The sequence below is a fragment of the Oreochromis aureus genome, linkage group 18 (genome assembly GCF_013358895.1).
Source record: "Oreochromis aureus strain Israel breed Guangdong linkage group 18, ZZ_aureus, whole genome shotgun sequence".
NCBI classification, from domain to species: Eukaryota; Metazoa; Chordata; class Actinopteri; order Cichliformes; family Cichlidae; genus Oreochromis; species Oreochromis aureus.
This window is the reverse complement of record NC_052959.1, coordinates 3,622,636-3,694,724: the sequence shown is the minus strand read 5'-3', so window position 1 is coordinate 3,694,724 and position 72,089 is coordinate 3,622,636. Positions and strand designations below refer to the sequence as shown.

Genomic DNA, 72,089 nt, shown 5'->3' with positions numbered 1-72,089 from the left:
AAATAGAAAATATAATTTTCACTCCCCTTTTAAACGGTTAAATTATAATGTGTTACAATAGTAGTTCCCAACCTGGAGATTAGATGGCTTAATGGTTCCCCAAGATAAGTCTGGGGCTCTAAGTTGAATTAATGAGCACCAGTTCTTTAAATGGAACTGTAAGTTAAAAAAAAAAAAAAACTACACTTCTCTATTGATATAAAATACTTAACTGAAAGTGACAGCATGGAGCTTTTTAAGTAAGAAATATATTTATTATTTCATTTCATTCAATTCATACTCTCCCTTTCATACTCAAACCCCCTTCTTATCAGGAGAAAGCTACTACATCTTTACATGCCGTAAATGTAGCCTATGCTAATGTTGGGGGTAATATATATATATATGTAGGATGAAAACCCACTGGTTTTGGATTTTCAGCTTTTTGAAGCTTCAGCATTTTGTGTTTTGGTTGTCACCATGTTTTTTGGAGCAAGAAGTTACCCTAACCCTTACATCGAGGAAAGACAGGAGTGCTAAGTTATCAGCTAATGGTAGCCAACTACTTAGCAAGCTGCATACATAGACTGTGCAGCTGCAACATACATACATACATACATACATACATACATTGGCTAATTGGCGCTAAGACTAATGAAATCCCAGAATTTCACCCATCTAGACTTCTGGCAAATATATGGGATGGTCTGCACCACACTGCAAGCTGCACTCTTGATCGAATAATACATTAAAAATGCTTCAAATGGCTTTAACAAACACAGAGTAGTGGATGAGGCTGAGCTGAGCAAACTACAGGGCTACAGCTGCTTGTGTTAGACACCTGTCAGTCAACAAGTCCCTGACTCAATTATCCAAGGGGATGACATATAAATAAATAAATCGGTAAATCCTTTCACAGTTGTTATGAAGGGGGAAGCTACCTCTGGCTACCTATGGAGGCCAAAAAAGTTTCTTGTACCAGTCTTCAATCATGATTTTTAAAGTTATGAAGGTGGAGATCTTTATATATAGAAGTCTATGGAGTCAGTCACATCTGGTATGTAAAGGAACTGCATTTCTTCCCAGTTCTGTATTATGGTATCATTTTTCAGCTATTCCCTATTGATACTGCTCTGGATAATGCCATAGTCTTCTGGATTTTTGTTTTCACCCCTCTATTATTAAGACAAAGTTACATTGACTCATATTGAATGCATCACGGACCACATCTGATGTCTGTTCATTTCTGATTTTGTTTGTGTGCTTCATTATACTGGCAGTGATTAATTATTAAATTCTTAATGGACAGAGCCCAACCCTAATCCTTTCTTGTGAGACTATGCGTTGATTATTGTTTTTCCTTTTTATGTATAAAAAAAAGAAACATTATTTTAAGGAGTAGTAGTAGGAGAAGTACAACAGATCGTGGCTATACAAGTGTCATAAAGGCACAGTGCTACATACTCTGCTAAGTTTATTAAAACTTCCTAAATACAAAAGGATTTATACAAGAGGTTGTTTTGGGACTGTGACTGATGGTGGGTGTCACTTTCTCTTTCAGTTATGTAGTTTGGACTAACAGAAGCTATTTTAAAACTCATTTGGCCAGAAATTAATTTGCTGTGCCTGCAGGATTTGCCTGGATACCCTGGCTTCATGAATGATCTATGATCTATAACAGGAGACCTGTCCAGGGTGTACACACCTCTCACCCAGTGTCAGCTGGAATAGTCTCTAGCCTCATTGCAAACCTGGTTGGATAAGTGGTTAAGGAAATGGATGGTTACATTCTCTGCATTTTTAATTTAATCCTATAATAGTTTTATAGTGGTGTAGGTCATGAAAAAGAAAACTTGGGGCAGGTTTCTCTTCTATTGTCTATTGCTGCCCTAAACAGTCTGAAAGTGATGATTAGTGTAGTTTTGCTGTAGTTACTTTCAGCTGCTCCTTTGTCACAATAGGTCACCCCAGCATGCAGCCTTACATGTTTGATTTGGTAGTTTTACACCGGATCCCCTACTCAATCCAAAAGAGCACTTTCTATTGGATTGGAATGAGATTTGGTGACTCTGTGGGTCATTTGAGTGAACTCACTGTATGTTCCAGAAACCAGTTTGAGATGATTTGAGATTTGTGATATAAAGCATTATCCTGCTGGAAGCAGCCATCAGAAGACAGATTGTGGTCACAGAGTGATGGACATGGCCAGCAACATTTACTTTGTAGAGTTCGGCGTTTGTACTTCCCTTTTACCTTCGTCTCTCATGTAATCAAACGTTCTGCTTATGCTCCCTGTTTTTTTGGACAGTTTATGAGTTTTACTCAATTTACAGTACTGTGCAGAAGTCTTGAGTCATCCCTCATTCCTTTATATTTTGCTTCTGAAAAGTCAGCCTTGTAATTTGTTTAAAGTTCTCCGGTCTTTCTGAAAGTCTTTTAAAGTTTCAAAGTTAACATCGACTGAGTAACATGCATAAAAAGGCACCAATGAACCAGTGTTGTGTCTACACATAGACAACATAGCAGAGAACCAATTAAATGATACTGTGTCTTTAGGCACTTTATTACCAACAGCCTGTTGTAAAAGCACATCGTTTGCACCCATTTGTTTAGTTGACTCTGTGACAAATATCCAAAGATAAAAAAGTTTGGACAGATAATAAAATAATATTTAATTGTCTGTATTAATGTAGTATTATTAATTATATATAATTTTTGGTTTAAATCATCCTCAGTAATGTGCAGAGAAGGTCAGGAGAGAGGTACAATAGTAAGTGTCTGCAACCATCTGTAAAACACAGCAAAGGCCCTTTCATGGTTTGGGGGCTACATTTCAGCCAGTGGTGTTGGAGATCTGGTCAAAACTGATGGAATTATGCATGCATAAAAGTACTGTCATGTTTTGATCTGCAATGCAATATCATCTGGAAAGCATCTGATTGGCAACAATTTAATTTTACAGCAATGACAATGATTCCAAGCACACTGCCATTACGGTAAAAGCATAAATACATTAAAAACAACACCAATACACAATTATTTCATCTATTCCCCTGTTTGCATGTTTAAGTACATTACTGCACCTATTTCCAATTTTCCTAGTGTAATAAGTGACTTGAGACTTTTGCACAGCACTGTATATTAACTTGTGTATGTCTATTGTTGGGTTAAGTTTCCTTATACATGTGAATCATGTCTTTAAGCTTGGTCCCAGTTGAGTTATACAGAGACCCCAATATCTCAACATAACCCCATTACATTTCTTGAGCAAATGTATTTTTCTTCTTCTGCAACTTGTTTCCAGTTGGAACAAGTTTCAAAATTCCCAAGGTTTGTGAACTGACAAAAGACTGTAAAAATATCTCACTGCATCTGAAATAAATATAGAATAAGAAACAAGAAGACAGAGTTGCAGTGTTTTATTTGCCATTCCCTGTGGAAAGGATTAGTGAAATAACACAGACTGCAAAGAATAACCTGTGAAAACTCTCCTGCATTCACAATGTGAAGTATATACAAAATGTGATTTTTATATGGATATACAGTGCTGCAAGTGAGAACCAAGAGTCACTCACGTCAAACATATTATAGGCTGTGTGAATACATTGGCCTTTAGTTGTTGCCACAGTAAACTTACCCCACAAATAAACACTGTCATGGAGCAGATATGATTTACACTGGCAGAGCTTACAGAGCTTTGTACAGCTGCTCTGGACAAAAAGCTTATTGCAGCTTTCAGTGGCAGCTCCATTAGTATCATAGCCCTGTTCAATAGATGTGATGGAGGAATTTTAATCTGGATGCAAGCTGATCTTCTAGGCAGAGTGCCCGACAGACACATCAACATGACATCGCCAACAAAACCTGGGCAAAGTCTTTTTTTTTATCAAAGCTGCTACATTTCTGACAAATAGACCCAATTTACTGAATGTGTCTAAGTTTGTTTCATTTAAAAGAGACCTTACTGAAAATATCTGATCTCTTTATTCTGAATCACAAAACACTACTTAATTCTTTTTTTTTTTCCTCACTCGATTCCAAGAAGAGAAATACTGTTGCCTCTGCGGAGGGTCATAAGTTCCAGTCATAAGTTTTATTAGGCAGAAACCACTTATTTATCCAAGTCAATGTTGCAAAGTAGTTTTTATAGTAAGTAGTTTTTATCGTACTTGCTTTTTAAAATAATTTGTGAGGAGGCCTGAGAGGAAACGTGAAATCCACTACTTCCTGCAAAACACTTTAGACAGGAGAATGTTTCACTCCTCCCAAACTGTCGATCAATTTCATTACATTATCAATTTCAATTGTTTTTATCCTCTCTCCATTTGAGGGTTTCCTTCTTCTTATGTATCTAGAGCACTTGTCATTGTCTTTTTGCTTGCCCCATACTTTCTCTGTGGGTTGTGTTAGTTCTGGACTATATATATATATGGATATATATATATATATATATATATATATATATATGTACAGTGTTGGGAAGGTTACTTTTAAAATGTATTCCACTACAGAATACTGAATACATGCCCCAAAATGTATTCTGTAACGTATTCCGTTACGTTACTCAATGAGAGTAACGCATTCTGAATACTTTGGAATACTTAATATATTATCATGCTGTTTACAACTACATGAATGTCCTATTGCTGTGATTTATTACTGTTACTGAAGGTACGTAGTACGAAACGTAGTAAAGGGACCTCTGGCTAATACGGTGGGTTCCGTGTCGGGCTGGTAGCCGAAAACTAGCTTTACTTTGTTGTCTGGGTCACTTTGCTTGCGGGAGACAGAGAGAGGTGTTGAAAGGCTTCTCCAACGGAACTTATTTTTTCCGGAGGAAAACACGAACACAGTGTACAGTTGAGTCTTAATAGCTTACTTACAAATGGGCTCGTCAGGCACTCTTCTTGGCTGCAGTGGTTATTATTATATTTACATGCTTCCAGCTCCCGTTTTTGCTCCGTGACAACTTTTCCTTTTTCTCCCTCCCTCGCTCACAGACACATAACGTGTATGGCAGTCCATTCTCGCTGCAGCACGGACTACACTGCCCATGATGCTACATTCTTTAGGGCCATGCCTGTAGCATTCTGCCTTTTAGCTTAGCACAACAACAACAACAACAACAACAACAACAAAAGCGCTCTCTCACCCAGGAAACACGCAGAGAGAGAGCGCGTCACCCTGTAACCATGGCAACCGTAACGCTGCCGCCTGGAACAACAGAACGTAGCTGTCAAACAAACCCAAACAGTCCTGACCCGCGACAATATGAAACAGGAAAGTACCGCCGTGTATTCCATTTAATTCAACAAAGTAACTGTATTCTGAATACCACCTTTTTAAACGGTAACTGTAACGGAATACAGTTACTCATATTTTGTATTCTGAATACGTAACGGCGGTACATGTATTCCGTTACTCCCCAACGCTGTATATATATATAAGCATAGATAATTTATGAAAACACATCATGTACAAGTACAATATGTGATTAAAATGAAGACATTACATGTAAGCGGTAAATTTGATGTTCATCAAGCAGCCCTTTAAATATAACCTCCCCTGTCCTCTCATTCTTATCTTTCTCCATGTTTGAGTGAAGTTATCTCTGTTTGTTGAGCTGATAGAAACGTTGAATTTGACATGAACCTGCCACTTAAAACAACATCACTCTCTTCATGCTTCCTGCTCTTCTGCAGAGCTAGCTAGATTCAGAATTACCACAACCACAACTTAAGGACAACTGCACTTCTTCTGGCCCACTTTAATCCCAGAGTAAAAAAGCAATAAATTATACCTTTTAACCAAAAGTAACGAGTCAGTTTATTAACCTTAAATATTTGTAGCAGAAATATTCATCCAAATAATATGTTTCTACAGAATGAGTACATTAACGTTTGGTATTTTATATACAGTTTTCCAGTAAGAATTGCATAGGTTTCCATAGTTTTTGATTGCATTGTGTCACATCTGCTGTGGCACACGTGGAATGGAGAGAGTGTGGACCCAAATGCAGACAATGGAAATGGAATGAGGAGATTTACAAAAAGCGAGCCTTTATTTGGGGCTGCACAAAACTACAAACAAAAGCAGAAAATGACGAAGACTAAACTAACAAAAACCTAATCTGGGAAGCAACTAAAAAACAAGCACATAGAAACTAAAGACCAGAAAACCTGAGACGTGGAACATAAGAAACACAAGTGGACATATGCAGATGATCCAACAACAGGCAAAGAAAGACGGGACTAAATACACCTGAAGTGTAATGAGGGGATGTGAAACAGGAGGGAAACACAGATGGAGACAAACGAGATGGGGAGGAAGCAAAACTGAACACATTAACATAGGACGTGAGATTGTCAAAGTAAAACAGGAAAAGTGAGACACACACTTGACACTGTGACTGGAAAAAAAAGCAGACATGAGAATGTAGGCGACTGGGGAAGACAGAAAGGAAACACAGAAGGCATACACAGAGACGATACACAGGCTAAGATAAACACTGAGGGAGGGAGAGCTAAGATCACTAAGAACCTAAGACATAAAGATAACCAAAAACCATCATCAGATGCAAGGATTTGCTTATTATCTCTGTTCAGCCTTGCTGTGAAATCGCTATCACAGGGACTTGGACTAGAAACCTTACAAGAGAGATATGGTAGTTAAAGAATGGAAATTTATGGGAGAATTCAGCAACAGAAAAAAATGGTAACCTTCAGGGAAAAAAAAAACTTTTTAACAGGATTTTTGAAATTGCACTTTATTTACATAATGTTTGAAAATAACTGCCCAGAGGTGTTATTAGGACAGCATGCATCTGCACAGCTCACATCTATTAGATCTTGGTTTTGGACTATAAGTCAGACATAATCTTATTTCTTTTAATGGCTAAAAAGTACAAATAACTAATCCTGCTTAGACACTCCACTTGAGTGCATGTTTTCCAGGAGTGTATAAAAGACGTATAGTTAGTTAGTTGTAGATGTATGTATAGTTTATCTGTAAAATTAAGCCAACACAAAGTAACCTAAATCTGCATTTTTTTAATAGCCATCAGGTGGTAATATATGTGATTGCTAAAAGACTTCTGGTTCCATAAAGCTTTATTGGAAAGCAGCCCTCTGCCCTGACCTCTTTAAACACTTTTCTGATGAGTTTATTGGCTCAGATAGGAGGATTATTAAGTATGGTAGAGGTATGGCTAATATGAGGTATGTATGGGTAATATTTTTTGGAAACAGGGCTAGCATTAGCAACTAAACGACCTTTACTGATTTATCATCGTAATGGATGGATATTATACAGGCATACCATTTAATAAATGCTAATATCAAAAGTAGTGATTACATCTTGTGATCCAATACAATACAACTGACACCAACTGCACATTTTTTTTTCACTTTTTTTTGTTATGATTTTCTTTGTAAGGCAAAGTATGATAATGCATGAAATAACAATTGTACAACAGCAAAACAAATCCCATCCTCCTAAATGTACCTTGATATAACCTACAATTATTCTCCTGCAGTTTATCATTTCATTTCACACTTCTTCAAATGACCAATTCATGGGCCACACTACCAATCATCTGCACTCTGCAAGAAAATCTTTTATAGCAGGACTAATGTACGGAGCATCGTGTTCAAATCTAGAAACACATGAAATTGCTCTAAAACATTTACAAACCATCTCTATTGTCTTCTATTGGATTTGACACATGTGACAAAAAAAATTAAATGTGTGGTCCATCTACCTTTGCTTTTCACCCACGGAGAGAAAAAAAACAGATTTGTGCATTTGCTGAGATGACAGCCAGACAAGCAAGGCTACTGCTACAAAGTGCGTTTTTAATGACAATGACAAAAATAGACATGAAATATTTCTGCTTGCTCAGATAATGAAGTGTCTGCATTTTATGGTAAACAGAAAAAGAAGCCGCTTATTACATGCCATGTAATCTTTAAACACCTTCAAAGTAGTGTGAAGGCTGTGATGGAAAAATGCCTGCCTTTTACCTGATGTTTGCCTCTAGGGTCTTTACAGGTCAGTGTAAAGTGAAATGTTGATCCTTTATAACCTCAAGAAACACAAACGTGAAACACATCTATGACTCGAGTTTCCTGGTCACTAACCAGGTGCTCTTTTAACTTATGAATCCTCCACTGTTTTTGTGCAATATTTTCACCATCTGGACATGTTTGGAAAGCAAAACTTTACAGTATGGTTAAGGTCTGGGCCTGTATGATTTACTCAACATTAAATGATTAAATGTTATTTATTGGGTGAAGTGTGTACTTTGCTAGATCAGTGAAAGATTAAGTACTGGTATTACACAGCAAGAAGGTCCTGAGTTTGCGTGGCCTTTCTGTGTGGAATTCTCATGTTCTCCCTGTGTTTGCATGTGCTCTCTCTGGGTACTCCGACTTCCTCCCACAGGCCAAAGACGTGCAATTAGTCAGGTTAGGTTAACTGGTGCTTCTAAATTGCCCATAGATGTGAGTGCGAATGGTTGCCTGTCTCTCTGTGTAAGCCCTGCGTCAGACTAATAAACTATTAGTTTCATGCTAAACTAGTCTGTCTGTGGGGGTCACAACTTTGTGGGAAACACAAATCTAGAGAAAAGTTTCATGTTGTGTTGATCACGCATTCTCCCTACCTTGCTACCTGTGCAGACTTTGTGACTCTGTAGTGATATTACCTGACTTCTTCTTTGCTCCAATTATAAATAGCAGTTAGCACTGCTATTCTTTAACAACACAGTGAACATTAGATTAGAACTTACGAAGAAGTCCTACAACCGCTCTCTCTTGCAAACCAAAGGTTAATCTTCTGAGGTCCAAGTCTTCATTGTTGGTGCCCACCCAAACATTGATCGCAACCCTAACTCTAATCCTATACAGTATGTAATTTTGCTTTTGTTATGTCGTTTTCCCAAGTGTTGCTGGGGAACAAAAAAGCTAATCATTGTGACACACATTAAAATGTATTTTAGTTTCTTAAAAATTCAAATAAAACAAGAGAGGTGAGGAAGAGAACAGAGTGGGTTAAGACGACTGTTAGGGGTGATTTGTGACCTGCTATTATCAATGCCTTAAAGACAGTGGCACTGACGAAAAAACAAGATTAGGAATGGAGGTGGCAGAGCTGAAGATGGTAAGACTTCCGCTGGGAGTGACCAGAAGGGACAAGACATCAGAGGGACAGTTCGGGCTGAGCACATTGGAGACAAAGTTAGAGGCAAAGCTGAGACATTTGGATATGTGCAGAGGTGGGATAGTGGATATATTGGGCAATAGGATGTTGAATATGGATATGGATAGGGTTAGATGGACGCAGATTATTAGCTGTAGCTACAGACAAAAGAAGAAGCCCTTCTCCAAAACATAGGGTCTGAGAAAGGAAAACATAGCTTATGTCCAGGTGTGACAAGTTAATGCCAGCCTTTCAGCTATATCCAAACTTTTCTCAAGTTTATGCTTCACTCCTGTGTAAAGCCTGGGTGTATCTGTGAAACAAACATTGCAACAGTGTCACGTACATTTTCCAGTTCCAGTATCTTGAGCATGTAAGAAAAGCCCCTGTTTCCACAGTGTTGTAGTGCAGCGGTCCCCAACCTTTTTTGCACCACGGACCGGTTTATGTCCGACAGTATTTTAACGGACCGGCCTTTAAGGTGTCACAGATAAATACAACAAAATAAAACCAGTACCGGTACCAAAAAAAAGAAGATTTATTCATAACACACGGGAAAAGACCCAGGGAAACCAAGTTAACGATAAAAATGATTGAAAAAATAACGATAAAAAAAACCCCTGAAAACCATGAATTTCATACCACAGTTTCATAGTTCATACTCAACTCTCGCAGCCCGGTACCAAACAACTCACGGAGCGGTACTGGTCCATGGCCCGAGGGTTGAGGGCCGCTGTTGTAGTGGATGATGGATTCTGTGGTGTTTCTTCAACTTGCTATGACTTGCGAAGTAACTTTGTCAAGTTAATGCCTGATTTAGACTTCTGAAGGAAATCTAAAATCCTTATGACCCTAAGCTGTAACCTTATGTGCACCTCCAAAGAAGTCTAACGACACATTGGGTCAACGCAGCCCACAATGATTTAAATGGTGTGGAAAGTTGCAGTATAGTGTTAAAAGAGGTTTGCGGTTATGTCATAAGTTAGGACAGAGATTTCCCAGAGAAGTCTAAATCAAGCTTAAGTGTTTCCTGTGTAGGCCAGCTTCGTCACCATAGGTTAACATCATCTCAAGATGGTGACCTGACAGAAAAGAATATTATTCCCAGAGTATTTTACGTTTATACAACACTTCTTGCAAATCCCATGTGTCATACCCATCTCTGTCATTCTATCCTTGTTTTTAAAACATCCCAAATAAATCCATACTTTTAATTTAAATATACACTGCAGTTTTCAATCCTTTTATTTAAAAAAAACAAACCCTCAACAACACATAACATCTGCTGGACTGACAAAGCCATTAATTGCATTATTATAGTACTAAAAGGCTAAATTTCTATTTGTATTAATAATTGTTGTCCTTTTATTTCATGCAATATAATTACATAAACGTTTACGATACTGTGCTGTATCAATTCCCTCACCTGCTATGTGTTAGCTATCAAACCTCTGCAGTGACAGTCAAGAATTCTGCTGCCCACTTGCTGTTCAACCTCCAAGATATACCTCTATAACTCTGCTTCTGTACTCGCTGTATTGGCTCCTTGTTGCAGTTTACAAATCTGTTTTTAAGGAGTTGTTTATTCATATCTCCAGGCGAAGGTCAAACTCTATTCTCTGGTGAAATCATTGTGCTACTTGGTTTCTGAGCAGCCTACTGTATCGTTACTTCAAAAACTCTGTAGCTATACGAGGTCAACTCAAAGCTGTTCTTGGTTTTAGCTCTATAACTGTGGTATGTACTCCCCACTGAAAACATTGTTGGTGCATTACCACCTTTCGTACTAAAACCCAGACACCAAGGACCAAGCTCCATTTTACTTCCTAACCTCTTTATCATACATGAAATCACCGGTGATGTTTCTAGTATAACTTCAAATCATTTATTTCAGTTCAATTCAGATTTATTTGTATAGCGGTAATTCACCACAACTGTCACTTTAAGGGTAGGGTTTAGGTCAGGGGTCAGCAACCTTTAACATCCAAAGAGCCATTTGGACCCGGTTTCCACGCAAAAGAAAACTCTGGGAGCCGCAAATACTTTTTGACATCTAAAATGAAGATAACACTGTATATATTGTTTTTTTTACCTTTATGCTTTCTGTGAACAACTAAAGTGTGTTGCTTATGAAATCCATGAAGTGCTACAGAGAAAATTACATTTTATTTATGTAATTAACACATTTTGAACTCTTAAAGAAATATAACAAAAAGGAAATACACTCAGTTGAAGGTCTCTTAAATGAATTTAAAAGCTGAACTTAAATGATCCATGTAGCAAAGAAAAACTGTTGTGAGCCGCCACCCTTATATCGCCTTTGGGCTTTTGGAACGTAAAGGAGCCTTGACCTGAATTTTAAAAAATAACTGGAAAAAAATCACTATGCTACAAAAAAAATGAAAAATAAATATCTGCAAAATTCTGCATAAATATGTATTTTACCTGGTTAATGTGTGTGGCGAGGCGTGGTCTGCAGTGCCGCTGCATGGGAGTCGGACGCACCTGAGCGGCACCCGCAATCGCGCCTCGCCGCCTTAAAGTCTGTGCTCTCTCTGCTGTTGTGTTGTCGGGCTGTGAGATGAAAAGCTACAGCCGGCTGTATGCGTACAGCAGCCGTGTGTGAAAAGTGGTCAATAAAGAGATGCTGAAAAGCATGCTCATGGAAACCGTCGGGTCTGCCGTGATGTGTTTACAATGGGACTTCTGCTCCTGAACCTCTGCGCACAGCGCCTGCAAATCGGGGCTATACAAAGTCACTTTCATCTTTACGCAGGACTGTATGCTGTCATCTGTAAGGCGTGAGCGGTGTTTGTCTTTAACATAGTTCACGGTGGAGAACAGCTGCTGACATAATGTGGACCCAAAGATCCATAATTGGCCTACCTGGGGTTGAAAGTCTCAATAAATGCACGGCGTTTCGGCGGGTACACCGGCTTCCGCGAGTGTGACTCTTATTTTGAACGACGAAAAATAATAAAATATAATTTTATTTTTATATTTCAATATCACAATAATCTTCCAATTTAGAACTACAAGTTAAAAAAGAACAAAACACAAATAAAATACACTTCAGCTAAATACTTCTAATTTATTTTCCCAAACCACCCGGAGCCGCAGTATAAGGACTAAAGAGCCGTATGCGGCTCCGGAGCCGCGGGTTGCCGACCCCTGGTTTAGGTTACGCTAACGTCAAGTAGAATCGTTACTTATTTAAAACATCCAAATGCAAAAGCTTTTAACAGAAAAACTCTAATGTGAGAATAATTATATAATAAAAATTTCAAGCAAATTGACAGGCCTGTCAGGCCTATTTAGCTATCTAATTCCAGTAACAAAACCTATACCATCTAAAGATCTATACCATCTATACATATATATATATACATATCTATATCTATCTATCTAGCTACATATGTATATATATATATATATATATATATATATATATATATATATATATATATATCATCTAAAGATTTACTTCTATTTTCATCTCCTGTTTCAAGAAGCAAGAAAGTTGAGCAAGGTTGTTGATAGCTGACAAAGAAAATTAGACACTATTCTGCTATTCTCTTACCTCTGTTCGGTGCTTTATCTCCTGGTTTGTTTCAGCCCAATGTATGTAATTGTGTTTGCTCTATAAGTGTGATATAGCTGCACATGTGTTGAGCCATGTGCAATGTTTTTATTATGGGGATCTTTAGATGGTATAGGTTTCTAAATTGCCAATCTATGAGGTGCAAATATAGTGCTGAGCCACGTGGCTCCCCCGCAGTTCATAAATGAGCAGAGTGTAATGGTTAATATAGGTACAGGAACACATTATGTGTTTCATGGTATTATGGAAGCCAAGCTGCTTTCTTCATTGGTTGCAGTCATAATATCCTGCAGTGCAGTGCTATTGCATATACTGTTACATAACCATGTATGTGTTTCACATGTATTCTGGTATTTATAGGCTTATTATCACAGGCAGAGTGCTGATTACTCGTTGGCATGTCACTCCTCCCCCGATATGTATTCACACATCAGCTCTCCTCATTTCTCACTTTATTCTCTGACAGAAGAGTGGGAGGACTATTCATCTACAAAGAAATGCATGCAACCTGTTTTTAAACTAGCAGTGTATGGACCCCAGCTTGGCCAAAAATACTGATGTACCAAAAAAACCCAAAAGCAAATGTTTAATCAGAACAAGTCACTTACTCCAATTTTATTTGATTATTCTTTAAATTGCACGTCTGAATCATGGAGACTGAATGTGCTTAACAGCAACAACAGCATAAATGTTCAGTTTGCATTGAACAAGTCATGTCTATTGGCCTGCATCCATGTCATGTGACTGTCACGTTTCTTTGTAGTTTCAGAGAGTTAAAGAGCCACAAAGTCCACATTTGGAGTTAAATACTGTAAATACATGATTTATACAGTCTGCTTTTATTATTATTGCTGTTATTTGGGGGTTTTTTTGGCTATTGTTTGTTTTCAGTTTATTTAAGTTGTAGTGAATTAACATGATTCTTTTTTTAAACACTCTTTTGTTGTTTTTAGTTGATCTTTTGTTTAGATTCAAGCAAAAAAAATACTTGATTATGTCTAGGAGAAGATCATGAGAATAGATCCTTTTACGATGTTTGTGTGGCTCCTCTAAGCTGTAAGTGGTTGTTGTGAAAAGCTCTGCTTCCTGTAAGCAGCACTTTGAGGTGAGGGTGTGTCTCAGACAACCTTTTCATGATAAAATGATTTTCACTAAGTGTAATTTCAAACATTAGCATCCACCACATTAATACAGTCCTCCTCTACTTTTCTTTTTCATCCCAAAGGATTTCATGCACCATAATTGGTCCACGATTACTGTCTCACAAACACCATAAGACTACATCCAGCGTATCTGAATCCATCTTTCTTAAACAGATGGGCTTAGCAGATATTTTCATGTTTAGCAGGAGAGCACTTGATATTTTCAATCTTCAAGTTTGAGTTTCATTTTCTCTTGGAGAAAGTTGTTGTCTGGTTTTAGTTGTGGATTGTAACCAGCAGCTTTTAGGGGGACATTGAGTCAGTTCTTTCTATTCAATGATCTCAAAAAGAGCTGCAGGCACTTTTGGAAGTTATCATTGTTCACAAGAATTTTCTTGCTCCTTCTTCATGTCTTTGCTGAAAGGAAACTTGTAAAGACTATTTTTCAATTCAGTTCAATTCATTTTAACTGTATAATGCAATATCACAACAACATTCACTTCAAGGCACTTTATATTGTAACCCTACAAAACTACAGACACAAACCTGTCTGAGCAAGCACTCTGTGGAAGGAAAAACTCCATTTAAACAGTAAGAAAACTGAGCCAGGTTCAGGGAGGGTCAGCCATCTGCTGTGACTGTTTGGAGGTGGGGGTAGGGAGACAGGACAACAGACATACTGTGGAAATGCAGAATGAAAAAAGGTTCATGAAGGGGTAAGTACATTGTGGGAAGCACTCGCCGGCTTAGACCTATTGCAGTGTAACCAAGGATTCAGGGTCATCTCATCCAGCCCTAACTATAAAATGTATCAAAAAGGAAAGTTTAAGCCTAATCTTAAAAGTAGAGATGGTGTCTGTCACCTGAATCCAAGCTGGGAGCTGGTTCCACAGAAGAGGGGCCTGAAAGCTCCAGGCTCTGCCTCCCATTCTACTTTTAAATACTCTAGGAACCACAAGTAAGCCTGCAGTCTGAAAGCAAAGTGCTTTTAGGGGGTGATATGGTAATACGAGGTCTTTAAAAAAGCCAAGAGAAATTTGCTCTCTCTGGTAACACATTGCATAGGTCAAAATATGTATGAAACAACAACATGGATAGTGGAGGAGGGCCTTTATGTCACAGTAAGGTCTACATGTCAATAGTTGTCATTCCTTTAAAACAGCAGTCCCCAAACTCCAGGCTACGGAGGGCTACCGATCCGTGAGTCGTTTGGTACCGGGCCGTGAGACTTGAGGCTCGGGTGTGAAATTTATGGTTTTCAGGGTTTTTATCAGTTTTTATCATTATTTTTTTTTATCGTTTTTACCGTTAACTCGGTTTCCCTGGGTCTTTTGCCATGTGTTATGAATAAATCATCTTTTTTTAGTATTGGTACTGGTTTTATTTTGTTATCTTTATCCGCGACACCTTAAAGGCCGGTCCGTGAAAATATTGTCAGAAAAAAAGCGGTACATGGTGCAAAAAGGGTTGGGGACCGCTGCTTTAAAAGGTCAAAGTCAGTGACAGTAGAACTCTATATATCTCAGAGTATCTCATGTATTAGTGCTGAGATATGTGGTGTAAGAGCTCCTCTTAGTATAAAAGGAAGCTTTTTCACACTGCAGATCTTCTGAGTCACATCAGCAGGTACAAAAACATAAATCACAAGCTTTCCGCTGAGCTGTATGACGATTGCACAGCATGTGCTTTTAGGCTGCAACACAGGAGGATTTAACTGAAAAGGCCTAAAATGTACTGTAGTTGAGTTTCTTTTCCATATCTGACTGCTGACATAAAGCGGGATGAGGTAAACAGTGGGCAGAGGGAATAAATGACAGCTTATTTTGGTAGCTGGGTTCTTATGAGATGTGGTATTTGTTGGAGTTCACTACAAACGGGTTAATTTCCAATTTGGTATCCTACATGAAGTCCTTGTGTTTTAATAAGGAGTTTCAAAGATTTGATCATTTACACACCAAACGCTGCATTCGAATTTCCATCGACTTACTGGCTCTCAGCGGCTTTACTAAGCACAAAACAGCAGCCCTGCTGAGAGACATCTGATTAAAGAGTTCACATTTGCTGTGTGTGTGTGTAGACAGTGGGCTGATTGAGGATCCTTATCATCTGTTTACCAGGACAGAATCTCTGATTGCAGTACTAATAGTAAATGTGCTCCCACATCCTCAGCCATAATGGAAAATAAGTAGTAGGGAATGCAGAGTCAATTCTGTTGAGAAGGAAGTGATTAAACTTTGTGCTGCAAATCAGCGAGTATTGAGATGCTTCTGTGTGCACAGCACAGGCAAAGCATTTCTCTGTAAGCTCAGAATCAAAGTGGACACAGAACTGAGGCATGTTCTGTTTACTCTCCTCTGGTTTTTGACTAGAACTGCTCCAAAGGGAGTTGTCTCACAACTGAGCAGTCGCCCTCTATTACAGAGGTTAAATCTTGATTCACATGCAGCCATATCAGACGTTTCATCTGCTCTCCGTTGGAAGTCTTCTCATTTGGGAATTCCAATCAAAAGTTTGTGGCGTGAAGCGGAGAAAAAAAAATGTTGGGTAAATAATATTAAGTGAAAACAAACAAATACCCATCCTGACCACCATCATCAATCGTCATCATCATCAATAAATCCAAGCAAGAAGGGCCAAGTTCTGGTTTTTCGGAACAGTGACCACCCGTAACCCCCAACCATTTGTTTTGGTGAAAAGTTTAAACCAAAACTATGAGCTAGAAGAGACCAAATTATCTGTGTAGAAACATGTAGAAAAAGCTGGAGCTGATATTCTGCTGTTGTTACAGACATGTAGAGTTATGTTTTATTCTGGAGAAACACAGATTATGTCATATACTCAGAGTGCTTAAAACACCGTTTATAAACCACAGCTGTATTTTGCTTTGTCTCCATTTTTTTGTTTTTTTAGAAATGTATTTTAAAAACTGTAGAATGAGCTGAGTGGAACTCGGGAAGATCAACACGGCAACAGATTGTCTGCATTTGCTGTTTGTTCCTTCCACATCTGTGCTGCCTTGATTTCTGGGAGTTACCTCACTCTGGATAGCACTTCAAGGTAGACAGCTTATCAAGATGACAGAGTGTTGGCAGAAAGCCTCAAGGTGAAGTGTTGCATATTGTTCCTTTCACTCGTTTAATAATAAACCTTTGAGTGCACATCTGAAGGGCTGACTCACTTTGCTTTAGTCAATGCGTTCCTTGTCTAGAGGATGTTAGCACATATGGTTGTAATCCAAAAAAGCATCATATGAAAAAGTCAGTAAAAAAAACAAATTTAATCATCTGTGTGAGACCGAATTTTATTATAGCAGTTTTAACTATTATTTTAATGCTTACAGACAGCCTTATTAACCACTGCTTTTTCAGACTTAGCAGCTCCAAGTCATCCTTTTTTTTCTTTTCTTTTTTTTTACAATGGGACCCTTCAGAGGGCGTTCCTTTCTTCTTATCATCAGTGCTGACCCAGACCAATTTGCAGCAGACTCTCTCTAAACCCTGAGGAGAGCCCACTCCATAATCAGTATGTCAGTATAATCAACACTCATCACTCAGTGACCTTCATGATGTTTTTGAGAAGGAGAAGCCAAGACCAAATCCCAGGAGCTTGTCTGCAGCTAACTTTTGCATTGGATAAAAAACTTATATTTTCACATTTGGTAATGAAAGATAAAACGGTATCAAGGAAAAAGTTTGTCAAATTGAATATATACAATGTGTTCTCAAAAGAATTTGCTCATCCTCCCTCACACACATATGGATTATGAGTGGTATACCACTCATAATTCATAAAGTAATATCATGTTGGCCCACCTTCTGCATCTGTGACAGTTTCAGTTTTTTGGGAAGATTTTCCACAAGGTTTAGGAGTATGTTTATGGGAATTTTTCACCATTGCAGCATATTGGACAAGAAGGTCTGGCTCACAGTCTGTGCTCTAATTCATCCCGAGGAGTTCTTTTGGGTTAACGTCAGGACTCTGTGCAGGCCAGTCAAGTTCTCCCACACCAAACTCACTCATCCATGTCTCTATGGACCTTGCTTGTGCACTGGTTCACAGCCACGTTAGAACAGGAAGGGACCAGTCCCAAACTATTCCCATAAAGTTGGCGAGCATGAAATTATCCAAATGGCAGTATGCTTTATATAGCTGCATCCAACACTTTACATTGTGCTTGTTGATGTAAGGCTTGGAGGCAGCTGCTGGGCCATGGAAACCCATTCCATAAGGCTCACTATGCACTGTTCTTGACCTAACCTGTAGACCACATGAAATTTGGAGGTCTGTAACGATTGATTCTGCAGAAAGTCGGCGACCTCTGCACACTATGTGCCTCAGTATCCGCTGACCCCTGGGTTTTTGGATAACCTCAGAATCAGTATAAGTTTAATCTGTTTTTTTCTCTGAGGTCCTTTAAATAGCCAATATTATATAGTGCTAACCTGCCTGGCTTCTCTAATTTTTCTCAAATAAGAGCCATTTCAAAAGCTTGAATAATTTTAGTGCGTTTCCATCCTTACTGTGGACTGAATGAAAGACCATGACTAACAAGGCCAGGTAAAAAAAAAAAAAAAAAAAAAAAAAGCTGGACCTTTTGTTAGTTTTTAAGTAATCAAAGTGTTAAATGGTTGTAACTAAGTTAATGCTTGAGTCTTCCTCATGACACTGTTGGGTCACTTAGTGTAGGGTGACCAACCGTCCTCTTTTCCCCGGATATGTCCACTTTTCACGTTCTGCCCAGGGCGTCCGGGGGGGGATTTTCGAGATTGATGAAAATGTCCGCGTTTTCCTATAGTCCGACAGAGGACCCATGTGTTTGAAGTCAACGCGCAGCAACGCGCTTAAAGATCCCAAAGCTCAAGTGCATCATTTCAAATGAACTGCAAAAGAAATTTCCCTCTTACCGGCCCAGTACTGGTAATTTTTCTTATGCAGATGAGGCATTATTTCTGTACCATTATTTAATTCCAGAGGCTTTTAAGTTTGTTTGGTTTTTTTGCGCTCGTTGACTTTTAAAAACCTATATGACATTTTTCGTCCACACGTAAACGGCGTTTCAAATCAACGAAAACTGAGATTTTTTAAAACTCCTGCCAGGTTGGAGATTTTCGAAAACTCAGTTTTTGCGTTTAGGTGTGGACGAGGAATACGGAGTTCGTCACGCAACGTCGAAGGTATGTGCCTTTTTTCCCGTGTGCGCCACGTTATTGTTTACATTAGATGAATTTCTACAATCGCGGATAGAGACAAAATACTGTTAATCTTACTATCTTTAGGTTTTACACGCTTACATATACACACGCAGTTACTGTCCCTCCATTTAGAAAGGCAGAGGCGTCGTGGTGTAATTATTTTACGTGTAGTTGTTTTTTTCCCTGTGTAATTATATTCAACATTGCTATCAATACATTTTTCAAAAAATGCCTCTCTGTGCAAAATGGGTTCAAAAACATAAACAGCTGTGAGATACTGTTTGTCCGTGATTTGAACCGGGGGGAACAAATTACAGCAGGATCAGCCTGATATTATTTGTATCCCACTGTAACTTTACTGCATAAAGAGCTAACATCTCAAAAATGTCAGGAGTTAGTCATTACAAGAAGTGTTTGTGAACTAAAAATCAAGGATGTGGAATTTGGACAGCCCAGCACGTGCTCCCGACGCAGGGGAAAGTAATTCTGTCGGGGACACCTACCTTGGCAGTTGTGCAGGTGAAGCCAAAGGCAAGATATGCTTTACCATATTTTCTAGTATTTGGCGATGTTTCATCCTCTGCTTTGCATTTGTGTGGGAGCCCCGTCGAAAACCTGTCCATTACGCTAGCAGTGTCCAAGCATTCTTTTTTTTTTTTTTTAATCCCCCGCAATGGCTCTGCCCCCCCCAAAGTTGTATTACTGTATTATTAAAGCTCTTCATGACTGAGCCTAGTGTCCTCTTTTTTGAAAAACAAAATATGGTCACCCTAATTTAGTGTGCAATGTATTTTAGCAGATCTAGTGTGGTAGGTTATAGAACAGACGTTTCCTATATCCATGATGTGTTTTATATATTGTTTGTTTGGCCTGGTGTATTGTTGCCTCACAGCAAGTTGGTCCTGAGTTTGACTCCACCATCTGCCTGGGGATACACAGAACCTCCTTTCTGTGTGGAGTTCTCCCTATGTTTGCGTGGACTCTCCCCAAGTTCTCCGTCTTTTTTCCTCCCTCTGTGTGTTGTAAATCTCAGTGCTTCACCTTGGTCATGCAGGTCTTCACCATTCAAGCCTTCTTTAATTCCACTACCAGTGTCTAGACTTCAGGAGGCCATGCTCTGCTACAGTACGTACATTTATCTAATCGCCAAATATCTTATTAATCAAATTCTGTGTCTCAATGAATCATGTTCAGTTCTTCCTTTTCCTTTTTGCCAACTGCACTGTTACCAAAAACCCAGTGTCAGATGGTCAATGTTCATTCCTGCTGTATAGTGTCTTGGTGCAGTTGAGAGAGAACACTGGACACTAAATCCTAAAATGTGATGCCTGCAGTTGTGCACCTGCTTACCTGCTTATAATTTTTTGGAAGTGGCCCAGAGGGGCACAAGGAGAGAACTTTGAAGGGGGAATCAGCCAGATTTAAGTGAGGTATGATTTGTGGTTTTTAAAGGGAGCTTTTTGTTGCTTTCCGATCACACCCTCCAAAGATGTGGAAATCATCTTCATTTTAAATGTCGCAGAAAGACAGTAACACAGACTAATGCTACAGTCATGATGATGACTTTTGATGATTTTTTTTAATTCACATTATTCCAAAACACCAAATATTATGTTACATAAAATCAGATATGGTTTTAAAGGCTTTTTACATGAGTGAGTTGAATACATGAAATCGTTGTTCATGTTGGATTTTGGTGAGCTTTGAACAGCCACAGTCAGTAGATTCCTGCCTTTGCCTTCTTTGTATCCAAGTAACAAGACATGCCTTTGCCTGTAGCTTGATTTTCAGCCAGACACACGGGGGATAAGTGCACTCCTAATGACGGTTTGTAAGTGTGATAGCCAAACAACAATAGCAGAGCATCAGTCAGTTTAGATGAGATTTTGGTCTCAGTTTCCCTGCCTAATATCAGTCTGCCAGCTGACAAACCACTCCAGGAGTAGGGAAAGGGGAATGTTTCACCAAATGAAATCTCTGTTGTTTCTTTTGTTAATAAAAAGTGCCACAAACAACTTAAAAAATATAAAAAAGAAAGAAACGAATATTCTCTGTGAAAGGATTTCAGTTGTACTTCAAGGCCTCAAACAGAAAATTACAGCACATAGTTCACTTACATTGCAGTTTTATTTCCAAAAAAAGTCTAGGTTGTACTTGGGGTGATTTTAAATACAAATAAATGCATGTTCTTTGCATTGCAAAGCTTTACTATACTGGATTTTCTTCTTTCTTTTTTTAAGTCTCTCATAGCTTAAATTTTGAAGAATGGCACATAGCAAACAAAGCAAGAAGAGACTTGAGTAATGCCTAATTTATGATATGGGAATATACTGTTTACCCAGCCAGAAAAATAAACTCAACTTTTACACCCTCAACAGTTCATCTTCTATTCAGATATTCTCTATGGAGGAGGTGGTCAGAAAGAGGAAACAGTAGGCAGTGGGTTGTAATTCTGGCTCAATGTTTAGGTTATATCTGCCAACACAATGCTGTAAAACCCCTGTGACACAAACATATACAGTATATACACTGGAGCAGAAACCAAATCCAAGTGAACCACAAAACAACATAAGTACAATTGAGAATGTCTGGCATTGTGCCCAGAGCAAAGGTTTCATGGTTAGTGTATATTTTAGAGTTTGGGTGTGTCTTCTGGGACAGAAGCAGTGAACCAGAGATGATTCAGTAAAGAATAGCCTGCAGCCACCAGCCCCGTATACATTTATGAGACAGTAAAAGGAGAAAGAGAAAGGGGGGAAAAAAGCAATACTGTAACAGAAGGAGAAGCGAGGAGCAGTGATGTGTGTACAGTAAGTTCTGTCTTGTCTGACTGTGTGCTTGTAGGGGTGTCAGCTATCTGTCCATCTTCATGGCATGGTGTTGCTTCTGTGTTGCATGCATTTCCTTTTCACTCACATATCTACCTACAATATTTGTACTGCAATATGGTTGCACATATGAAACCGATGCTCAACAGAAGACTTTGGTACACACTAATAGGAAGTCTCATTACATGAACTTTAAAGTGTATTTCTGTAGAAGAGAAAAGCACTCTGGATTTTATTACTTCATCTCAAAATAGGGGAAGGATGAACAGTAATCACTTTGTGTTGGACCAGAGAAACAACACCGAACATAAAACATGTTCTCATCTGCAGGTGTGTAGGCCCCACCATCCTATCAGCTGATTTTAGGTTCCATGCAACAGCGTTTGAGTTAAAGCACATGCTCATTTTCACTGCAGTGAATATGTATTTTCATGCTTGACAGGAGAGAAGTTAATCCAGCAGCCTGCTGGGAAACTTTCCTGTGGTTTGTCCAAATGCCTTCAGTAATGAATCTGTACTCGAAGCTGCCAAAATGAGTTTTAATGTCAGAAATATTACTATAAATGTATTGAGTTTTTTAGAGGGCATCTCAATGGATTTCCTCTCCAAGATATTTTTCACATATTGCAATTTTAGGCTTAAAAAACAAATCAATACTCTTTGAAGGCCAGACAGTAAGAACACAGTCTGCAAGCCTTGAAAATATTTTGTTACCTGCTGTGAAGTTAAATTGGAATCTCGCTGAGGAGGAAACTTTTTTTCTTGTTGTTCTCCCAGTCTGCTTCCCCAGAAAGAAGAGCTACCCACCAGCTGATAAATATTTTATTTCTTGAATATTAATTTTCCTTAATGGGATTCAGATGAGACAGGTGTGCTGACACAGACAGCAGCCGTCTGCTACACTTCAGCTCCTCTAGCTCAAGTCAGCCTGACCTCATGAGCATGTTTGTGCTTTTATCTCACAAGTAATGCGGCCTGCTATGCAGCTGTATGACACTCTAAAAAGGCTTCGCTTAAGCAATTCATTGTTTGTATTTTATATTTGATTTTTATAGATTTGGAGACTAAGCAGAAGACATGTGTCTGGGCACTGTACCCATACATTTCCATGGATGCTGCTTACAAACCAAGGTTTCTAGCAATGGTGTTGTGGGAATGCTTGCAAAACTTTAGGATAGTTCTAGAACAAAGCACAGCAAAGTTATCTGATGTTGTAACATTCACTAAGGTCTCTGTTATATAAACTGGATTCTTGCATAAAGATATTTTCCTGCAAAACCTCCATGAAAAGTGTCCAATGAAAAAATTGACATGGTTCAATAAAGTTAGTTGAGTTTAATATATTTTAGTCAACTGATTGATAAGTTAAATATCAGTATTTTATATTTTTATAATTTCATATCTAATTTTAATAAATTCGATGCCACTTTCATACCTGTGTATTTTCCTTTAGACTTTAAAGCCGAACACTGAATGTACCTGACACAGTCACAGCTCATCTGGTGGGGGGGGGGCAGCAATACCCTGTCAGCCTTTTACAGCTAAAGGGTAAATTTCACTTTTATACACTTTTTTTCTCTGAAAAGGACTTTTTGATTATCTCACATACAGTCAGGGACATGTGCTAGGGCTGGGGTGAGTACCAATGATAAATTAGGCAGTGGACGCCATTTCATATCTATGTTGTGAACAATATGTGTATGGCTGTGGTTTGAGGCTCAGGAGCAGGGGAGGGGTGGCGCAGTGGGTTCAGGGTGTGGTGTCAGGGGAGGTTTGAGTATGATGCCAGGACCTGATGAGAGAGCTGTGTGATGTGTTCATCTGGAAAGTTGCACAAATCTAAAGAGAGGAAATAAACATTCACTTGCCTTGCAACGCTGTACAGGTCAGGTCCTTTGTCATAATGGCATTTTGCTGCGAGTTGCATCAAGGAATGTGAGTTGAGTCTTTGACTGTTTCTGCTATACTTCTGTATTCTGGGCATCCCTACTTGAAGGTAGATGCTTTGTAGCCACTATGTTAGCTGTCGTTAAAATACAGCTGAGCTACACTGAGACTAATGTAGATACTACTGAATATAAATGTGCAGAATTCAACAGACTGCTGCTGTCTATTATTTTGTTGATCTCTCCGTCAATAAAATAATCATTTCAATAAATACTATTTCCATTTTTTCCAAAACCTTCTTTGCTCATCTCCCAAATCCTTGGTTTTAGGATTAGACTTGGAACGGGGTCATCATCAATCCTGACTAATTAAAATAGGCCAGAAAGTCAAGCTTCCTATCATTTTTATCTCATTGGATTCAATTGCATGACAATACTCCACATTTGGGAAATATATCATTTAAAATAAAATCAGTGTTTTTGTTGCATTTTAAAACTCTAAAGAGCTAAAGAGTCTGGCACAAGAAGTACTGACCATCCTGAGGCCAGGCCACTGCAATTAAATTAGCAGGTTTCAGCAAAGAGAGGGCTCGAGTCTGGCAGGTGAAAAAGCTGAGCTGTGTCTCCATGAGTGGCTTGTCCTGGAACAAAAATGATTTTTTGAGTGATTACTGGGCCCCACTGCATGTGGCAAATTAATTACTTCCTCGGGCAACAGAAATCAGTCACAACCATCCATCAAAAATGCTCCAAACTATGTGAGTATTTCTTAGATCATCTCAACATCTTTCAGTTTCTGACAATAAAACTGATTTAGCAATAACAGAGATATAGTGTTTTCAGCCAACCACCAAATAAATTATTAGCAACTTAATTGTGTTGCAAATGAAAATGTCTAGCAGTACTTCTGCTATAGAATAATCCTACCTTGCAGTTTCTGTGGCTAGATTGCTTGGAGGGGAAAGCAATTTCCTTTAATCCTTCCTTTCCTATGAATCATCTGTGAAATTCTTGCAGTAGTCCCTCTCATATACCCCTTTTCCACAGGGTGTTGGGTGTCTAATCCAGAGGCAGTTTAACACATTTCCTTTTTTTTGTTTGTTTTTTTCACCGAACTGGTGCAGGTGACAAAAATACAGGCACCAGCATGACACCATATAATTGCTGGGTCCAAAGTTGGAACCACTGAGTCAGTCACTAGCTATTGCAAGGGCTGCCACAAGAAATCCACTAATGATTGGCAGATACATGTCACAGATTCTGTCATATGATATTACTGCAACCTCTATGAAATGCATTTTCATTTAACCAATAATTTGCCATTAAATGAGGCTTTTAACAAATCAAACTGCTTGAAAATGTATTAAAAGTTCATTTTTAAAATATAAAATTCATAAAAAAAGAAATAGCCCTAACAAAATACAGTGTGGGTCCCTCGGTAAACATGTTTCATGGTTTTGATTTTTAAGTATAACTTTGCAAATTAATTGGGAAAGGAATGAAAGGGAGTAAACCAACTCCCTGTCAGGCATATGAAGTACAATTTTTCAAATGCGTTCAGTGCACATTGATTTGAAAAAATAATCCAAAAAAAGGGTATCACCAGTAGTTATGTTTTTTTGGTTTTTTTTTTACTTCTTCTGTGTTAATATAGCTTGTTTTCAGTGGATCTACATTTCACTCTTAAAGTTTTCCTTCAAATTTGGCCAGATAGTGACTAAAAAATGTACTCTTTTTTTGCAGTTGTCTGCTTGGCTCTTTTATGGAAACCAGTCCAATAAGTATAACGTCATTGAACTGCACAACCTGTATAAGGGTGTATGATTGTGCTCAGTTCAGTGAATTAACTTAAATCTCTTCATTGACCTCAATTTGCACTATAATTCTGAAAATGTTTTGAAAAAATGTGTCACACAAAAGACCTGTATTATGCCCCAATAACACTAAGATTGAAATTTTGAATTTCCATGTATTTCAATAAGTGCCCTGCAAAGGCCTACATCATAGATGATATAAAAAATGGACGCAGCTTCTAGGTCTGAAAAGAGAAGGCAATGTAGAAGTCCCTAAAGCCTGAATTGTTTTTAAAAACCATCTTGTTATTTCTAAGTTTGTAGAGTAAGACCCTACAATAATGGATTAGAGAAAACCCCAACAATCATATGAACGCCTATGAGCAAACACTTTGGTGACAGTGGGAAGGAAAACTCCCTATTAACAGGAAGAAACGTCCGGCTGAAGCAGGCTCAGGGAGGGGCGGGGCCATCTGCTGCAACTGGTTGGGGTGAGAGAAGGAAGACAGGATAAAAGACATGCTGTGCAGAGAGGTCTATTAACACATAGGGCCTTTCTCAATATGCGTACTTGTGCGTACTTGCGTTCTCGTGTACTCGTGATACGTCATCAGTCGGAGACCAAGTACTGTTCCAATTGTGTTCTCGCTCTGCCCGTTTTATCGAGCATGCATCGGTGGTGACTTGTGTGGACTTGGTACAGCTAAATATCCCAGAATGCATTTCGTCCAAAACTCAAACGCGGCAATGGCGGACGAGCGGGGCTAAAAACTTTTAAATATTACTCTTTCTGGGTCACAAAATAAACTTTTAAGTTATTTTCAAGCGACAATGTAGCTGTGTAAACTTCAAATATCTGCTCGATTTATCAAGATATCATATATTTCCAAACGCACTCCGACGTTTTCGGAGACGTCTGTGACCCGCCAGCTCCATAGCAGACAGCGAGGTCGAGGATTATTAGAGCCGGCGAGAACAGCGGACTCCCGGCACATCGTTTTCAACCCCCCCCCCCCGCGGTCTTTTCACTACTCAGGTTAAAGAAACCCCAGCAGCTGTCTATCGTATTGAGTGTCCACTAAAATAAAAATAAAAGCGTTCTAACATCTCACCTGCTTGTTTTTATTAAGGTATGTACACATATGTACATGTACACTATTTTTATTAATAGAGGTTTCACTACTGAGGTTAAAAATGATATATAAGTCACTTAGATCACTTCTAAATGTTAATGTTTGGTTTATTTCAGTGTTTTATTTGTTCCTGAGTAAACCGGTTTGGCTGTGATTAAAGTTAAGATTCATAACATGTTACTCACAGTTAAATTAAGAGGGGACGGCAGTAAAAACTCCGGACCTGTGACATCATCAAGTAGGCTGGTGTTCCAATTGTACAAATCGCGAGTCCGTACTCCCGTGTGTTCTCGGCCAGTACGTACTCACGTACTTGAGAATTGAGAAACGGCCATAGTGAGTGAGAAAGGTAACTGAAGAAGAAATACTAAATGCATCATGGGAATCCCCCAGCAGCCTAAACCTATTGCAGCATAACTAAGGGAGCATTCAAGATCACCTGGTCCAGCCCTAACTATATGCTTTAGCAAAAAGGAAAGTTTTAAGCCTGATCTTAAAAGTAGAGATAGTGTCTGTCTCCTAAATCCAACCTGGAAGCTGGTTCCACAGAAGAGGGGCCTGAAAAGTGAAGACTCTGCCTCCCATTCTACTTTTAAAAACTCTAGGAACCACAAGTAAGCCTGCAGTGCGAGAGCGAAGTGCTCTAATAGGGTGATATGGTACTACAAGGTCATTAAGATAAGATGGGGCCTGATTATTTAAGACCTTGTATGTGAGGAGCAGGATTTTGAATTCAATTCTGGATTTAACAGGGAGCCAATGAAGGGAAGCCAAAACAGGAGAAATCTGCTCTCTCTTTCTAGTCCCTATCAATACTCTTGCTGCAGCATTTTGAATTAAAGTTTAAGGCTTTTCGGGGAGTTTTATGGACATCCTGATAATAATGAATTACAGCAGTCCAGCCTAGAAGTAATAAACGCATTAATTAGTTTTTCAGCGTCACTCTGAGACAGGATATTTCTAATTTTAGAGATTTGGCAAAAATGAAAGAAAGCAGTCCTAGATATTCGTTTAATATGTGCATTGAAGGACATATCCTGGTCAACAATGACTCCAGATTAAGTATCTGGTTAGATAACATATTCTAAGATTTTTAGGGCCAAGTACAGTAACGTCAGTTTTATCAGGATTTATAAGCAGAAAGCTAGAGGTCTTTGGAGGTTGGAAGACATTCCTGCTGTTCAACTAACTGGTGTATGTTATCTGGCCTCATGGATAGATAAAGTTGGGTGTCATCTGCATAGCAGTGAAAATGTGTGCTATGCCTTCTAACGATACTGCCTGAAGGAAGCATATATAATGCAAACAGAATTGGTCCTAGCACGGAACCCTGTGGAACTCCATTATTTACCTGTGTGTAAAGAGGACTCAATTTACATGAATAAATTGGAGTCCATTAGATTACTACAACCCAGTGCAGCGCAGTACCTGTAATACCTACCGCATGCTCTAATAAGATAATGTTACATCTGTGAGATGATTATGAGTAATTTTTTCTCTAATGATTAAAATTTTATTTGTGAAGAAGTTCATGAAGTCATTACTAGTTAATGTTAAAGGAATGGTTGGCTGGTTGGGGGTGTCGCTGAGTGGGGAGAAACAATTAGACACATGAACTGGTTGGTGTACCGGGGGCTTCTGTTTAAGACTACACTTCCTCCTCACTGTCACCCAGCCATCTGGTTTCCCCAGCTGCTCGGGACAGTCTGTAGGGGGGACAGCTAGGGGGGCCTACTCTACCTTCGGCTCCACTGGCTACAACGGCCTGGCTAGCTATTTTGAGGGTGCAAAGCAGAGTCTCCAGTTCAGTGATCCTGGCCTCCAGAGCTGCGAACAGGCTACACTTAAGTATCATTATTGCTAAAGGAGGCTGAGGAGTAATTAAACTTACTTAAAAAAAACTTTGTTTTTTTTAAAAGTAATATAAGTCTAACAAAAAACAACCAACCGACCAACCAACCCCCCCAAAAAAACAAAACAAAACAGAAACACTTCTTTTCCAGGGAAAAAGTTTAATCGTTGTCATAGCGAACATGGTGAGCTAAGACAGCTCTCTGATACACAAAAACAAACATCTGCAATTACAACCACGTTTTGGGTGAGGCTTCTCAAAAGGCTACCGACTGAAGGCTGGCTGACAATTATAATACAATGCATCATTAGTAGAACACATGACAGAAATACCACTCAGTCTGGGAACCATATTTCTCTTGCTTTGGTCTAAAATCCATTTCCAAAAATTGGGTTTGGTCTGCCTTGTGTACTTTTAATTCCATCAATAACTGCTCTGTTAAAAGGTTGAAAAACACAGCCGTTTATAAATCGAGGACTTAACACTCATTAGAACAACCATGCTGTCACACAGCTGAAAAATTGGGTGACTTAAATAATAAACATGCTCCTTACAACAAAATTATGACAACCAAAGTAATAAGATGCATGGACTCTTAAACTGAGTGGCATTTCCTTGTAATTCTGTGGCAGTTGAAAATAGCAAAATGTTTTTGGAAGAGTCTTCAAGAAGCAGGCAAACGGTCTTTGTTCAGCAACTGCGCATGTGTCACAATTCTTCAATGTCAAAAAAAAAAAAAAAAAAAAAAAAAAAATATGAAATGATCAATGATTCATCTTTTTAAGTGAGCATTTCTAAAGCATAAACATTCATTTTGTTTTAAAGTGGAGATCTGCAAACAGTAACTACACAAACAGACAACAGTTCTGCCTCTTGAAATCCTCCCCTGTGCTAGCAGAGAGAACATAACCCAAAATCTACCAAAACAATTTAAATTAAAAAAAAAAAAAAAAAAAAAAAACTATTAACACCAACATTCAGGTTGTGACTCACTCTCTTATGAAATTTTAGTTAAAAAAAAAAAAAAAAAAAAAACCCCACACACAAGAAAAAGAAAAAAGGGATGCATCTCGCATGTTTGCATCAGATTCTGTAGTTTAAAGTGCAGAGCTGCTGTGATGAGCTGCATGTGACACAGAGTGAGTCAAAACATGTAGTGTTGCATGTGGGAAAAGAAAACTGCTTCTGCACAGCATCGAGGCAGCGATGCCTGAAATGTATGATTCCCCAGTTGACCTGTGATTCTTTTTTTCCGCCCAATGTCTGGAAAAACCTTTATAAAATATAATTAAGAAAAACAAAAGAAAAGATAAAATCTAAAATACATTACCAATCACAGTGCAATAAATTCTGAGAAGATTCATTCAAACTAAATTTCACCATCTATTTAAACTCTGTGAGAGATCAGTTGTACAACCATGTACCACTCCTCATCTGTATCACCCTTTTCTGTATAAGTGCTGCATTATGAGCGTCCACCAGCAGGCAGTGCTGTTACACTGTATGATGACAGAACAAAAGCAAGGATGTGGGCACTGAAAGCAGAACAAAAATGGACTTATGGCTCTGTAAACAAATATATATCGTTACACTACTACGCACATAGCAATTACTTTATAGTTAACAGTTCTATTCATGTGGTCCATCCTGTTTTACTGCATTTGTAAAAAGGCTATCTACACAACAGGGCTCCCTCTGAAGTTTTGAAACAGACTTCAAAGAAGGTAACAGAACTCCAATTTTATTGTCCTCCACTTCCATGAGAGATGCCTGATTTCTGTGATTAGGGACAGTACGGCTACAGAACCAGAGTCCTTTCTGATTTTGAAATAATCACAAAATCGTTATGCGAGTCTTGGTGCAGCATAAGTTGTGGTAAAGCTGTCACACAGAGAATCAATTGGATGGCTTACAAACAGGTCCATCTGTAAGCTATCCAAAAGTTGTAATATTTCAATATGACGCTGATTTCTTTTTAAAATGAACCAATTTTATTCTTTTTTTTTTTTTTTTTTTTTTTAAATTGCACTGTCTATGGCTAAAAAGAACAGATTTCTCTGTGAGCTTTACTGTAATGACACGCAGACACGCCAATAAGCTGTGTCCACATTTGATCAGTGGCCTCAGTGTCCAGTACAGTCAAGCAACCCTGTTTGCTGTGCATCAGAGCGCTCTCCAACATCATTCTGTGTGCGCATCAGTTTAAAATGCTGTTCATTTCCTTCTTTCTACACTGCACATTGAACAAATTCAAGGAAACTCCCTGAAACTGTATGCATGTTCTTAAACCTTAAATAAATTCAAACAAGATGGAATTCTTGGCAAAAGACTCTCGGTGCCGGCAGTGTAATGAAGCCATCATCGAGTGTTCCCAAGCAATTTTTTTTTTTCCCATGTAGACATTAACGGCTGCCTGTAAATATGGTGGAGTATTTTAGCTTTTTTTTTTTTTTTTTTTTTAAACTTTATTTTTAAAAATCCATCAGAGAGCACAATGCCATCTGTGACTGAATTACTAGTACGAAGCATCTTTACTCATATTTTGAATGTTCAACCATTGCTAATCAGCTAGCCTTGGCTATTCCTATTTCTGGTTTTCCTACTTCCTGGTCAAACAGACTGCATGGACAAAAGTATTGGGCCACACTTTTTAAACTTTGAATTCAGCCATTTCCAGTTCTAGTGCTGCAGTTGTAAAAATCAAGCATCTAGCCATGCAGTCTGACTTTACAAACATTTCCTAAAGAGCTTATTGAATTTAAGCACGACACTGCAATAAGACAGTTTAATGTTTCTTTCCTCCTAGATATTCCACAATCAACTGCAAGTGGTCTTAGTCCAAACTGGAAGCATTTAGGAACTGCAGCCTCAGAGTGTTAGACCACATCAAGTTACAGAGTGAGGTCACCAGGTGCTGAGGCACATGGTGTGTTACCAACACTCAGCACAAAAACTGTGCGCCAGGAGATCATAGCATAGGTCTCTATGGCTGAGCAGCTCCTACAGGTATTATGGTAGGTGACCCAGTAGTTTGGTCCATAGCTGTGCAGCTGTTCTAGTCTTTGATGCCAGGTAACTTCCAAGAACAAGCTCATCCAAATATACAATCTTGGACACCACGAGTTCTTGTTCTACTCTGGAGAATTATCACAAGCTCGACGGTCACTCTAACCAGAAAATGCAGTCCAAGATGGAGAGCCTTTTTGGGAAAAAACAGAAGAAGATCCTTTCATGGCACAAATCTAATGATTTGAAGTGCTGAAGTAACATTCGAGGTTGATTTTTGATGTCTCGGCCCACTTGGGGTGAATTACATTCCTCTAAATAAAACAAATAAAATCTTTAAAGACCTCAATCAACAAAAACAGCTACAGTACCAAAATACGGTTTTCCTCTGTGTCCATAGTACACATGCAGATGCCTTCAGAAGGAAGCTGCCTGACTGTTACTGATTAATGCTACACATGAGGCCCAGAGGAAAGCTGTACGGTTCAAAGCCTATGCCAAACGGAATGAGGGAGTTTGGGCTCTTACAGTCAGTATGCAATGTTGTATCACCAGGAAATCTCACAATGATGAGAAAGTATGTTTGCCCATTGGGCGTCTGTTCTTTAAACTTACTGAAGGCGGTGGGCGGTCAGCAGCAGCAGTTTAGGGGGGCTGCCATATAAAGGAAAAGGAAGGTGAGCAAGGCTTTCGGCTGCTGTTAAACTTCTTCAGAGGACACTCACTGCCAGCAGCTTTCTTGACCAAAGGTGAGCACCGGTTTAAATCCAGACCACAACGCTTGGAAAATAACTTTGAAAAGGTCCATCCTCTCTGAACTAGAAGCTTAATGGTACTTGGTAGACTTCCGCTCTCAGTGCACTTCATGGCGACCGTGGTCAGTCAGTTAATGACTTTGAATTTGAGGGTTGGGGGTGAAGTAAAGTTCAAAAGTTTGTCCTTCTATTGCCATCTCATCTCCCCGTCCTCCTCATGGTTCTCACATGTCCACTCGGTTCACAATCTCTCTTTTGGAGGCACAAGAGTCAGCCAGAAGAAGCGCCAGCTGATGAGAAGTGAAAGTGTGTGGAAGGAGAGGGGCGGTGGTGGCATTACCAAATATGGGATTCACAGTGAGTCATTTTAATGACGCCCACTCCTCCACCTAACCGGCGGTAGTTCATTCCTCCGTACAACCTAGAAAGAGGAGACAAGTCAAAAAATGTCAACAGTGCAAACACAGGGCTGCACAATTAATCTAATTGTAATCTCCATCACCATTTTTGCTTCCCACAATTATATAATCACAATTGAGCAATATTTAAAATTCTTGCTCTGCCATTGAAAACACAATGAAAAAGCAACTCAAGTACTCCCTAAAACTCAGCCCCTGTCCACATATCTGCATGTACTAATCACAGCTGTTCACTGCATCATGCATCATGAAGTTTCCTGCACGAGTCTGTGTGGCTATAACCAGAGTTAAGATTAGCATTTGTGTTCAGTGTCACAGCTATGAATTTATTTAACACATTTAGATGCACATCACATAGCTAAGTGTTTGACAGCTGTACTTGATGTATAGTAACTAAAGAACCGATCCTACTAGAATGCCATTTACCTCCATGTGTTGGCATCAGGGTCATAGACTTCTATAGTTTTCAGATACGTCGTCCCATCAAAGCCTCCAACTGCCATCAGTTGACCATTAACCACTGCTAAGCCCACCTGCAGACACACATAGTTACTCCAATGCTTTACACAACATATGGCATCATTTAAGGTGTGCATTAAAATACATAAACATCCATCATGACTCTCACACACACACACACACACACACACACACACACACACACACACACACTCACCCCACTCCGTCTGGACGTCATCGCCACTACAGGAGACCATTGATTGGTCCTGGGGTTGTATCGCTCTGCGCTGCTTAGCTCTGTGGTGTCGTCTCTACCTCCCACAGAGTAAATCATGTCCTGATAGACCGCACAGCCAAGGTGCTTTCTTCTGGTTCCCATGGGGGACACTGTGTGCCAGCGGTTCTCTTGAGGGTTGTAGCGCTCCACTGAAGAGGAAAGAATGAGGTGATTAAATAACAGGAGAAAATGACAGAAATATGTAAACAAATTTCAATCATTGGTTCAACTAAGAACATCGTTCAAATGTGGTTATCAATGGGAAACAAGAAACACCACTGACATACAGTATCAGGGCTCTACAGGGAGTGCAGAATTATTAGGCAAATGAGTATTTTGTCCACATCATCCTCTTCATGCATGTTGTCTTACTCCAAGCTGTATAGGCTCGAAAGCCTACTACCAATTAAGCATATTAGGTGATGTGCATCTCTGTAATGAGAAGGGGTGTGGTCTAATGACATCAACACCCTATATCAGGTGTGCATAATTATTAGGCAACTTCCTTTCCTTTGGCAAAATGGGTCAAAAGAAGGACTTGACAGGCTCAGAAAAGTCAAAAATAGTGAGATATCTTGCAGAGGGATGCAGCAGTCTTAAAATTGCAAAGCTTCTGAAGCGTGATCATCGAACAATCAAGCGTTTCATTCAAAATAGTCAACAGGGTCGCAAGAAGCGTGTGGAAAAACCAAGGCGCAAAATAACTGCCCATGAACTGAGAAAAGTCAAGCGTGCAGCTGCCAAGATGCCACTTGCCACCAGTTTGGCCATATTTCAGAGCTGCAACATCACTGGAGTGCCCAAAAGCACAAGGTGTGCAATACTCAGAGACATGGCCAAGGTAAGAAAGGCTGAAAGACGACCACCACTGAACAAGACACACAAGCTGAAACGTCAAGACTGGGCCAAGAAATATCTCAAGACTGATTTTTCTAAGGTTTTATGGACTGATGAAATGAGAGTGAGTCTTGATGGGCCAGATGGATGGGCCCGTGGCTGGATTGGTAAAGGGCAGAGAGCTCCAGTCCGACTCAGGCGCCAGCAAGGTGGAGGTGGAGTACTGGTTTGGGCTGGTATCATCACAGATGAGCTTGTGGGGCCTTTTTCGGATTGAGGATGGAGTCAAGCTCAACTCCCAGTCCTACTGCCAGTTTCTGGAAGACACCTTCTTCAAGCAGTGGTACAGGAAGAAGTCTGCATCCTTCAAGAAAAACATGATTTTCATGCAGGACAATGCTCCATCACACGCGTCCAAGTACTCCACAGCGTGGCTGGCAAGAAAGGGTATAAAAGAAGAAAAACTAATGACATTGCCTCCTTGTTCACCTGATCTGAACCCCATTGAGAACCTGTGGTCCATCATCAAATGTGAGATTTACAAGGAGGGAAAACAGTACACCTCTCTGAACAGTGTCTGGGAGGCTGTGGTTGCTGCTGCACGCAATGTTGATGGTGAACAGATCAAAACACTGACAGAATCCATGGATGGCAGGCTTTTGAGTGTCCTTGCAAAGAAAGGTGGCTATATTGGTCGCTGATTTGTTTTGTTTTGTTTTGAATGTCAGAAATGTATATTTGTGAATGTGGAGATGTTATATTGGTTTCACTGGTAAAATAAATAATTGAAATGGGTATATATTTGTTTTTGTTAAGTTGCCTAATAATTATGCACAGTAATAGTCACCTGCACACACAGATATCCCCCTAAAATAGCTAAAACTAAAACAAACAAAACTACTTCCAAAACATTCAGCTTTGATATTAATGAGTTTTTGGGTTCATTGAGAACATGGTTGTTGTTCAATAATAAAATTATTCCTCAAAAATACAACTTGCCTAATAATTCTGCACTCCTGTATTCTTAACCACATTAACCTGCTGCACATTCTCTGTCTGCCTAGCCAATCAATAGAAGTCCTTTCTTCTTCTTTGGTGTCCATCTTCACACTGGGCGTTTATCAATATGCGTACTTGTGCGTACTTGTGTACTCGTGATACGTCATCAGTCGGAGACCAAGTACTGTTCCAATTCGAAGTACGCATCACGCCGAGAACGCGAAAAAGTCCCGGATGTGTTCTCGATCCGCCCGTTTTATCAAGCATGCATCGGTGTAGACTTGGGACAGCTAAATATCCCAGAATGCATTTCGTCCAAAACTCAACAGCGGACTCCGGCACATCGTTTCCAACCCCCAAACCGCTCGCGGACTTCTCACTACTCAGGTTAAAGAAACCCCAGCAGCTGTCTATAGTATTGAGTGTCCACTAGAATAGAAATAAAAGCGTTCTAACATCTCACCTGCTTGTTTTTATTAAGGTATGTACACGTATGTACATGTACACTACTTTTATTAATAGAGGTTTCACTACTGAGGTTAAAAATGATATACAAGTCACTTAGATCACTTCTAAATGTTAATGTTTGGTTTATTTCAGTGTTTTATTTGTTCCTGAGTAAACCGGTTTGGCTGTGATTAAAGTTAAGCTTCATAACATGTTACTCACAGTTAAATTAGGAGGGGACGGCAGTAAAAACTCCGGACCTGTGACATCATCACGCACGCAGGTGTTCCGACTGTACAAATCACGAGTCCGTGCTCGCGTACTTGAGAATTGAGAAACGGCCGACGAGTCCGTGCTCGCGTTCTCCGCAGGTACGTACTCCCGTGCGTTCTCGGCGGGTACGTACTCACCGAGAACGCGAGTACGTACTCGCGTACTTGGGCATTGATAAACGGCCAGCATAAGCCTTTTCTTTTTCCTTTGCTACCTCTCTCTCTGCTGTATACCTAGCCCTGTCTGCTTTCTTCATCTCCCTGACTATGACAGTTTTTCTTTGTTGACCTCTTCCTTTAAATACTTTCCTGTTTTTCCTAGCCACACCCTCATTCCCCCATACTGAATACTTCCACAAGAGACATGATACTATGGTATTAGCTCTGATTAGTTCTGTATACCGTTTACTGCAATATGTCCCTACAAGGTGAGACACTAGTACAAACTTGTACCCACACACAGATCTTATTGAATCAAATTAAAATGAGCAGAGGTTTGGCTGGAGACTCATATCTTGATTTTGATCAACTTGTATGAGTCATATGTGCTGAAAAAAAGAACTCGTTCCTTCACTGGCTTCCTAACAGTGCCAATCGTACTCCACGGACCAAATCCAGAGCCAAAGCAAGAGATTCTTTAGAAAATTGTAACACCTCAGTGTGACCCTTTGTGGGTTTTAATGAAAATCAAACCATCAGAGACGACTCGTGGCTCACACAAATATAAATTTCTGGGTCTTTTTGTTTATTTCATCTTCCCAAATTATTGCTTTGATTGTTTATTGTGTTAATTAACATTCTGCTTGCAGTTTCAATTCTAGCACAAACATGTCTGTACCAATTTGGTCGCAAATGCGACCAAATTTTTCAGTGGTGCGACTAAAAAAAAAAAAAAAAAAAAAAAAAAATTGGTCGCAAATATTTTCGGGTAAAAAAAAAAAAATCTCTGCAACTCTCCGTGTGGTCAACAACAGACACATTGGCCGTTTATCAATGCCCAAATGCACGCGATGCGTACTCGCGTGCTTTCGGTGAGTACGCCCGCCGAGAACGCACGGGAGTACGTACCTGCCGAGAACGCGAGCACGGACTCGTCGGCCGTTTCTCAATTCTCAAGTAGGCGACACGGACTCGTGATTTGTACCAGCGTGCGTGATGATGTCACAGGTCCGGAGTTTTACTGCCGTCCCTCTTAATTTAACTGTGAGTAACATGTTATGCAGCTTAACTTTAATCACAGCCAAACCGGTTTACTCAGGAACAAATAAAACACTGAAATAAACCAAACATTAACATTTAGAAGTGATCTAAGTAACTTATATATCATTTTAACCCTCAGTAGTGAAACCTCTATTAATAAAAATAGTGTACATGTACATACGTGTACATACCTTAATAAAACAAGCAGGTGAGATGTTAGAACGCTTTTATTTCTATTCTAGTGGACACTCAATACTATGGACAGCTGCTGGAGTTTCTGAGTAGTGTGAGTAGTGTGAAGACCGCTAGCGGGCGGGGAGGGCAGGGGAGGGGGGGGGGGCGATGTGCCGGGAGTCCGCTGTTGAGTTTTGGACGAAATGCATTCTGGGATATATAGCTGTCCCAAGTCTACACCGATGCATGCTCGATGAAATGGGCGGATCGAGAACACATCCGGGACTTTTTCGCGTTCTCGGTGTGATGCGTACTTCGAATTGGAACAGTACTTGGTCTCCGACTGATGACGTATCACGAGTACACGAGAACCCAAGTACGCACAAGTACGCATATTGATAAACGGCCATTATGCCCCTATCGTGGACTAAACCAATCAGAGATAGTCAGGGGCGGGACCTCTCTGATTGGCCGTGGTCCAGTTGAAAGTGCAGGTGGAAGAGAGAGGTGAGTAGCTTGAATAAAGCGATATCAATTCATTAACGGATTCCACACAAAGACGTAAACACAGAGCAGGAAAATCTCCTTCATGTTTTTCTGTGTTTTATTCTCAGTTACTTTGACACAAAGGCATCTGCTGTGATGTTCACAATTCTGATCAAGTCTCACATGTATCAGTACTGATAAATGATCAGAATTATAATATTTCTGACTGTCTGAGGCTAAGTTGAATTGAATCAGGATTTTGAGAACCGGAATCGAATGGATTATAGAAATCAGTGATGATACCCAGCCCTAGTGAGCAGCCTAGGCCTGACAGAAGTGGATGTAGCTGTGGGTAATAAGAAAAGATGAAAAGAACGATTGATAACTTTTGTGTTAAGTTAAGGACTGATCCGTCTGAAATTCATAGCCAGCTGACACGGTGCCATCAATCTTTGAATGCTGAAAAAGCAGCAGTGTATCCAGAAAACACATTATATGCTGCAATAAATGCACTGCCCAAGTGTCCCCTCTCCCCACTGCCTTTCAGCAGCAGGCAGCAGCAAACAGGTCGTCAGAGGAGCCAAGATGATGATTAAGTTTAACATTTTCTACAATATTGACAAAGCAATTTAAGCACAAGTTTGTTAGTTAATAATTTAGAAATGAATATTGTCTGTATGGACTTCCCCCCCCAAAGAAAGTGCACATGTAAAACTGCGGTGTTAAGCGATGCAGTTGAAAAATTTGAGTGCGCCTAACTTTTGTGCCGGTACGCCTAAATTTTTAAAGTTAGGCGTACCGGTGCGCCCATGTCAAAAAGTTAGTCTAGAGCCCTGAGTATGGTTTGCTTTACCATTAACTTTAACCAATAAGAGTAAGTGTAACTCCTTAGCTATTAGTCATTAAAGATCATCATCAATTCTGTAATTAATTCAAGCTCCAAGTTGCAACCCCTAAACTGGTCCCTGTTGGTCAAACTTAATTGAAAAAGTTTCCGTTTTTAATCACACTGCTTTTAGACATAAGCTACAGCATTTTGTGAGATGAAGTATCAGTTTTTACATAAAAATATAATTTAAAAAATTGTTTTAATCTAAGTATTTTTAAAAATGTTGCAGTTTTTCTTTAATCCTCAGCTTTTCAACTAAAATCTGTCTAGTTGTGTTTAGTAATTATAGTAGTCAAAATGTGACACTGCAAACTGGAAATATTTCTAGTGATCCAACTAAAAGAAAGAAAGATGTAAGACATTTGAGACCCATTCAAACTGAGGCATTTAAGACTGCCTCATGTTTGTCATTTGTATTAGTTTCTGTGCATTTTTGACATTTGAAATGTTTATTTTTAGGCCTTTTTGACACTATAGTGGACAGGAACAGAGAGCAGTGAATGACACACAGGAAATGTCCAGATCCGAACTAGAACCCAGGCACCTGCAGCAGTCTTTATCTAAATGTGGCTCGCCTGCTCTGTGAGCTTTTCTGGCAGCAATATTTCAGACATACAGACTTCAACAACCTTCAGGGAGAAAACTGAAGGCAATTCTTAAGTGCCAAAAACTGCAGTTCCTGTAGTGGCCATTTGAGCTTTTCCAAACATTCGTCCATCAATGACTGACTGTTAAAATGTTAAAATAAACTGCATAAAAACAAAGAAGTTGTTTACACTCCTATGGATTTTTCCCCCCTTTACACATTACAGTGATCATTTTTTGTGCTGCCATATGGAGCTGTACCCGCTTGCTGTTTGGTATAGACAATCTACGCTCTCATTTGGTGAGTGAAATGCCACTATTTGAGATTAGTCTATTACTTAGCACCAATTAGCAGGTATCTGATAACCAAATCTTGCTAAGGTTAGCAGTTGACTTAGTATTTCTCCATCTTTTTTAATACAGTCCATGCCTACACATGATTCAGTGCACACCTGTGTTTAATGGAGATGTCCCATCAGATCCTCCTACAGCATATAGAAATCCTCCCAGTACAGCCACAGCTACACCCAGTCGCCTGGTGCTCATGGATGCGACACGAGTCCATTTGTTCTCCTTGGGATCATACCTGAACACAGCCAGATTGGCCATTTAATTCCAAAGAATCATTTTTACATTAAACTAACTTTTATCTAGTAGCCACCAATGGGACTGGAAACCCAAATAGTATAGTACAGGAAATCTGCTACCTTTCAACTATGTTGAGACAGGAAACTCCATCCTGTCCTCCCACTGCATACAGATATCCTCCAAGTACAGCGACGCCAACACTGGTGCGACAAGTACTGGTGGGGGCCACATCGCTGCTCCACTGGTTGGTTTTAGGATCGTATCTAAAGTGTAGGTAACCACGTAAGTAGAATAAAACACACACACAAACAGACTGTTGGAAAGCAGTGAATATCTACAGTGAAAGCCTCAGGGACTGCCGCTGACCTCTCCACAGAGTTGAGATATGACGAGCCATCGTGACCTCCCACTGCATACAATAGATCATCCAGGACACTGACACCAACTCCACATCGCCGCTTACTCATTGAAGCCACCATCCGCCACTCATTAGTCTGCGGATCATAGCGCTCCACACTAGAAATAGCGTCACCGCTGCACCAACCTCCAACTGTAAGAGTAAGAAAGAAAGGAAGGAATTAAGAAGTAAAAAATAAAAATCAGGCTTTTCCTACAAAATACTAACAATCGACTGGTAAGGATTTAAATAAGAAAAAAAAAAATGCAATATTAGGAAATCATGGTTTTAATTTCTGTGCCTAAGATACTGACCTGCAAAAAGGACCTCTCCACATCGGATGGGTTTCCTGGGTCGGGTTCTGGGACCCTGCATTAGCGGCCTCTCCTGTGGCAGCAGCAGGTAATTCTTGGCCTCATCCACCAAGTCTCTGTAACATCAACCCCAAAGTAAACTGTTTCATATTAACCATAATAGCATATATTTCCTCAATTATATGTGCACAAGCAGGATTTTTACCACTACTCCCCTTACAAACAGCACTCACCTGCACTCCTCGTCACTCTTGATGAGTGGATCTGAACCCACTGTGCCCACGAGGAACTTGGGGCTGAGGAGTGGCAGGCGGACATGCTGCAGGACCTGCAGAGCAAATACAATTAAACAAGTCAAGCTAGAAACATTAGTCAGAGAATAGGACAACCAACTAAAAATGTAGTTCACAAACTATCAGAAAAACACTAAAACTAAACTAACAAGGAAAAATGGACAGAGAATTAAACCAAAAGGAGATGTTGAATGTACCACAGGCTTCAAACAACAAACCTGGGGTAGCTGAGGTCTTCGCTCCTGGATGCTGTATTTCACCCAGGCCATCACGGCATTGAAAACCTGCTCCTCACTCCGCACGTTCAACTCATCACTGGAGATTATGTCAATGAGCTGGTTGGCAGGAAGGAGCATGAACTCCTCACTTTCCATTACCTACGAAAACGAAGTGCAACAGACAGTCAAAGAGAGAACTGTTCATTAAAGGTCTCAGCACATCAGTCAGCAAATCAATTTTCATTACCATCAATGTCAAATAAATTGTATTCACACTTTTTAAAGCAATTCACCTTTCTCACAAAAGCATGATGTGAAATCTAATTTCTATACTAACAAAAGCAAAACCTATCACGGGAATAATCACACTGTCTTTTCTTCTCTCTGTTCTTTGTTTTCCAAAGACAAATTGGCTTGTAGCTGTTGACATTAAAAATAACTGAGGTGAGGTGACTGAATAGCTCTCTTCGGTTCATTCCACAATATTTCAGTTGGGCTAGCATCCTGACTTTCTTCACTTAAGATCATTGCCATGTTGATGCCTGCATTGCTATTGCCCTGTAAAATGTGTTGGCACAACTTTGAAATCATTGCGTGAACATGGACTGGAAGGAATCTGGGTTTTGAGGTAGCAAAGTGCTATTTTTAACGTGATGGCTTACAGTACTGCAACAGTACTGAAAACAGAAAATTCACTTCAGGAGAAAAGTCTTAAAGGAGACCTACAGTCCTGCTATAACACTTTCTCAAAGTGTTACTGTGGACCAAGGTAATGCCACCTAGAGTAAGTATATGGTTCGACACCACATTTCGAAGATATTTTTTTATGAGAAAGAGTACAATAACCTCAGTGTCTGAATTTAGCAGGAAATTATAGGTAATTCAATCTTTACCTTTAAGACGTCCTACAGTTTAATTAGTTTGTGTATTCTGGTTTCATGGATAGATAAAGCTGGGTATCGTTGCATAGCAATGAAAATGCAAGCTATAACTTACAATAATATTGCGTATAGAAATGGCCCTAGCACAGAACTCTTTTGTGTATAAACAAGACTCACTATTTAATAAGATAAGATTCAAACCACTGTAGTAAAACATTGTGGTCAGCAGTACTGAATGCTGCACTGCGGTCTAGCAGCACAGAGAATAAAAGTAAGATCATCTGTAACCCTCACTAGTAGGGTTCCTGTACTGTGATGAGATCTGAAACCCGACTGAAATTCCTCCGCAGATGAAAGAATAGCTGTAACAGATAACTGACAAAGATTTTTTTTTTTTTTTTTTTTTTTAATAAAATGATGGGGAAAAGACTGGTCTATAATTAGCCAAGACAGCTGGATCAAGTAAAGAATGATGACACAGCTGTTCAAATATGTCTCTAGAAGGGACAATACTTTGTGTACAATGCCTTCTGAAAGAAAGGTTTATGGTCAGGGAGTTGGTAATTAGGTTCAATTACTTTAATCAGCTGTTTACAGCCACCATTTTCAATGGACGGTAAGGTCTTGCATCATGCATGCTTTGCACTGTGCGGGTGTATTTATGGTGTTACTTGCCTTTGTGGAAACATGGTATTGATAGTTTGCAGTGCATGCTATTCAGCTTCTTTTTCAGACTTTCAAATTCAATTTTATTTATATAGCACCAAATCACAACACCAGTTGCCTGAAGGATCTTGCGCCCTGTGATATTTTGGCCCTTTAAATAGCCGAAATATCATCACCATCTTTTTCAGTATTTTCCTCGTCTTTGAAGCCTTGGGCTAATTGCATTGGAGTGTCTTCTTTGATAACACTGGTGCTTCAGTTTCTGTTTTCTAGTTTCATTTCGTCTTTTATCTGCTCACACTCCTTACGCACTGGTATGTATAGCTTCAGTATCCAAAACAGTACCACATGTGCTTCCGCTGGCCACTTCCCTACACTGTATTCGTCAAACTAACTTGAGATGGCTATAACACTGTTCCAACCAGATGACTGATCTGGAAATGTATATAAAAAATATGTATATAAAATGTCAAATTTTATAGCAACCAGAAGATTATCACAAAATAACCTTCATATGAAACATATGAAGGTTATTTTGTGATAATCTTCTTTATTGTTTAATTGCTCAGCTCCAGTCCCAAGAATAGTTACTGTGATGGTTTCCCTGCCCATCAGTGGGTCAGGTTGGTTGTCACCTAGCCACAATATGTCAAAAGTCTGTTTCCACTTTCTACTGACTCTCAGGCAGTACACTAACTTGTTTCTGTTATTAGATTAGGTTTAGGACTTGAGGTTGTAAATGTAATCTGGCCACTTTAAGAATTAACATGCAGGTTGCATCACCTCCACCACCATGCAATCAGTGTGTGTATCTATCTATCTACACACACACACCCCTCAGAGTCTCTAGGAGAAATCCAAAGAAAAGGGCAACATTTGTACATACATCAGTATCAAGATTATGAGCTGACAAATGCACTTCATTTATTTAAGTGCTAAATGAAAAATTACATATAAACACTTTACACTTTACTACTTAAATGAGTCAACTCTTTGCACTATAAACATAGTAATAAATAATAATAATAATAATAATAATAATAATAATAAGCGTTATGTAGCACTTTTAATAACAAAGAGTTTCACAGTTCAAATAAAAGCCACACACTAAAAATAAATGTACATGTTAAAACATACAGACACATAAACATACACACCTAAGCCACACCAACAGACATTCACTCCATCATACTGCATGTGTGGTTTCAAACAAATGAAGGGGAACGGATTAAGGAAATGCCAACCTATAAAAATATGTTTTCAGCATTCGCTTAAAAGAAATAGCAGAGTCAGCCAACCTGATTGACTGAGAAAGACTCTTCCACAGTTTGGGCGCTACAACCTCTAAAGCACGATCACCTCTGGTTTTAAGATCAGAGCAAGGGAGAGTTAGAGGGCCCTGGTTAGACGACCGGAGAGACCGACTCCATTGATAAGGTGTTAGAAGCTCAACTGGCCTGAGGCATGGGGCCTGTCCATGTAGAGCAGGGGTGGGCAATCTCAGTCCACGAGGGCCGGTGTCCCTGCAGGTTTTAGATGTGTCCTCGAACCAACACAGCTGATTTAAATGGCTAAATTAGCTCCTCAACATGTCCTGAAGTTCTCCAGAGGCCTGGTAACGAACTAATCATGTGATTCAGGTGTGTTGACCCAAGGTGAGATCTAAAACCTGCAGGGACACCGGCCCTCGTGGACTGAGATTGCCCACCCCTGATGTAGAGCCTTATGTGTCAATAACAGAATTTTAAAGTGGATTCTGAAATTCACCGGAAGCCAGTGAAGTGATGCAAGGATAGGTGCAATATGTGACATTAGCAGCCTTGCTGCTGGTTCTGAATTAAGTGGAGATGAACTATGAAGGACAGAGATGCATGTAAAAAATAAATTGCAATAATCTATAATAACTGAAAATTAAAGTGTGTACTAAAAGTTCAAGATGATTGACTGACAGTAAAGGTTTTATTTCGCAATATTTCTCAGATAAAGGAAAAAAGGTTTTGAAACTCATCTCTCAAAGGTTACCCAACATTCAGGTGCTGATCAAATGTGGTACCAAGGTTTTTACCATATGATGTGATGTTATTGGCGAGGGGGCCGATGTACTGGCTAACTTTCTTAGAAAAACTGTCTGGGCTGAGCATTAGAACCTCACTTTTACCAGAAATTAGAATACATCCAATTAGTAATGGCAGAGAAACGTTCCTTGAGGCAGGAGAGGCTGTTGAGGTTGTTGGGCTTGACAGAAAAATATAAACTGTGTTTCATCTGCATAGCAGTGGTAAGAGATTCCATTAAAACCATTAATTAGGTGGCTCAGGAGTAACATATAAAAAATAAAAAAATAAACAGAATTGGTCCAAGGCTTGAACCCTAGGCACTCCACATACCAGCGGTGCAGATTAGGGCATACATTGATTAATATGAATTCTGAAATATCTGTTTGATAAGTATGAAAAAAAAAAACCAACTATTTAAGAGCAGTACCGGTGATCCCAACCCAGCTTCATAGTATGCTAATAAGAGGAGCATTATCAACAGTATCAAAGGCTGCAGATAAGTCAAGCAGGACAAATGGAATGCTCACCTTTATCCAAGTGCATGAGGATATCATAAATAATTTTCAATAACGCTGTTTCAGTGCTGTGTCTGTAACCAGATTGGAATTTACCGAAAATATTATTTACTCAAAGATCCGAAGGAGCTGATGACCAACACCTTTCCTAAGGATTTTGAAAAGAAACAGTTTGGAAATTGGCCTATAATTCTTTAAAACAATGGGATCTATGGAGGTTTGTTTTTTAGTAGAGGAACGACGCTGGCTGGAATCCAGCCAGATGAAAGGGACTGATTGACAGGCAGGGTGAAGTGCACAAGTGTGAGACTATATTCAAAATATCTGTTGAAGAGATTATTTTGAACTCGGACAACAGAACTGGGTGAGAGACTTGGGGTGGTTGAAGAGGTACAGACTTGAGCTGATACTGTTGATCTTGCCAGTGAAGAAATCTAAACATTTTTCACAGTCATTGGAAGACATGAGAGTGATGGCAGACTGACAAGGTGGAAGAAGGTTGCTGATGGTGTCAAATAAAAACTTTGATTAACGATAACAAACATAATTCAAACTAGTGAATTAAGATCTTGTAGCATATTTTATGAGTTGGTTGAGTGTGACTGATAACTCCTTCATATGCAGATAGTGAACATGGTGAGCAGTCTTTTTCCGTCTATGATCAGCCTTTCTGCATTCTCTTCTTTGGTGGCAGACACGATCACTGACCCATGGAAGAATTGGTAACTGGGGCTAATCTGACTTTTAACAGCGCGACATGATGCAGAATTGAAGAGCATATATTATTAAACCAGTTAACTAGGTCACTGATATCTGAAAAAATAGTTTTTGATGCAGTTACATCTGGGTTGCACATCACCAGCTGTTAGTATCTGCACCTTCATAGCCTGTTTGTACTTGACAGTGTGTTTTTGCCTGAAGTGGAGAAAGTGATGCTTTCACCTTTAGCAGGAACAGATTTCTTTTTTTATGTACTGTGATTTGTTGGTTTAAAGTCTGAAGCTTTGAAGTAGCTCCAACTGTCGTATTTACCTGGGTTTGTCTTCTTGTTGTGCGCACCACAAAACGTAAATGTATGGCCTTACTATACCAACAACACGATGATATGGCACTTTTAGATAATTTACAAATGTAAACCATTTTTATAACAGACGCGTGTGGCACGACAAAAAGAAACCTTTATATCCAAAATAAGAAATAAATAAGAATGTGACAGGCTAAATGTAAATTTTGCGTATTCAATCTAAAGTGACATGTAGAAGCATTATAATATGTAGCACTATACAGCGATTATAAAGGACAGTGAACAGTTGTATGTGGGTTCTTACCTCCTGAAAATTGTGCTGGGTGAACTTATCTGCAATGCGGAGCAGCTCGCGGCAGGAGTGTGTGTCAGCAAAGGCCCTGATGCCCAGGCAGTTAGATGGATCCAGCTGCCTCTTAAGGAACTCGCAGCACGCCTCCTGGATCTCAGCAAGCTGGAGGAGGCAGGCTGCAGGGAGCAGCGTCTGGACATTCCCCTCCTCTACAGTCACCTGAAAGGGTGCAGATCAGGACATCAGATACACTGAGTTTTTTAGCTTTAGCAACTGATTGATCACAATGTGTGGTCTCCACAGCTCCTCCGTTTTATGCATTCAAACTGTGGCTCCATGTCAGTCTCCTCACATCTTTTGAGAAAGTTCTGCTGTAGTCAAGGTTATAGCCAAGATACATGTTTTTCATTTTAATCATAGACCTTACTGTACTCTGCAGGACATAAAGCCGCTTGCAAAGGTTTTGCTCTCCTGATTCGTACTTTTCAAAAACTTTGCCATAGGAACTGACCTCACAGCCCATTGTTCCTTCAGTGGGCTGGTTTCAGTCATTATGCAAATGTACTGTTTATAAGGTTTGGGGAAACCTGCAGTCAGCTGAGACTGAAGAAGTCACTTGGATGAGTGACGAAACGTTTCTCCCACAAAACGCTACATCCAGATGAACAGATTCAACTTTTGGAGATTTTGCCATAGACTTGTTTGGAAAGGTTTTTTACATTCCATATGCAGTTTCATCAGTTTGTCTTTTTTTTTTTTTTTTTTTTTTTTTTTAAACTTAATGTGCACCTGCACCTGTGGTTAATTCTAATAGCATGCTACCATCCCTACCTGTGATGTATAAGCAAAGTCAATCAGCAGCTCCATGGCTCTCTCATCAATGTCACGAATAACCACTTCCGTCTGCCTGCTCTCTGCCAGCTCTCCAGTAAACATGGCCCTGAAGAAGAAGGGGAAAAAGAAAGATGACATTATTTTTTTGTGTCACAGCAATCACTCGAGCGCAGGAATTTTGCTGTAAAATAAACTAGCCTGATGTGGGATCGCACAGTGTCTCCTCATACCTGAAATAGGGGCTGCAGGCAGAGAGGATCACACGGTGCGCGTAGATCTTCTTGGCACCCACCACCAGCACCACGTCACAGAGCTCCCGGTGTTTTCTCAGCAGGTTGATCACCTCCAGGGTCTGCCTCGGGTGTTTGTCTGAGACGTAGGGCATGCGTGCAGGCTGGGGGACCCCTTCAGGGAGCTTGTTGGGGTCCCCCAGAGTACAGCGGCTGGTGATGTCCATTCCAGTGGCGTCCTGACGTGCGCTGGTGGCCCTGACATTAGTACATATCAATATACTCTTAGTTACATTAAATTAAAATAAGCTAGCCAAGAACCCACAGTGACGTTAAAGCTGAGAGAATGCTGACCCCAGCCAGGCAGTCGGACCACGAACTTTAAAAGGTAACAAAAGCAGTGATGAGTAGTCAGGCTGCACCCTCCATTTCTACCCACTCATGTTTCTAAAGTAGAATCACCGTAGCGATCACTCTAAAGTCTCTTTGTGTTGTATTCATATCTAAATACTATGGAAAAGATCATGTGTGTTCTCATTAGGATGTGTTGGTGTGTGAGACTGTAGCTTATAGGTATATATTTGTAAATGACAAGTGCGGGACAATGTGTTTCAGGACATTTTGCAGAGAAACACATAGGTAACAAATTACTTTCTCCTGGGAGTAATTAAGTTATATAGTGCATTACTTTTCTTGTAAAGTGTTCAGAGTACATGCATTACTTTTTTTGAGCAATGACCCCATAACTGATCAGAACAGAGGGGAATTCCCTCGAACATCCACAAACACTTGACCAAACAGCATGCACTTAATTTGCACAAATACAGTGTCTTTGATATTTTGCGTGGTGACTCTTAACGTGGAGCCAACGAGAACCTGATGAGAATCGATAAGGAATCAAATCAAAAAATGATTTTGATAATTAAATCAGAATCGCCAAATTCTTATCCATCCCTTACCAATTCTGGTACTCTGATCTGATCATCTTTTAGTGACATTTAGATGACCAATAATGGCTTACACAGCAGTGGGGAATACATTTCACTACAGTAGATGTTTTTCTTAAAGTTTAAGAATTATAAGTCCTCCACTGTTCAATGCCATGTGCTCACACAGTGCAGAGCAGCTACATAAACTCTGCTCCCAAAATTGTTAATAATTTTACTAGAGATTGACTGCTCCAATATTACGTATCGGTCCGATACTGACGTAAATTACTGGATCGGATATCGGAGGGAAATAAAAAAAATGTAACCCGATCCATTAAATATCAAAAAAGAACCTCACAAAACTTGCGACACGGCGTAACTCTGCTCATAACCGTAGCACATCGGAGCAGAATGCGTTACGTGATAGAGTGGCTGTGTGTATTTGTAGCCTCGCTAGCAATCCGGCATTTCATCTCCGAGGAAGTTATCCCAGAGAGAAGTAAAGCAAGTGTGTAAGTTCATCTCTGGATGTTTGTAAAGCATTCCCGCGTTAAGCTTAACAACCGATATATGGAGCGACTGCCTCTTCTCTCTCCCTCCCTCTCCTGCTGCTACTTTAATCATGAAACTGATCAATGATCAGCTGATCGGCTTTTCTGTCACGAGTCCGTCTCTCTTGTTTGTTTATTGCCCACTTCACGCCAGAAAGAGGAAACCAGCGGCTGAACAACAGCAGCACGTTTAAGCTTGATAAGCTGTTGTTAGAATGTATTTAATATTACTTTCTACACCAGGATCCTGACGGCTGGTAACTGTGCAGGGGCGGATCTAGCAAAGTATAGCCAGGGGGGCCGATAGGGCATGAACAGAGAAAAGGGGGGCACAAAGACATACTTTTCTTTCTTATTCTCATTTAAAATGTCTAGCTTTTAATAAATAATTATCCGAATCTTACACCCAAAGTTTTAATCTGATGTAAAATGTATAGAAGTCCATTACTGTATATAGTAACTATTAGGTCTAATATACCCTAGTAAGCTATAGTATTTTTTCCTTTGGGAAGGTACGATCTGTGCAGTCTGCAATTCTGTTGAAGAAAGATGTTGAATCTATTTAATTATCCTTGAAAAATAACTGATTTCTGTGCATTTTTTTTTTCCACACTGCATCAAATTAAAGTTGATTACGTGGATTAAGCATCATGAGGCGGAGGGTGGGGGGTGGTTCCCTATTTTTATTTTTTTTTTTGCTGGGAGTTTTAGAACCCTATTAGTTAGGTTGCTTACTCTTTAAAATACCAGAATAGGGAGGATGGAGTAGGTTTAAGTTTATTAGATTGATCAGTATTGCTGAACTATGAAATATTTTGGGTGCAGTGTATTTTTGCATACAAGTATAACAGAATAGCTTTAGTGTTTTGTTTTGTTTTTTAACTTCAGTATCAACTTATACAAAAAGCAGCAAGATATTAAAAAACAAAAAAACAAAACAGTTTTATTGATTTAAAAAAAACAAAAAAAAAAAAACACAACAACAACAACAACAAAAAACCACTATATCGGATTCATATCGGTATCGGCAGATATCCAAATTTATGATATCGGTATCGGACATAAAAAAGTGGTATCGTGCCATCTCTAAATTTTACAGCTTCACTGCATACAACTCTCGATATTGTGCCTCCTATCAAAAAGAAAGCCTCAAATCAGATGTACTTGACTCCCTGGTATCACTCTCAAATGACCACCTTAGAATGTGTTTATTACTTCTAGGGTGGACTGTTGTTAATTCATTATTATCAGGCTGTTCTAAAAACTCCCTAATAATCCTTCACTTGATCCAAATGGCTACAGCAAGAGTATGGACAGGGACTAGGAAAAAAAGCGCATATTTCGCCTATATTGGCTTCTCTTAATGGGCTTCCTTGTTAAATAAATAAATAAATAAATAAATGAATAAATATTAAAGCCTGCCCCTCACATACAAGGTCTTCAATAATCAGGCCCCATCTTATCTTAAAGTCCTCGTATTACCATAACACCCCCCCGAAAAAAAGGCACTTCACTCTCAAATTGCGGGCTTACTTGTGGTTCCTAGGATATTTAAAAGTAGAATGTGATGCAGAGACTTCAGCTTTCAGGCCCCTCTTCTGTGGGCCTAGCTCCTAGTTTGGATTCGGGATACAGACACCTACTTTTAAGATTAAGATTAGAACTTTACTTTTTGATAAAGATTACAGTTAGGCTTGAATTAGGTGACCCTGAATCCTCCTTTAGTTATGCTGCAATAGCCTTAAGGCACCAAGGGTGGCTTTGCTCACCACCCCACCGTCATCACACAGATGCAGTTATTTATACCCGCCACTGAGGTTCAAGAAGCTGAGGCAATATTTTCCTAAACGAAAGATGCCGCCACTCAGACAATATTGTGTCATACGCAATGAAATAGAGGAGAATAGGTCAAAAAAGGAAGCCAAGACTTTGTCAAGTGTTTTTTTTTTTTTTTTGCAAAGTTATTTGCACAAACTCAGGCTTTCAAACAGCTGAAACTCTGCCCCCTGTGTGTCTGTGTGTCTCTGAGCTTCTTTGCAGGATTATCATTAAAATGCCGGTAAAAACTGGCTCGATCATAGCCGTCGCATTTCTGCCGGGGGTTTCTTCCTGTTATATGGGCTTTTTTCTCTTCCCAATGTTGACAAATGCTCACTCATAGGGGGTTGTCTGGTTGTTGGGGTTTTCTCTGTGTTATTGTAGGCTCTTTACCTTACACTATAAAGCGCCTTGAGGCGACTGTTGTTGTGATTTCATGCTATATAAATAAAATTTAATTTGAATACAGTGTCGGTCTATGGCCATCAGCTAAACCTAATATAGCAAGGTCAGTACCCTGCATATGCCTCAGCCAGTGTAAACTTATCCACACCGGTCGGTTGACTTGGTGTACCCATGCATCTTTTTAAATCCCAGGATGACTTTGGGTTTGGGATTTACTACAGCTCATGTTCCCAGTACTGGCCAAGAATTCCTAACACCTGAACGCATCCTCTTCACTTTGTGTCCTTACCATTACAGATGGGAGAAATTACATCATTGCACATACAGTGGCTTGCAAAAGTATTCGGCCCCCTTGAACTTTTCCACATTTTGTCACATTACAGCCACAAACATGAATCAATTTTATTGGAATTCCACGTGAAAGACCAATACAAAGTGGTGTACACGTGAGAAGTGGAATGAAAATCATACATGATTCCAAACATTTTTTACCAATAAATAACTGAAAAGTGGGGCGTGCGTAATTATTTAGCCCCCTGAGTCAATACTTTGTAAAACCACCTTTTGCTGCAATTACAGCTGCCAGTCTTTTAGGGTATGTCTCTACCAGCTTTGCACATCTAGAGACTGAAATCCTTGCCCATTCTTCTTTGCAAAACAGCTCCAGCTCAGTCAGATTAGATGGACAGCGTTTGTGAACAGCAGTTTTCAGATCTTGCCACAGATTCTCGATTGGATTTAGATCTGGACTTTGACTGGGCCATTCTAACACATGGATATGTTTTGTTTTAAACCATTCCATTGTTGCCCTGGCTTTATGTTTAGGGTCGTTGTCCTGCTGGAAGGTGAACCTCCGCCCCAGTCTCAAGTCTTTTGCAGACTCCAAGAGGTTTTCTTCCAAGATTGCCATGTATTTGGCTCCATCCATCTTCCCATCAACTCTGACCAGCTTCCCTATCCCTGCTGAAGAGAAGCACCCCCAGAGCATGATGCTGCCACCACCATATTTGACAGTGGGGATGGTGTGTTCAGAGTGATGTGCAGTGTTAGTTTTCCACCACACATAGCCTTTTGCATTTTGGCCAAAAAGTTCCATTTTGGTCTCATCTGACCAGAGCACCTTCTTCCACATGTTTGCTGTGTCCCCCACATGGCTTGTGGCAAACTGCAAACGGGACTTCTTATGGTTTTCTGTTAACAATGGCTTTCTTCTTGCCACTCTTCCATAAAGGCCAACTTTGTGCAGTGCACGACTAATAGTTGTCCTATGGACAGATTCCCCCACCTGAGCTGTAGATCTCTGCAGCTCGTCCAGAGTCACCATGGGCCTCTTGGCTGCATTTCTGATCAGAGCTCTCCTTGTTTGGCCTGTGAGTTTAGGTGGACGGCCTTGTCTTGGTAGGTTTACAGTTGTGCCATACTCCTTCCATTTCTGAATGATCGCTTGAACAGTGCTCCGTGGGATGTTCAAGGCTTGGGAAATCTTTTTGTAGCCTAAGCCTGCTTTAAATTTCTCAATAAATTTATCCCTGACCTGCCTGGTGTGTTCTTTGGACTTCATGGTGTTGTTGCTCCCAATATTCTCTTAGACAACCTCTGAGGCCGTCACAGGGCAGTTGTGGAACTGTTTTGCAAAGAAGAATTGGCAAGAATTTCAGTCTCTAGATGTGCAAAGCTGGTAGAGACATACCCTAAAAGACTGGCAGCTGTAATTGCAGCAAAAGGTGGTTTTACAAAGTATTGACTCAGGGGGCTGAATAATTACGCACACCCCACTTTTCAGTTATTTATTTGTAAAAAAATGTTTGGAATCATGTATGATTTTCATTCCACTTCTCACGTGTACACCACTTTGTATTGGTCTTTCACGTGGAATTCCAATAAAATTGATTCATGTTTGTGGCTGTAATGTGACAAAATGTGGAAAAGTTCAAGGGGGCCGAATACTTTTGCAAGCCACTGTACATGACCTTTGTTAAAGACATTTTGTGGATTGTATTTAATACATAATGTACAGTTTCAAATCTTAGTCAAATATCCTTTCAGTGACATATTTTCACATAATAATGTGAAAATAAAATGCAATGTAATCCAGGGCAACTCAGCGACAAGACAAAACAGCTGTGATATTTTTAAAAAAGGAACTTCATGTAGCCAGCATTCACAGGAACTGTTGGCCTGAGAATATGTTACTGAGGAGAAAAAGTCATGATACCCTGAGCCTCTGCTGCTTTCACTCAAAACATTCTGACCTTTCATTATATCATTTGAATTGCCCTAACATAGTGAAAGTACAAAATTAAAAAGCTTAAGTAGGTCTAACGTTTTAAAGACTGAAGTCAAAGTAGTGGGGTAAATGACAAGAGACATAAATGCTGCACCTATAGAGATTTTGATTTAAATTTAAACTGCTCCAGACTCTAATCAGAGGCATTCAGGCAGTTTTTTTCTACTCCTGTAATTGGATGATGTCAGAGTAGGGGCCATTCCTACACGGTTAGCTTTGGCTCTGGCGACACCCCACCGAACTTATGTTTGTAAGTGGCAGCCAATCAGATCAAAGTGTCATAAATGTGGGTGGTCTTTAGAGGGCTAAAATAGCTCATTTCAGACAGAAGATGAACTGAGGGGCCGCAACAAGGCAGTATAAGATAAATAAGCATCATTTTGAACAATGACTCATACAAAGCTACTCCAGTAGCCAAAGATTACAATTATGGACCTGAAAATTGACCTAACGAGTATCCTTTAAAGCTGCTGGTTGCACAACACAGGCAACTTTTAACTATGAAGCATAAAACAATAATTAGATTCTGTCTTAGTGTTAACGTCTTAAATTAGGTCCTACCTACCCAGTTACACACTGCTGTTGTTGTTTTATATAACAAATGTAGAATTATTTCACATTAATGACACTAAAACTGCCTTTACAATTTAACTTCAGGAAAATCGGGTCAGGATATTTTCTTTTCTCAGACAGAACACAGAAAGAGTTCACCTCAGTCACATTTCCAACATTCTGTGTGGTTTCTGCTTGGACTGCATGAGTTCATGGCTGCAGCACATGCATGAAAAAGCTCATGTTTATAATCTGGATGGGACCTCAGCCCTTATATACTATTATATTACATTATACAAAAATGCTCATTTTGATCATTCTTCGACCACCCAAAAGAGAAAAACAAAAAAAACAAAAACAATGTCCATCCCGTTTCACCTGTAATATGCACAACAGACTCCATGAACACTGTTTTTGCATAGTGGCTCTGGTATTTCCCCTTACTGTGAAAAGTTTATTTTTAGCCAGTCTTGTTTCACAGACTCCTGCTCTGCATCGTGACACCACCTCTCTCTCCAGTGGGCCATCAAACCTAAATTTAAAAGCCCAACAAACCAGCAGAGCTAAGATCAGGACCACCAAGTGCTATGGAGAGTTCTGGGTAGAACTCCTATTGAAAACCCCCCTTTGATTCCGTAAGGCAGGGATTTTTCTGCCTTTTAAGCTTATGTGGTGACATAACAAGGTGTCAAAGAGACATGGAGGATCTTTAACTCCCCCACTGAAGGAATTTGAGGATTTTCGTGACTACAATATTTGATATGATACTGCTGCTAAAAAGAAAATTGGTAAACAGTAACCAAAGAATCTGGAATTAACAGCCACATATTTTTGCCATTCTTCCCAGAAAACTACCACACCTACCTGCGCATTGGCTTTGCATCCATGCACTGAAGAACAATGTTTGGTCCTACACTTTCAAGTTAACCTGTGAAGAAAAACAACACAAATCAGCATTTCCTGCAGTTAATCTGACCCCCACAAATATAAGATAAAAACTAGTAATTTTTTTTATATCCGATTTATGATTCCTGTCTGCTGATGGAAAAAGAAAATTACAACCTCTTGTGACAGCAGAATAATCATTTTTCACTGTAATTTATGCCACACCACCATCCTACCTACCAAATTAACCACTTCTGTCAGCTAGACTGAGACCAAACAATCTACTGCTATCAAATTAGGATCCTGCAATAAAACCTACCTTTGTATGTGTTTTGCTGACACTATGTGTGTGCACACGAGTTCAGTGAACACATTTGCTCCATCATTAGTACACTCACGTAAAGCCTTCTCTCTGTAAATGTTCAGGAACTGGTGACTCACAATGTCTTTCCCCTTCCTTCACATCTCACTCCACTATAACAAATTCTTATAGCCTTCCTCCATCCCATCAATTATTTCCTATCAAACACTTATACATCTTATTATAGCCAGTCTTAATTTATGTTTTTTTTTTCACATCCAATAACTTTTTTGATACTCACTAAAGCATGGCTCTCTATAGGCAATCATATTCCTCTTTTCCTCTTACCTGAAGCACACCTACACCAACCCTGGCTAGTGGGGATTGCTGTCATTTTTCTTTTTAATTTAATGCATTCCATTTTACTGTGTAGTATAACTTCATTTGAACATCTTGGCTTTACCAGAAAACTCTGAAGACCCTGGAATGATTTTAATATTTTACAGACCACCTAGGCCAAACAATGTTTTATCCAAAAAATTCCCAAGTTATCATATTTTACTCCAAAATTATGATCAAATTCTTATCCTCAGTGATTTTAACATTATTAAAATTGTGTTCTAACTGGGCAACTATCAATGACCATTCTAAATTTCCCTATATGAATGAAGCATTCATTCATTTTCTTCTGCTTATCCATTTCATAAAAATCACACACTTGATTATAAAAATAAAATATCAATAGTGTAAATAAAAATAAATATCTCAGCACTGGCAGCAGCTCTCTGTCTCTCGAGTGGCACAGAATGCTAAGCTGGCTTCCACCAACTGTTGAGGAGTTAACAGACTGCTATCTATCTCCAAATATAATGCTACAAGTACCTCTCACTGTTTCAAACTTCAAACACACTGCTACCATTGCAGTGAGAGGGAAAGAGACAGCAGTACATGATTAAGCCTACTGTAATTAGTGAAGATCAGTGGACAGAAATGAGCTGAACAGCTGAAGGTAAATATACATATAGATTCACCTATTCAGAGAGAAGTCAGAAAACAAGACCCCAAAATGGAAAGCGCTGTGTGGGTTCATCCAGACAGTAGCGGGCTTAGAAGGCTCATTTTAACGTCAGCTTTATTTCAAAAATATCCCCGATATCACTCCATCGGTCTACGTTAACACAAGGCAGCTCTCTGTGAGTTATTTATTTCTAGCTCTTCGCCATGTAGCTTAGCTAAGACACGCTAATTGTTGGCTGATAGCTGCCTTAGCAGTTACCAGACTAGTTGGCGATTAATAATTTCCAGTGCTGTGGTAAGAGTTGTGTTAGTATGTGACTTAGCCAAAGAGGAGATAAAAGGAGAACTGACGTCTTCCGAGGCTAAATGCGTTCCAAAAAACTGAAAATAGGGACTAGCTTCTTAACGCTACTTAACTTCCCGAGGATATGTGGGAAAGCTAGTGCTACAGCTAGCACTGAGATAGGAATTCCCTTCACAATACAAACGTTAAAACAACTTAATAATAGCAGAGACAACAAATTTAAACTATAAACGACATTCAAGAATAATCCAAAGCGTTTAGAGTATCTCTGGTCGTCAGAGATGCTGTTTTAGCATCAGCCCACAAGCCACGGATTGAATATTATAAACTGTAGTGCTAACATTAATTAAATCAGCAGTGAGTGGTATATGCTGATACTATAAGCAATGACAACTACGTAGGAAAAAAGCAAGAGTGTACGAAATGGGTTTTACCTTAGAGTTCCATCCCAACCACAGACATTAGTCAGCCAGGCTCTTAATGTTTACAGTTTTAAGCCGTCGGTTGTTTAACTCCGCAGCTTTTCTTCCTCGGTAATATGCGCATGTCAAGCGCCACTTCCTGATAATTTGCTTTCAAAATAAAAGTAGGGGATTATGTCATCGCACGTAAAGATAAATTTAAAATAAAATAAAAATGTACCTGAAATACTGTGCAAAAGTACGGAAGAGGATTACGGCCACTGGGAAAAAAAAAAAAAGTGGGCACGTCTTTTTTTTTCTTCTAAAGTCAGAATTCTGAGAAAAAAGTCAGAATTCTGAGATTAAAGTTAGAATTCTGCCTTATTGTAATTTCTTTAAGTAGTCTTCAAGAATAGTTCCAAAGCTCTTCTTTGGATGCTGACTGCCTTTTGTTCTGTGCTCTGTCAGGATAATCCCTTAGTGTTTCAATAAGTTTGAGGTGATACTGTTCCGTTGTGTTTTTCTATCTGGACATACTTTTATTGCACTGGTAGTGTGTTTGAGGTCATTGGTATGCTGAAAATTGAATTCACTGCCAATCAGAAGCGTTCCACTTGGTGAATCAAAATCTGAAGGTACTTTCTGAATTAAATATTCCATCAGTTTTGACAAGATCCCCAACATGATTGACTGAAATAGTCTCCACCGTGATTTACAGATGCCTGTAAACAATCACTGCTGCTCCTCTCCTGACCTTCTCTGTACATACTGATGATGATTTGATCTTCTTTTTTTTTTTTAAATTTTAGCTACCTTTCAAAACACTCAAGGTCACCTTACACAAAAGACAAAAACAGATAAACCCCCATATATCAGCAAAGTCATTAAAATAAGTTTACAACATAGAAACATAGGCTATGACAGCTGGAAGACAGTAAGAAGTAAGCAATAAAGAGTTGAAGCTGAAACAGGATTTGAAAGTGGTGAGAGAGTCAGAGTTACAGATGTCTAATAGGAGAGAATTCCAGAGGTGAGGAGGAGAACTACTAGACCCCATGGTAGACAAACAGGCAAAGGAACAGTGAGCTTGAGAGAAGAATACCTGAGACTGTGAATGGGTGTGTTGAGATGCAGGAGCAATTCAATTCAATTCAATATTGAATACTGAATATATTTTTATTCATTTGGCTCCAACAACAACAGTCACCTCAAGGCACTTTACATCATTAGGCAAAGACCCTACAATAATAAAAATAAGACTCCCAAAATAGCACAACCTCCTATTATCAAACAGTGGAAAGGAAAAACTCCCTTTTAATTGGGATGGCTGTAGCTCAGGTGGTAGAGCGCTATATAAGAACCACTCTATCTCCATTTACCAACAGGAAGACACCTCTGCATGACCCAGCCTTAGGGAGGGGGAGCCATCTGCTGGGGGTGAGGGCAGGGAGATAGGACTCTGGACACATACACACACACACACACACACACACACACACACACACAGACATATACACATGCAGATATACACTCATCCCCCCCTCCCCCCTCCAAATGCCTTTGACGCTTATTCCCTTCCGATGCTGACGGTGGATCATGGAGACCAGCGCATAGGCTGCAGGCCCGGATGTACTGTCTACATTGGCTGTCTCTCACCCTTTACCCACCCCTGTTGCTTGTCATGTGTTTCTTTGGTGTATTATGAGTTTTTTCATGTGCTATGTGCAGAGGTGTTTCTTTTCTGTTCTCAAACTGATCTCCCTGTTGGAGCTCAGTCTGGGGAGAGTTATTTTTTTCTCCTTATCTTTCCTCATGTTGTGCTTTTCCATGTTATACCCCTCTGACCTGTCTTCCCCATGTGATGTTTGTGTAATGTATGTATGGTCAGAGGGTAAGACGGCGCTGGCACGGCTGGCAGCCTTAAACCAATTTCCCTCAGGATGAATAAAGTACAATCAATCAATCAAAAGACAGACTGTGGAAGAGAGCCAGAAACTAATAATAATTAATGATTAGTGGACTGGTTTCAGTTATTGTGCAAATGTACTGTTTATATGGTTGGGGAAACCTGCAGTCAGCTGAGACTGAAGAAGTCACTTGGATGAGTGACAGAAGGTTTTTCCCATTGAAAACGCTACGTCCAGATGAACAAAATCAACCTTTTAGGAATTAATGATTAAATGAAAAGTGGTGTATTTCACATAGAGATCAAAAGATCACTCCATTATGTTACATTTGTTAAGGTGGATTTGATGCCACTGAGGAGTATCCTTTTTTGACACTGTTCAATATTAGAAAGTTGCAGGTGAATCTGAGTCTTGTTGTCACCAATTTTAGTCTAGTTCTTGTGTAATTTGGCTTACCTTAGCTTTTTCTCCCTACATGTGTGTGTGTCTGTCTGTGTGTCTGTGTACGTTTTAGAATTACAAGAATTATGTATTCATCATTAGGGTTATAGTTAAACCTGTTGCTTGTATAAACAATAATTATCTACGATGGTGGCTACAAAACAATTTGAAACAATTTTAATTTAGATACATGCATCAAAAAATGGATATTAATGGGGACTGAATATTTTCCCTCTTTATCCAAGTCTTTAGACAGATGAACAAAGGCTCTTCAGTTGGGAGGTTCTTCCATTTTCACATCTAGAAATATAAATTCTAGGGAAGAAAGGCTTTTTAAAAACTTATTTTGAGATAAAATCAGAAATCTTAAAAGCTGTTTGTTTTATCTGATTTGACTAGTGACAGGGGTGGATCTACAGAGGTGGCACTGGGTGGTATGTGCCACTCTAAAATAATCTCTTGCCACCCCTAATGTCGATGGACATGCCTCATCTCCAAATCGCACGATCAATTTAAGATTCCATAGCAACAAGCTGCAGCCATCTTGAATCTCCATTTCAACTTGTGTTGAAAGTTTGGACTTCAAACTATGCACCAGTTTTTTAAATTTTATTGATATAACTCTGGTTTTAGTGGCCTATTCATAAAAATATACAACATGTTTATTTCTGAATAATATCGACATGTTTAGTGTCAGATGAAACAGTAAAAACCCAAATAATAAGAAAAAACATACCACCCCTTTCCTATTGGTGTAAAAGTGTACCATGTTGACCAATAAAAAATGATTTGACAATGCGCGGGATTTGATTATTTAGGAAGAGGAGAAAGTTTTCAGAATGCCGGCTGTGCGAGAGAGAAAGAGAGAGCAATGTCGACAACGTTTTTGAGATGTGAGAGATTTGTGACGTTTAGCGTGTTTGGAGTGTGTAGTTAGTGTGTTGTGTTGTCTCGTGCAGTCGGTGTGTATTGTAGCCATTTGTTTTGTTTTGTGTGTCATAACAATGAAGGCAGTACTGAATGTCACAGTAGCTGCTAAAGAGCCACCAAAGTTTGATTGCAGTGTAAATGCTGTCTGTAGAAAACAGGAGGAGTGGTTCACTTCCTGCTGTCAGGCCTGCAGGGTTTAGGCCTGTGGTGTTCTCCTCTGTGCTGTGGCAAAAAAACAACAACTATTTTGCACTGGCACAAATAATTTGTGTGGCATCTTGTTTTTATTGCTATCTAATTTTATTTTGCATTTTTGCATGCATTTTTAGGTAACTAGATGTATATAACTTTATTGATTACAAAATTTGTCCATAGGTTTTTAAAATTTATAATTGATATTTGCATTTCAGGTTGTGAAAATAATTATCTGAACAGGTTTGTGGTTTTTACAGTAAAATCTTTAACTTTTTCCCTACTCTGTTTTTGTTTTTGTGTGATTTCAGATCAATTAATGCAGCATGTCAATGAAAAAATAATTTTAATTCAGACATGTGAGATTGTGCTGAAAAGAATGATTCCAAACAAGGCAAACAAGGCAAGGCAAAAAAACAAAAACAAAAAAACATGTAAAGGTGAAATGAAAAGTAGTGAAAAAATGGCCAGTTATACCCTGGAGGCTTAACCCAATAAATCATGGAAAATTAGGTTTAAATTTTGGTGAAAAATGTTTCATGACAGTGCAGATTTCTGGCATTTTGTATTAATTTAAGCAACAATTTAATTATTTCTAAACTTTTGAAAAAGTGTGAAACTAAAGTTAGACTTGGGTTTGAACCAAATGAACCACCACATGTTGTGTAGCTTCCTGGATTTTATACTTGTTGGGCTCCATATTTATGATACAGGCTATACAGTACATAAAATCAAAATTCACACGTTTTATGTAACTTAAATGTTTAATTATCTGGGCTAAAAAAAAAATTAAGTGATAGACTATATTTAACCCTTTCATGCATGAATTATGACAACCTCAATCAGCATTTTTTTCTTAAGTATTTTTACTCATCTTTAGGCATGAAAAAAAGATTTTTGAACTTCATTTTTTTAAACATGTAGTTTTCAAAGAGTTTTTTACATGTCCACTTAGGTGGACAACTGATGTGTATGGAGTGACACATCAGTGTCGAATGTAGTAGTTTATGTGCAAGTATACCATCAACACTGACACAAATACATGAAAACAGCCTTTGAATAGCTGTCCACTGTAGTGACCACTATGCATGAAAGGGTTAAATGAAACATGTGTGTACTCATTGTATTTGGTGTATTTTAACCATATATAATGCATATTACAGCATGTGTAAAAACATGACTTTGATTTTGCCACCCAATTTGATTTCTCTAGATCTGCCCCTGACTAGTGATTCTATACCTGTATTTAAAATGTCCTGATGACCACTGAAATCAATTTAAATTTACACAATGCTTCAAAATAATGGGTGGATTTTGATCAGACACAAAAAACCTTTAAAAGGCAGAAAGTTTAGTCATGACATTGATTTTGTTAAATGGTGCAGTGAGTCCTAATTTCAGCGAAACATTGAAACATGGCAAAAGCTATATATATATGAAGTCCATTAAGGGGTTGTTGAACATTCCTGGTATATCAGTTACAGCAGTTAGCTGGTTATATTGGCTGATACTTTACAACACACACCCTTTATATAGTTTCATATTCGTTCTTCTTTACGAAAGCTCATAGTCCCAAAAAACACCGCAGTATAAAAACAACTTTGTTCCAACAGCCATCACTCAAATTAGCAAATCATAGTTTCTATATCCTACAAGAGTGCAGAGTAGACTTTTAATGGCTTTCTACATATTTGTGGTTTTGGATATGTGCATGTGAGGATGGATGACTTGTCTGCTGCAGACCAAGAATACAGTAACCTAAACCTGAGTACTGTATGTCAGCTCCAATGTCCAAGTCCACTCACTCAGTGTGTACTTCATACAGAGTTTCTATTAGAATCTAGCATTCATTCATTAAACACATTTATTGTATTACTTTTTTAAAGAATATCACTACTGAGCAACAAGTGTTCATTTAATTTTAGTCAATAACACTTTCAGTGTCAGCTGGAGAATACTGACGTTTTGTTTACATTAGCTTTTTTAATATACAAAACATGTATTCTACATGTTTATCTTTGCAACAACAAAAAAATGACTGTTAGTAGTGTAACTCAATCCTGACTTTTCTAGTAGTCATAAGACAGGAAAAAATGCATTTTAAATCCCATTCCCAGTTGCAACCTTAACAAAAACGTCACTCAAAAAAAAAGCAAACAAGCAATTTTACATCATTTTCAAACAAAGTGCCTTATCTCATCAAATCCTTCAAATAAATTAAATTTAACACATTAACAAAAGTTTCATCTTACAAACATCAGTTTTCACATAAATTCTCATCCATTTCATTTCATGAAATTAATGCAGTAACTTGAGCTGATGAAGTGTCTGCTTACATTAGGCAGCAGTGTAAATTCAGTGCTCTTCATATGCTGGACAGTTTATGAATTTAACCCATCCAGTCCTTACGAATTCATTTTAAACCAACTCCTCTCACTCTCTATTATTTGCTCATCATCCAACCATGAAGCAATCAGTGGCTTTATTTTTCAGGCAGCACGCTGAAGCTCAGGCATGACTGACTGGCAGTTGTGTCAGTGAATGGGACATGTGTGGCTGCAGCAGAAGTGGGTCTGGAGTTTGGACTGTGGAAGTAACAAACTCAAAGTTATTCAATGATCACAGATGTCAGTAAATAAGCATGATTTCTAACAAGATCTCAGACTTTGATTTTAACAACAATAATTGATTCCCAGTACTGAAAATGGGATTCCTCCAAACTATCAGCAAGTGATGCAGAGATTACCTTTGCTCTGAGTTTGCTACTGTACGTAGATTCAAAGACTGGTCAGCATAGCAATGACCGTATTTGTGTCTTACCATCCATATAGGTCAGTGTGGTGAGGAGAGGTGCATCTGGAGAAATATAGGTGGTATACTGGAGATCATCCATCAACGGTGGAGACAGCTGACCAGGAGCAAGTGATGTCATCATGGTTGACTGCGCAGGATTTGGGTTAATGTGCTTCTTTTGACGAGCTCGGCAGTTCTGAAACCAAACCTGTATGAAAGAAGCCTGGATTAATCACTGGTCTTGGAGTGATGGTTTCCCTTAAAAGCGCAGAGATCTTTTTTTTTTTTTTATCAACTGTGCAAATACCCCAGATTTCTCACTATTCTCAACTTGAGGGAAAACTGGAACTTTGCAAGTTCATTATGTTACTTGCTGGCATTTTAAATTCTGGATTTAGCTCCAGATTCTAACTGTTTACATTAATCCAACAATTAGTGCAAAGCAACGCACCAAAAGCTGCACATATGTTATGACCAGTTATGAAGAAATCTGACAGTTACTGCAAACTTTAAAATTCTTACAAAAATTGCCACCCACAGAATTTAATTATGACCCAAAATTTGCTCACTCCAACCAACTAAGCATGCGTCTTTTTAAAGGGACTGCTAAATTTGCTCACTTAATCCTGTGACACCTTATTGCAGGACCTCCCTGCAGTCGCTTAGTATTGTCATTCAGGTCTGCTTTACCTGAATAACCCTGCGGCTGAGTCCAGTTCTGTCTGCCAACTTTTGCAGCGTTTGTGCATCTGGGTTGTTATCTTTAGCAAACTGGGTCTGCATCACCTAAACAAGTGGAGATGACAGATGGGTAAATGTTTACATCACTGAAATCTAAGATGAGTTTCACTGTTATTTTAACAGACCATGGTAGCAGGGTCCTATGGTGTTCAAATGCCACTAGAGGGCAGAAAAACATCAAAATAAGCTAAACAAATATCACCGGCTTATATTGTTCTTCCCTCTGAACACACTCAGCAAACAGAGTCCCAGTAACATTCACTAGTCACCATACAATCATACACAGCCATCATTTTAATATTAAAACAGTAACTTAACAGTGTTCTCTCACAGAAGAACAAAGTATTCACTAGATATTAAAAATGTAGACATGAAGGACAAAGTGCTATTATTTTAGTCACTCATGCTAGTGGTTGAACTTGTTGTGACACTTTTAAGTGTAAATGTTCTAATGGCAGAGCAGGAGTTAGCATGCAAAAAAAAAAAAAAAAAAACAGTGGACAACACCTGTAACTGGTCCACAGTGAAGCTGGTCCTGGCCCTCTTAGCTGGCTTGGGCAAAATGCTGAGGTCATCTTTGTCTGCCATCTCTTCATTTTTTGGTTGTTCTTTAGGAAAAACAGGATTAAAGGACATTTTAAACAACTGGTCCCATTTCAGATCAGATCCCCTGCAGACATCACCGGAACACGAGTTCCATCTAGAAGACCCATGTGTTAGAAAGGTGTCTTTTTGTACAGGATCAGGCTATATCATTCTTCAGTTTGTGTAACATGGTGGTAACAGGAGGATTCAGCTGTCTCACTGCAGAGTTTGTCTAGGTTTGGTGTGATATTGTGACAGGCAGAAGCATTCGTGTTAGCAGTACAGATATATTTTCAAAGTGGTTGTTACTAAGAACTTCTAATATTTTCATTTCTATCCTTGAGACATTTATGCAAGTATTTGATGTTTGAGTGAAACTAAAATTCCTCTTGCAAGCAAGCATGGCATTGTACTGTAATGTCTGGAGTATTCTAACCAACCATAGTTTTTTTGGAAAGACTATTCCAAAAAATAGTTTACATGGCAGCAGAAATGACATACCTCAGTAAGATGAGCATGTGATCTGTACATGACATTTATGTGAACATATGTCAGTTGACTTCTTCACTGAGGATTACTACATTAATTGGTTACAATTATAACATGCACTACAACAAAACCACTAATTAGCTAATAGCATGATAGATGCTGCATCATTCTTTATTACGAAAGAAGGCGGCTAAACATGAGGCTTATCTTTCACTTAACTTTAAATTTCAAATTTGAATTTTACACTTTTTGTTTGGGTGTAATATTAGTTTCACAATCATTTTACAGTTTGCTGTAATTCAGATCGGACCCTTGTCCATTCATACACTCACTGTTTTCCTTGGCTCGTTTGAGATTCTCTATCATAATATCATAGTGTGGCCGGCAGAAGACTCTATTCTCCAGAAGTCCGCATTCTTCCCCTGTAGAAAGCTGGCGTTTACACGAGGTGCAGGAGAAACAAGCCAAGTGGAAGGTGCTACCTCTTGCCCGACGCACCCAGTCACTAGAATGGATGTTACGCCCACAACGGGCACAGCGAGTCCCATACCGCCTGGAATAAAGGAAAAAAAGAAAAGAAAAAAAATAAGGAGAGAACTTACAAATTACTGAAACTGAAAAATCAGTATTTATCTATGAAAGACTTTCGTCAGGTTCTCAGTCCATCCTTGATACCCCATTTTTTTAAAAGAAAATGTCATTTACATTTTTTCCTGTACTTAAAATAAATTTTTAAAAAAACCCTCACCCAAACAAGATTTTGTTACCAATTATAATGTCTAAGGCATAATCCATTGACATTTTTAGCCTTTCCTGTCAGTTCACTGTGCCCACATTACCTACATGCCTCAGTATGTGCTGCATGTGTAGCAGCCCGGCCCTGACCCTGCATGAGGGCTGATATCAAACATCATCTGAGATCAAAGTGCATATGTACCTGATCGCAGATGTAAATATAACCAGACAATCCATTTGAAACAAACATATTCTTCTCCAGTGATGCACTTGGGGATAAGCTGCAGCAGCTTGCCCTTCTTATCCCCAAACAAGAGAAGTTGATGTGCCATACTTTATTTGGACTTCCTTAAGAGTCATGTTTTAGTCAGTTGGAATAGTCTCCCTCTGCCAAATATTAACTATTAGTCAAAATTTAAACAGGATGGAAATGACAGGAAGTTTCTAAACAACTTTAAAACTGAAAGCAAAAGGCAGCCCAATTGAGAGGGGTTAAATATTTTCACCAGTCAGTTGATTCTGACTAAAATTAATTCACGCACGTAACACACAGATCACATAGTTTTATGCTCTTTGATATCATTACTTAAAGACTAGATGTGTACTATAAAAATTATGAATATCATATATGCAACAAAATCTTACATTAAATTATATTAAAAAATTACCTGGGGGCATAGTCCCCACCTTTTTGCATTTAGAATGGTTTCCTCTGGCAGGATAAGCATTTGGTTAGGTCAGTTTGTTATGGTGTTCTGGTTCTTCTAGCCAAACTGTTTTGTTTAAGCTCATTTTCATTCCTTCATGTTTTGGATAAAATCTTTATGGTCTTTTGGGGTGAAGTGAAAGCTACATTTTGAATAGTAAACCTGTGTGTCCTTTGACTGCTTGACAGAAAAAAAAAAAAGAAAAGAAATCATATACCGATAATGTTAAACTATTCTTGAGTCCCAGATTCCCACAGTCTGACATTTTATACAATTCAAATTTAGAACAGAACTGCATATATATAGGATACAGGCGGTGTGCGTGTGTGATGTACCTGAAGTAGTCGAGTTTGCAGAAAACCTCTTTGTCTCTGATGTAACAGCTCACGTGTCGGCCCAGTGAAGTCTTACACACACTGCATGAGAGGCAGCGCACGTGCCAGCACAGATTATTGACCTAGGATTTCAAATTTTGACAGAGTTTAGAATTATTTAAATACCCTTTCAAAGTATATTCCATCATCATTACTAAAGACCATAGAGGCTCCTGGAATTATTGGTAATGCTTTTATTTTTCTGAACGCACTGAAATATTAGTGTTCTCATTTGATAATTAATAAGCCTTTTGTGATGTGATTGCAATTCCAAAATAATACTAAATGTACATCCAGAGACAGAAAAGCTTTAATCAGCCAAATGAAATTTGACTGCACACTCATCCATTCTGTCCTTATAGGCACAGAAGTGTTTAAAAAATTAAATAAAATGTTTTAAGGGATCGCTTTAATTTATTTTCTAGAAAGTTAAAAAAAAAAATAAAAAAAAAAAGCTGAATAATCATGTTCCTAGTGTTGTGATTCCATAATTTCTGCCAGGGTATCTATTCTCTAGTGCTAAATAGAATTCCTTGGAGTACTTTAAAGGACAGTACAGATACAATGAGATTTATGCATCTTAATTTAACAAACAAATATTTAAAAAAAACCAAAAAAAAAACGTATCAGTACTGTCCTCTAAAGCACAAAGAGGACCCCATGCCAGCGGTTCAACAGCTGTACCTTAAGAATTGTGACCCCAATGACAAGGTGTTCATAAATCTACAGGCAAAATGAAATGCTTTATTTTCTGAGGGTGAAGATTAGCACAAAGCATTAATGTGCTGCATAAAATTGCAGAAATACTTGTTCTGCTTAGGCTAGCTCATATATTTCTATCAGTTTTCAAAATTAATAAACCTTCAAAATGATTTAATTCCTCTTGTAGGACAATCAAATCCACATTTTGTTATAAAGAGAGCCAACTTTGCTGTACAACTGTATTTAAAGAAAGCTGACAAGTACTGAAAATATCTGAACTGCTCCCCCCCCTCCCTTTTCTAAGAATGATAACTGGACTGCTTTGTACTAAAACTGGCCTAGTTTGGTAGTGTTGTCAGTGATATTTTGGCCAGGCATAGTATGTTAGTTTGACCTTCAGAAGGTATCTGTCCACTATCTCCAGGCCGCAGGAGGTGCACACCGGTTTCCCCTGCACACAGGCCTCGGTGGGGACCGCAGACGAAGAGGACGAGGAGAGGGAGGACGGAGAGTAAGAGTCCTCCTCAAAAATATCATCGGGACCAGAGGAGCCCTATCAGAAATAACAGTCCCAAAGTAAAAATAAATAAAAATCAAAATGATTAAAAAGGGACAGCAGAAAAAGAACTTTACACTTTTAAAAATATCCTCAAATGTGTCACGAAATTTAGGAGCATAAGTCAATTTTTAAATTAATTGGAAAAAAGAAACGATTTCGGAATTGTTGTCAGTAAGCTAAATGCGTTTGTTTTATGTACGTTTGGTGCTACTCAAATGCGTGCACTCAGGCGTGCTCCTCGCAATTTCTGTGTCAGTCTCAAGCTGTTATCCCCACGGGAAAAAGAAAACGCAGTTAATTTGACAGTGAAACACCTACTGTGTCGCTATAAATATGTCCTTGTTGTAGCTGAGTGAAAACAACCTCCGTCGATGGCCTTTCTTCTTCTGACATGGTGTCAACCATAAGTCTGGAGTGACGCACTAGCCTGACTGGCACCTAGTAAAACTTATGTCTTCCTCATATGACATATGACAACCACAGAGATAAACCTTCGCTTTCTATAGGTATGAATGTGCATTTATTTTATTTGAGTGGACATGGGTCCAGTCATGGCGTCGAGCTAAATATTATTTTTATTACGGAAGCCCACAGATGACTTAAAATATTCTTTTAGCATTGTGGGGAAAAGAGGATGTATCTGTTTAATTAAGCAGCTCGTGGGACCGCATGTAGAGCGGCCGCGCGCACAGCTGAATTTAATTCTGACTGATTGTGTGTTTAGTAACGCACGTGCACAGGATAAAGACCACTGTATGCTCCTCACGCTACAGTCTGCATTTGGCTACAGTCTTCCAGAGTCAGGTCACAAATCAGGCTTTCCCCCCTTTCCATTACCTTTTTAAAAGTGGCGTAGGCTACTACATGGCGTAGGCTACTAAAATATGAAACGTGAAGGTGCCCGTCTTTATTTTGTATTTGTATTGCTAACGTCTGCACAAATAAATCATTTATATTTCGTTTTATTTTATATTTATTTATGTACTGTGATGCGGAACTTTTGCAAATAGAAGAAAATGTGTTACTTATTTTTAGAAGCCTGTACTTGACTTTATCAAAAACAAAATATTTTACCGGAAAAAAGCTCGCTGAACCCTCTAGCTTCAAATATTGCATTATATTTGGGCTATCTTAAAATTTCACTAAGCTAATTTAGGTTGTTGGCCCACAGTCGTCAATTGTTCGTTGTAAATGAGCACGGGGATACACAAGGGCAGCTGATATGTAACGAGTCTGTTTGAAAATATTATGTAATTCAGTTTCCGAAATAAACATAATAATAATGATGATAATAATAATAAATAACTATAAGCTTGTACGAAGTTTGTTTTACCTGTGATTAACTTACAGAATGTGACTTAATGATAGATTTGTACTCACCACGCTGTTGGACACACAGTTAAACATTTTCATGAAGCATCCCAGTTCAGCCAGATGTTCACAGCAGCAGCGGTTCGCTGTTTTACCCTCCTTGTTTTATTAGTCCACAGCGCTTCTGCCGACTCGCCTGCTTTATTGTGACGCTCAGACGTTTGTTTCTCTTCTTGCCACTTGTTGCAAAAAAAAAAAAAAAAAAAACGACAGAGAAAGACCGGCGCACCTCCCACTGCGTTAGTCTGAGACCGCCCGCTGTAGCAAGAACTCCATTTCGGGTAGATTGGTTTAAATCGTTATTGTTAAATCAAGAAAAAAATACTTATATTCATATCGATGAATCGTGAGCTTTAAGGCCTCTAAACTTTAGATATCAATGTCAGTCAGTGAAAAATTACAAATTGTTGACTGAAATAACAAAGAAATGAGCCAAAATTTTATGTTTGGAAGATGTTTTGTTTCACATTTTTGCTTAAAATATAGCAATAGGTCCAGTAAACGAATTTGATTTGGAAATTTCCCGTGACGCAATGTAATATACAGTTATTTACTGGAAAACGACTTTACAGCATTGTACTTGGGAAAAATGTTAATATTTGCACACTGACAGTTTAGAAAGTGAATTTACAGCATACAGCTTGTCAGTTGAAAACATCTAACCCAGGATTTTATATGGAATCACAAGATTTCGGTTTATATCATTTAGTTTATTTCTCATAACTTGGAAAAAAACATACTGCAACACTTCGAGAAAATCTTCCTAAAAAGTGAACTTTCATAGATCTTTTCCTGTGAGAGACACTTATAGGTTCAGTTAAGCCCAGCCGGACTTTATCACCACTCTTCATCTTTTCCTTCCTTGTCATTAGGGACCTAAAGAAAACATCACAGGTTGTGTTTGGGCGCTGAATTATATTTATTTAGACATCCACACCATCTGAGCAGCAGCTAAAGTTGTTGATTTAATCCTTCAAAACTGCTCACAGTACATTAGAACAACAGTTTTAATGAATTAAATTAAGTGACCCCGCTGTTCTTTTGCTGTGCAGCATTGAAATAACACCCAGTGTGTCTATATTTATTATTATAAATAAATATTGAAAGTTATGCTATTTATTGCAATATTATCATATCACTTTCATGACTTTTCATGAACCTTTTATTGTCCCCTTTAAAAAAAGAGAGCATGCTCCCCCCCACACACACATCTATTCTTTGACGATTACCTTGTAAGACATTAAGTAAAGATGAAGGCTGACCAAAGACTGGGGTTGAAAAGGCATGAATGAAAACATTCTCAGAGGGCACCTTCTGAATGGAGAATCAAGAGGCAGGTCAAGAATTCCTTCGGGTCTTATCTGCATATGCAACCCAATACCTCAGCCCCCTCAGACTTCTAAAATTGTATCTTTGAGGTGGAATTTAATGGCTTGATGTGTGCTTAACCCTGAACAGAAAAGTCTGCTTTAAAAACTATAATGTGAAATATGAAAGTAGCAGCACCACAAACATTCAGTTATTAATGGATGTCATCTGGACTTTTTCTGAAATAGCTATAAGACTGTATGAACATATTAAATGGAACGGTCTTTGTCAGCACTTCCTAGGAACATAAACTTGTTAAACTGTCTAACAGACGGAGCATTGTATCTTTGTCATAAGATGGTACTGTCATTAAAATGAACATAATAACCTTTTACAGTGAAACAGGCATTTCTGATATTTTTTGCCCTACTGGAGGAATGGCCAGCAACATTTGCGCAGTGGTTAGCACTCTTGTCTCCCAGCAAGAAGGTTTGAATCCACCATCTGACTGGACCCTTTCTGTGTGGAGTTCATGCAAACTCCACACAAACTCCTTGCTCTCCAGGTGGTCTGGCTTCCTCACACAGTCCAAAAACAACCAAGTGGAGGGATTTGGCTAATTGGTGATTCTAAATTGCCCATAGGTGTGAATGTGAGTGTGACTGTGTTAGCCCTGTGACTGACCTGTCCAGGCTGTACCCTGCCTCTTGCCCTATGGTAGCTTAGATAGTCTCCAGCCTGGATGGATGGATGGATGGAACTTATCATCATATCATTATAACTCAGAGTACACCAAAATGGCAGATAATGTTGTAAAAAGTTAAATCTAATAGGAAGTTCCTGTCTTTTTGAAACAAGGACTCCAACCTCCTGTTTTGACAAATAATCTGTTATAAAAGAATCTTCAGTGTCTAGAATATTCATGGAGTTTTACATAAAAAGATTTTAAATGTTACCAGAAAATATCTGGGAGTAATTGTAATTGGACAAACTTGAAAAATGGCCTAGCCTCCCTATCAGCACCCAATGCAGAGATCCAAAATGCCTCTCTAAGGTGTAGTTTCCCTTGGGCAAAGAGAGCTCTACT

At 39.1% G+C, this 72,089-nt stretch overlaps 2 protein-coding genes across 5 annotated transcripts; both read right to left on the bottom strand.

Moving 5' to 3' along the window:
• Positions 1 to 28,741: 28,741 nt before the first annotated feature.
• Positions 28,742 to 57,338, bottom strand: klhl20 (kelch-like family member 20). Its single transcript, XM_031730848.2, has 14 exons — positions 57,202 to 57,338; positions 55,125 to 55,188; positions 47,719 to 47,976; positions 47,486 to 47,594; positions 46,667 to 46,873; positions 41,220 to 41,378; positions 40,942 to 41,036; positions 40,709 to 40,824; positions 40,364 to 40,547; positions 40,117 to 40,260; positions 39,862 to 39,995; positions 33,461 to 33,669; positions 33,211 to 33,317; positions 28,742 to 32,786 (listed from the first exon to the last, which is right to left on the bottom strand). The coding sequence occupies exons 2-14, from the start codon at positions 55,145 to 55,147 to the stop codon at positions 32,702 to 32,704; spliced, it is 1,830 nt and encodes a 609-aa protein (XP_031586708.1). The 5' UTR covers positions 55,148 to 55,188; positions 57,202 to 57,338; the 3' UTR covers positions 28,742 to 32,701.
• Positions 57,339 to 62,535: 5,197 nt separating this feature from the next.
• LOC116313230 (LIM/homeobox protein Lhx8-like) lies at positions 62,536 to 69,861 on the bottom strand. 4 transcript variants are annotated; one of them, XM_031730850.2, is made up of 8 exons: positions 69,704 to 69,861; positions 68,159 to 68,317; positions 67,024 to 67,145; positions 65,579 to 65,799; positions 64,680 to 64,780; positions 64,122 to 64,217; positions 63,459 to 63,639; positions 62,536 to 63,223 (listed from the first exon to the last, which is right to left on the bottom strand). In XM_031730850.2, exons 1-8 carry the CDS (start codon positions 69,734 to 69,736, stop codon positions 63,147 to 63,149), a joined length of 990 nt encoding a protein of 329 aa, XP_031586710.1. In that variant the 5' UTR covers positions 69,737 to 69,861; the 3' UTR covers positions 62,536 to 63,146. The 4 variants fall into 4 exon arrangements, with proteins under 4 accessions (XP_031586710.1, XP_031586709.2, XP_039457768.1 ...); XM_031730849.2 differs by lacking the exon at positions 69,704 to 69,861 and adding an exon at positions 68,642 to 68,968; XM_039601834.1 differs by lacking the exon at positions 69,704 to 69,861 and adding an exon at positions 68,687 to 68,967.
• Positions 69,862 to 72,089: the final 2,228 nt, after the last annotated feature.

What these genes read in the sequence shown, in the direction of transcription:
- klhl20 (XM_031730848.2), bottom strand. Translation starts at nt 55,147, where the DNA reads ATGGATGCAAAGCCAATGCGCAG. An exon ending in AAGAGTGACGAGGAGTGCAG is followed by an intron (nt 40,825 to 40,941) that starts GTGAGTGCTGTT and finishes TTGATGTTACAG; the next exon opens with AGACTTGGTGGATGAGGCCA. An exon ending in TGACGTCCAGACGGAGTGGG is followed by an intron (nt 33,318 to 33,460) that starts GTGAGTGTGTGT and finishes GTGTGTCTGCAG; the next exon opens with GTGGGCTTAGCAGTGGTTAA.
- LOC116313230 (XM_031730849.2), bottom strand. Translation starts at nt 68,728, where the DNA reads ATGGTTGACACCATGTCAGAAGAAGAAAGGCCATCGACGGAGGTTGTT. An exon ending in TCAGCCGCAGGGTTATTCAG is followed by an intron (nt 63,640 to 64,121) that starts GTAAAGCAGACC and finishes TCTTTCATACAG; the next exon opens with GTTTGGTTTCAGAACTGCCG. An exon ending in CACACTGACCTATATGGATG is followed by an intron (nt 63,224 to 63,458) that starts GTAAGACACAAA and finishes TTACTTCCACAG; the next exon opens with TCCAAACTCCAGACCCACTT.